This window comes from Hordeum vulgare, chromosome 7H (assembly GCF_904849725.1).
Source record: "Hordeum vulgare subsp. vulgare chromosome 7H, MorexV3_pseudomolecules_assembly, whole genome shotgun sequence".
Classification (NCBI taxonomy): Eukaryota; Viridiplantae; Streptophyta; class Magnoliopsida; order Poales; family Poaceae; genus Hordeum; species Hordeum vulgare.
Window position 1 is genome coordinate 621,746,056 of NC_058524.1, and position 61,813 is coordinate 621,807,868.

Sequence of the window (61,813 nt, forward strand, 5' to 3'; positions counted from 1 at the left end):
GCTCAAGGGCGCCGTTGTTCTTCTTGGAGACGTCGGTCTACGTCCGGTCCTCCACTTCTCACCTCCCTGCCTCTCGGGTGAAAACCCTAACTCCGGTGGGTGGTTGAGGCATCCTTGATGTTGTGACCTTCCTGAAGACGTCGCCTTGAGGGCTGAGTGGTGGTGGGCACTGTGTGGGTCCTCGACGGTTGCTGGTGGTGGGCACTACTTTGGGGGAAACTCTAGAATCTGGTCTTCCAGATCGGACGAGGGTGTTATATGCGGTGTCGTTTCTCTCTTAGGAGCATCGTTTGTGGAGCAGCGCTCGATGACAGAGGCAGGAGGTGGAGAAGCTTCGTCTTGCATGGAGCTTTGGTGGAGCTGTCAAGTCATGCCTGGCCGACAGGTGCTACGTCGAGCCATGCCTGGTTGGTAGGTGCTACGCACGACAGTTCTTCTAGAATCTTCGCGTCAGAACGGATGAGCGCAGGGAGGTGATGCCTTTGGGCGTCGTCGTGGCGTCGACGGATGTTCGGACATGCAAGGATTATGCGGATCTCTCTCCCGAAGACCGGTCAGTGGACCAATAATGATGGCTGCTTCTAAATATGTGTGTGCACTTTAGGTCTACTGCACCGGCTGTTTGTCCTGATGCGTTATGTTGATGGATTGGCGACGACACCCATTTTAGATATGGAGAGTGAGAGCACTTCACATTATCGAGTTTGTAGGTGTGAATGGTGGCTTCGGATGGGTTGATGTACGTTGTTGTGTGACCTTTGTGGAATAATTAATAAAGATTGCTGCATGCATCGATTGATGCAGAGGCCGGTGGTTTAACCTCCTTTCCAAAAAAAACCAGCAAACCACCACGATAAGTGAGGTCACAACTAATGAAAGCTGGTCTATATACTTGAGAAAGCACACGAAGTATTTTATTTTAGTACAGTATAATCGAAGTCGTTAACATATACGAGCATACAGTTATCCCTATGAACATGCATACCCTATCCGTATGAGCATCTCGGAGAGACTACGCCGCACATCATCTTGAGATTAAAATAGTAGCCGCAGACCCATTCGTAGTTGATGGAAACGTCGCCTCCCACTAAACGCACCTCGTCGAAAGTCCTCGAATAAATCCAAAAAAATATGAGCACCAATTTCTAGTCTGAGACATGAACTCTCATAGGCAGGGGATACCATTGTCTTCCTTACTATTCAACGATAGGTTGGTTCGCAAATACCAAAAGGTAAATTAGAGCCAACCGTCCAACGGCCTTCATTTGTGAAACAGTCCAGGTTAAATAAAATGTACTGGCACATGAAATACTTTGGGCAATGGAGACATCAGACATTGGGGACGCTATAGCTTGTTATTTTTTTCACTGGGGTGTATCGGGAGTTTGGAGTTAGCTAGGTGGGTTTTTTCAAGGAGTTTCTTTGTACGACTGAAAAATAGTGTTCTAGGTTGGAGAAAAGAAGAAAAAAATTATTCACAAGTGTCTCCCAACCTCCTTAAAGCAGCTACCTACCATGATATGGCTATCATAGTATCGGGTAAAGTCGATACGTTGGAGATACGCGGACTCGAACTACCATCCATCACAGGGTAAACCACCGCCTCTAAGGCCTTCTTGACCAGTTCTACAATAGAGTCCAACGGTAAATACATCTTACAATCTTAATCGTCTTGTTCCGGTATAAATAGTAATTATCTGCTCTTCCACTAAGAGAGGATTTGCCCAAAATTGTTTAATCAATTCCCTGAACCGTTGACCCCTTGCCAATTAGTCCATGCTACCTAGCCACATGCAAGTGTGCATATAATAAGCAAAGGAAGAAGGGAAAGTTGATTTTGGCTGAAAGCTAAATTGAGTCTGACAAAACTAATGTATGCCCATTTGGTCCATGTGGTTAGATGCCTTACTGATATATATGGAGGAGCCTAGGAAGATGTGGACACACACACAGTGAGTAACCAAGATATGCAGGCAGTCTTATTTCTCGGAACCAATGGGGCAAAAACGTAAACAAACTCAACAGGGTGAGAGTCCAACTCAGAATGAAAAATGAGAAAAGAAACATACGAATACATGTTTCTGAATATGTTTTCAAACACATGTTAAAGTTTTTCAAACACACATTGAAACATTTTTTGTATGATAGAAAACATTTCTAATACCATGAAAACAATATTTTACATTCTGTAAACATTTTAAAATTTATAACGAACATATTTTTAATCTTGTGAACAGTTTTGCAATATAATGTAGATTTTCTAAATGGTACTGAACATGTTTTATGAATTACATGAATTGTTTTTAATATGATGTATATTTTTTGAACCACTTGAACATTTTAAATGTCATAATTATTTTTGGCAGCTATATTTTTTAAGAAAATACGATACAATCTTTTTTACAATAGGTCAATATTTTCATAGTCATAGGAACTTTTAAATTTTTGAAGTAAATTAAGTATTTGTTTAGAACACATGTATTTAGGGCCTGTTGCGACTGCTCTGCTCCCTAAAATTCAACTCCGCTCTAAAAAATGCAAGCAAAATGAGATAGCTCTACGACATGCTATTCTACAATATAGTATAATCTGGGGTGCAACTTTCTATCTTTTGGGGAATCTCTTCAAGGGGTGCTCCAAAAACTGTAGAACCTGGAGTTGGGGAAAATGTTAATTTTGTATTTTTTGAAAATGTTAATTTTGTATTTTTTGATTGACAATTAAAAATAATGTTTGACATGTATACAAAAAATGTTCACGATGCATGAAAAAAGTAAACTTTAGACCATATGTAATAATAAATGGCCGTAAAGACATAAATTTTCAAATATATTAATGATGCATGGGGAAAATGTTAACTATGTATATAAAAATGTTCTTAATCTATAAAAATATATTTAACGTGTACTGGGAAAAAATGTGTTGAAAAAAGGCATTGATAAATTGCTTTTTCAGTTCAGGAACACTCAAGTTCAAATTGGCTAAATCAGTTGTGAACCTTCTCTTCCAAGCTACGATAGTGGGAGGAATGCCTCTATTTTTTGTTGTTGTTTCTCTCTTTCACTAGGCACCAAGCAGCCACCAAGAATTTATCCATGAGCATTGGTTGTTCTTAGCCAGCTTAATGAGGTGCAGTCTGTCACCATGCTGAGTCTAGTTAATGCCCAGGGCATCCCAACACTCTTCGCTGAATCTGAAGTGGAAGAACAAATGTTCCACCATCTCTTCGACATGGGTTTCACATAGCAGGAAGCTTAGGTTATTTCCAATGTTGTAGTGTCTTCTTTTGAACATGTTTCTAGTATTGAGTCTATCAAAAAAAAGGAACCAGCCAAAGACCTTAAGTTTGGGTGTATAGCCGGACTTCCATAGCCATCTGAATACATCATGGCCTTGTATGCTTCTGAAGTGGAAAGTGTAGAAGGCACCGGTCTTGAAGTATGCAGCCCTCCACACGTAAACCTAAGAGTCATGTACTTGCCCAGAAACACCAGTATCCATGGTAACAGTTTGCATTTATTTCACCTCATCATATGCTTGGATTGAAAAGGGTAACACGAAATGAAAGCTACGGCATAAACGGAGACTAGCTAAAGGCGAGGTGACGATACGTGTTGGAAGTGTTTCCAAGGTTGATATGATCAAACATCGCACACTCCCTCTACCATCGGGATTGGTATTAAACCTGAATAATTGTTATTTGGTGCTTGCGTTAAGCACGAACATGATTGGATCATGTTTATTGCAATACGATTGTTCATTTAAAGAGAATAATGGTTACTCTATTTGCTTGAATAATCACCTTCAATGGTTTATTGAATCTCGATCATAGTGTTACACATGTTCATGATATTGGTGCCAAAGGATACAAGGTAATGATGATAGTAGCACTTACTTGTGGCACTGCCGCTTAAGTCATGTTGGTATAAATTGCATGAAGAGGCTCCATGCTGATGGATCTTTATACTCACTTGATTTTGAATCACTAGTGACATGCAAATCATACCACATGAGCAAGGCCTTGTTTTCATTGAGATGAAACAAGATAGTAACTTGTTGGAAGTGATACATTTTGATGTATGCAGTCCAATGGGTGCTGAGGCACGCAGTGGATATCATTATGTTCTTACTTCAATGACGATTTGAGTAGATACAAGAGTATTTACTTAATGAATCACAAGTCTGAAATATTGAAAAGTTCAATTCTGTTTCAGGAGTGACGTTCGTCGTACCAAGAGGATAAACTATCTACGATATGATCATAGAAATGAATATCTGAGTTACGAGTTTTGGTACGCAGTTAAGATAATGAGGAAATTGTTTCGCAGTTCATGCCACCTGAAACATCATAGTGTGATGATGTGTCTGAACGTCATAACCGCGCACTATTTGGTATGGTGCATGCTATGATGTCGCTTATCGAATTACCACTATCGTTTATGGGTTATGCATTAGAGACAACCGCATTCACTTTAAATAGGGCATCGCGTATTTCCGTTGAGATGACACAGTATAGACTGAGGTTTAGAGAAATCTAAACTGTCGTTTCTTGAAAGTTTTGGGCTTCGACATTTATGTGAAAAAGTTTCAGTCTGATAAGCTCGAACCCAAAAGCGGATAAATGCATCTTCATAGGATATCCAAAACAGTTGGGTACATCTCCTATCTCAGATCCGAAAGCAAAGTGTTTGTTTCTAGAAACGGATCCTTTCTCGAGGAAAGGTTTCTCTCGAAAGAATTGAGTGGGAGGGTGGTAGAACTTGATGAGGTTATTGAACCATCACTTCAACCAGTGTGTAGCAGGGCGCAGGAAGTTGTTCCTGTGGCGCCTACACCAATTGAAGTGGAAGCTGATGATGGTGATCATCGAGCATCGGATCAAGTTACTACAAGCCTCGTAGGTTGACAAGGTCGCGTACTACTGCAGAGTGGTACGGTAACCCTGTCTTGGAGGTCATGTTGTTGAGCAACACTGAACCTACGAGTTATGAAGAAAGCAATGGTGGGCCCGGATTCCGACAAATGGCTGGAAGCCATGAAATCCGAGAGAGGATCCATGTATGAAAACAAAGTGTAGACTTTGGAAGAACTACTTGATGGTCATAGGACTATTGAGTAAAGATGGATCTTTAAAAGGGAGACAGACGATGATGGTGATAAGTCACTATTAAGAAAAGCTCGACTTGTCGCAAAGATGTTTCCGACAAGATCAAACAGTTGGCTATGATGAGACTTTCTCACTCGTAGCGATGCTAAAAGTCTGTTAGAACTATGTTTGTAGTTGCTGCATTATTTATGAAATATTGCACATAGGATGTCAAAACATTGTTTCCTCGACGGTTTCCTTGAGCAAACATTGTATGTGATACAACCAGGAGGTTTTGTCAATCCTAAAGATACTAGCAAGTATGCAAGCTCCAACGATCCTTCAATGGACCGGTGCAAGCATCTCGGAGTTGGAATATACACTTTGATGAGATGATCAAAGATTTTGGGTTTGTACAAGGTTTATGAGAAACTTGTATTTCCAAAGAAGTGAGTGGGAGCACTATAGAATTTCTGATAAGTATATGTGGTTGACATATTGTGGATCAGAAGTAATGTAGAATTTCTGTAAAGCATACAAGGTTGTTTGAAAGGAGTTTTTCAAAGGAATACCTGTATTGCGCTACTTGAACGTTGAGCATCAAAGATCTATGGAGATAGATCGAAAGCGCTTAATAGAAGTTTCAACAAGATGCATGCCTTGACAAGTTTTTGAAGGAGTTCAAAATAGATCAGCAAAGAAGGAGTTCTTGGTTGCGTTGTAAGGTGTGAATTTGAGTAAGACTCAAAACCCGACCACGGTAGAATAAAGAGAATAGACGAAGGTCGTCTTCTATGCCTTAGCCGTAGACTCTAAAGTATGCCATGCTGAGTACCGCACCTGATGTGTGTCTTGCAGCAAGTCTGTTAAGAGGTACACAGAGTGATCCAGGATTGAATCACTGATCAGCGGTCAAAGTTATCCTTAGTAACTAAATAGACTAAGGAATTTTTCTTGATTATGGAGGTGGTCAAAGAGTTCGTCATAAAGGGTTACGTCGATGCAAGCTTTGACGCTAATCCAAATAACTATGAGTAGTGAAACGGATTCGTATAGTAGAGTAGATATTTGGAGTATTTTCGAATAGCACATAGTAGCGGCATCTATAAGATGACATAAAGATTTGTAAAGAACACACAGATCTGAAAGTTTCAGAACCGTTGACTAAAACCTCTCTCACGAGCAAGACGTGAACAGACCCCATAACTATATGGGTGTTGGATTCGTTGGAATCACATGGTGATGTGAACTAGATTATTGACTCTAGTGCAAGTGGGAGACTGTTGGAAATATGCTCTAGAGGCAATAATATATTAGTTATTATTATATTTCTTTGTTCATGATAATCGTTTATTATCCATGCTATAATTGTATTGATTGGAAACACAGTGCATGTGTGGATACATAGACAAAACACTGTCCCTAGTAAGCCTCTAGTTGACTAGCTCGTTGATCAAAGATGGTCAAGGTTTCCTAACCATAGGCAAGTGTTGTCACTTGATAACGGGATCACATCATTAGGAGAATCATGTGATGGACTAGACCCAAACTAATAGACGTAGCATGTTGATCGTGTCATTTTGTTGCTACTGTTTTCTGCGTGTCAAGTATTTGTTCCTATGACCATGAGATCATATAACTCACTAACACCGGAGGAATTCTTTGTGTGTATCAAACGTCGCAACATAACTGGGTGACTATAAAGATGCTCTACAGGTATCTCCGAAGGTGTTCGTTGAGTTAGTATGGATCGAGACTGGGATTTGTCACTCCGTGTGACGGAGAGGTATCTCGGGGCCCACTCGGTAATACAACATCACACACAAGCCTTGCAAGCAATGTGACTTAGTGTAAGTTGCGGGATCTTGTATTATGGAACGAGTAAAGAGACTGCCGGTAAACGAGATTGAAATAGGTATGCGGATACTGACGATCGAATCTCGGGCAAGTAACATACCGAAGGACAAAGGGAATGACATACGGGATTATATGAATCCTTGGCACTGAGGTTCAAACGATAAGATCTTCGTAGAATATGTGGGATCCAATTTGGGCATCCAGGTCCCGCTATTGGATATTGACCGAGGAGTCACTCGGGTCATGTCTACATAGTTCTTGAACCCGCAGGGTCTGCACACTTAAGGTTCGACGTTGTTTTATGTGTATTTGAGTTATATGGTTGGTTACCGAATGTTGTTCGGAGTCCCGGATGAGATCACGGACGTCACGAGGGTTTCCGGAATGGTCCGGAAATGAAGATTGATATATAGATGACCTCATTTGATTACCGGAAGGTTTTCGGAGTTACCGGGAATGTACCGGGAATGACGAATGGGTTCCGGGTGTTCACCGGGGGGGGGGGGGCAACCCACCCCGAGGAAGCCCATAGGCCTTGGGATTGGCGCACCAGCCCTTAGTGGGCTGGTGGGACAGCCCAAGAAGGCCCTATGCGCCATAGGAAGAAAATCAAAGAGAAAAACAAAAGAGGAGGTGGGAAAAAGGGGAAGGACTCCTCCTTCCAAACCTAGTTGGATTCGGTTTGGAAGGGGAGGCCTCCCCCCCTTGGCTCGGCCGAACCCCTTGGGGGTCCTTGGACCCCAAGGCAAGGCTCCCCCTCTTCCCCCTATATATACGGAGGTTTTAGGGCTGATTTGAGACAACTTTGCCACGGCAGCCCGACCACATATCTCCACGGTTTTACCTCTAGATCGCGTTTCTGCGGAGCTCGGGCGGAGCCCTGCCGAGATAAGATCATCACCAACCTCCGGAGCACCGTCACGCTGCCGGAGAACTCATCTACCTCTCCGTCTCTCTTGCTGGATCAAGAAGGCCGAGATCATCGTCGAGCTGTAGGTGTGCTGAACGCGGAGGTGCCGTCCGTTCGGCACTAGATCGTGGGACTGATCGCGGGACGGTTCGCGGGGCGGATCGAGGGACGTGAGGACGTTCCACTACATCAACCGCGTTCACTAACGCTTCTGCTGTGAGATCTACAAGGGTACGTAGATCGAATATCCCCTCTCATAGATGGACATCACCATGATAGGTCTTCGTGCGCGTAGGAAAATTTTTGTTTCCCATGCGACGTTCCCCAACAAAATCATCGCAGTCCCATCTGCATCAGAGGGAAGTGATGAATATGATGATGAAACCCTGCAAGCCATCATCAGAAACAAGCAAGAAAGGGTAGCTCAAGCATCAGGCAGTGTTATTCCTCTGGCCATGGACCCCAAGGTCCTCCTTGACTACATCAATATCTGGTATGAGGACCCAAACACTCCCATTGATAATTTGAAACTTCCTCCTGGCATCAGCCACATGGTGGCCACCTTCATAAATGAAGCCAAGTGGAAAGAAGAGCAGGCCAGGCAGGCAAAGGTTGCAAAGATCAAAAAGGAGAAATTCCTCACGCAGAATCTCCTCAAACTGACTCCTGATGCACTGGTGTCAACCCAGGTAGAGCTGCAAATATTGACTGACAAGTACACCAAGCTGTGAGATCGCAAAAGCATCAAGAGAAATTTCATCAAGCTAGCCACTAGTGTTGTTGATGACTACAACAAGAGAACCGCACCCCCAGCACCAACTCCTCAGCCCTTGGTTGAGCAGCCAGCAGATGCATCTCCTCATGAGGAGGAAACTCTTCAAGCCGAGGAAGAACACCAAGAGCGCCGTGTTGATGAACCGGCCATTGAAGAAATCATCACGGAAACTGCAACTTATGAAATTGCTGCCACTGATGAGACTGCTCCTGATCCAGCTGCTTCATCAAAGCAGGCTGATGACTCTGTTCCAGCTGGTTCCTCACTACCAGCTGAAGAATCTGAAGAAAGAACACCTTCACCAAAAGCTTCAAAGGTGAAGAAGATAATTCCGTCTGCATCAGACGTGAAGAAAACAAGGGCTGCTGAAAAGGAAGCCAAGAAGAGAAAAGCCTCCTCAGCAGTAGAAGAGACACAGGCAAAGCGCCTCAAAGAAATTGAAGAAACTGCTCCTCTGGACCCAGTGCCTCTCAATGTCGCCCCTTCCTATGAGATGGTCGTCATTGATGACCCAACTACAAGGGCAGATGAGGAAATAAAGGATATCGCCTCTGAGGAACACACTGATGAGGAAATTCAGATTGACGATAGTCCTCAACCTCTTATTCCTCAGACAGAGACTGCTCAAGCATCAGCTGCACCAGCTGATGAAACTGCTTCTGCCACAAAGCCAGCTGAGGAAAAACAAGCTAAAAATCCTCATGCTGATGAAATTGTACATTCTGAGAAGACTCCTCAAGATGAGGAACAGGCTGACCCAACTCCTCCAAATTAGAAAGAAGCAAAAATTCCTCAGCCTGAAGCTCAGCCTGAGCAAGCATCATCTCCTCAGCATGAAGTACCAGCTGATGAAATTCCTCACCCTGAGGAAAATGCTGAAGAAAATGTACCCGCCCAAGACAACGACTTCATTGTGCTCAACCCAGAGACTGTTATTGTTGTCTCCTCCCCTATTCCTCAGCAAAATCTTCAGCCAGTTCAGCGTCAGCCCTTCTCCAAGCGTCCAAAGTTTCAGAAAGAAAATTTCTTTGAAGAACGCATGTACTTCATCGGAGAGAACCCTTATGACAAGCCTCAAATGAGGCATCTGAAGTTTTGGACAAGGACTCAGATGAACTACTATTCCTCTGTGCTCTGTGGACGCAACAAGATATTCCAGCACAGGCACATTCCTCATGTTGAGCTTGAAGCAATACCTTGCCTGGAGGCAGTCCTCAGTGTACTCCACGATGCAGGTTTGCTCCCAATGTGCTCGGACATATCAGACTGGAACAGCGAGCTTATTCTTCAGTTCTATGTCACTCTTCATATATTGGGCAACCCTGACGACATCAGCACTTGGGTGTTTGACTGGATGCCACAAAACACTCACTACAAGGCTCCTCCTTCTGAACTCCTCAGAGAACTGCCCGTACCAATTCCCTCAGATGGGGCAGTGAAGCTTTATGGTGAGCGTGAGTTGCCAAATGGTATGATGGAAGTCCTCATGAAGCCTTTGGCTGCTGGCAAACCCTCAAAAACAACCTTCCTCGTCCACGAGCTCAAGTACACACCCCGGTCTGTCTACAGAATCCTCTGCAGTGTACTCGCGCCAATCAAAGGCCATGACGATGAAGAAGATGTTGTAGGCCTCATGAAGAATATCCTCTTCAACATCATTCACGGTATTCCTATTAATATCCATGATTTCTTCTTGAGGACTTTGGCCGACAATGCCATGTGCTCCTATGATCACAAATTTTATGCCTCGTGGATCATGAGATTCATCAGGACAAGGACAGGCATCAACTTCCATGCTGATTTCCAAAATCACATGGGTTATATGCCTCCTATCTAGGTCAACAAGAAGACTTTCGTGACCATTGAAGGAAAAGGAAAATCTATGATTGAAGAAGGCAGCAAGCCCCTTGATGGCCAGTTCAAAGAGCCCGAAGCATATTCTTCATGGGACGATACTGAGACTCGTCCAGCAAGCCCCGTTCCTCCTCGCGTGCTGAACACCAGAGAGCTCCTCCTCAGTCTTCACCGGAAGGTGGATCGCAACCACAAATGGGTCAAACGCCAGTTTGGTGCCATTGTGAAAACCCTCACTGAAACACAGAACTCTGTGAAGATTAACCATCACTATCTGCATGAGGTTTTCGATCGCACGTGGGCTACACTTGCACATCTGAAGACTCGGACTGAGCTTGAAGAAATGGACTTTGAGCGAGACTTTGATTGGTCGTGGCCTCCCAAGAGGAAGTTCAGGCCCATTCCAGTGCCATACCTTGAAGACAGCTCCTTTTCTTCATTCCGCACTGCTGAATCTGATGAGGAACAACTCGACACAGCCACCGGCCCAAGGAAGAAGACTACTCCCAAGAAGCATCGCGGCTCTTCCTCAACCGCCAAGAAATGAAGTCTTCACGGGCGTTAGTCCTCAGTTTGTCCCTTTTTGTCACTTGATGACAAAGGGGGAGAAACTCGAGAGTTAGTCTTCAAGCGGGATATTTTTGGGGTTTATAAACTATATTAAGTTACAAACTCTTGGCTCTTCTAAAGTTTTTATGTAATGAGTTGTAACTTAAGCCCGATGGTACTCTGACGCTTTTGAACATTTTTCTTCGCATGCTTATTTCTCAATTTTTAATGCACGCATGCTGGAATTCGTCAGATACCATTTGCCATCATGCATCTTCATTTTCTTCATATGATGTTATATGTATGCATGATTTACAAGACTCAGGGGGAGATCTCCATGATATAAATCATCAATGTGCATCTGCTATAAAAGCAAAATCCTCAAGATATGCACATCTTCAGGGGGAGTCTCTCTGAATCTTGCTTTCAAATTCCTCAAATGAGTATTTACACTTCATATTTTTGATCCCTGTTGAAGACTTAACCTAATTGTCATCAACCACCAAAAAGGGGGAGATTGTAAGTGCATCTAGTGCCCCTTAGTGATTTTGGTGGTTTGAAGACTTATAGGTTAAGTATCTAATGTGTTTATAAGTGTACACAGGATCTATAAGTCATTGAGGAGTTTGAGATATTTGAAGAATATCGACCCCTAAAAATGTATGTCTTCAGTTGAAGAAATTGGTCTGAAGCTGAAGAAATGAATCGCGAGGAATCTGCGATGAAATTGATATTCCTCATGAAGATACTGATATTGAGAAGTCCGGTGGTTCCTGAAGAAATTCATTCTGAAGAATTTGAAGCGTGAAGATTTACACTTTCTGTTTTACTTTCTTCGCATTTGAGTAATAGGAACACCGTACTGTTAAAGGGGGTCGAAGTTACACTATGGAATGGATTTCCTCATGATGCTCAACCCAAGCCAAATCCTACCAAAAGCCTCAAGTGAGGAATATGAGTGACATGAGGACTCTCACAGTTGAGGGTTCCGACCGTTTCGATAACCACGCCAAGTCACTGGTCTTATTCACTCCAATGGTCATATTATTTAAGGGCATTAGTTTCAAATCATGTCGGGATGCTCCCAGGCTATAAATAGCCACCCCCCCCCCACAACCACTAGCTGGTTGGCTACTCCGTTAGAAACTGACACTTGTCATAAGAGCAACCCAAATTCCTCAGAGTCTTCGAGAGTAATTCATCAGTGAGGAAATACACCATCCACCGAAACCACAGACCAAACCTAGTGATTGAGCATCACTGAAGAAGTTGTTCCTGTGTGGGGCTGAAGCCTTTTACCTTTGAGGACTGTGCATCCTCCAGACGGTTAGGCGTCATGGTCTAGAACGTTCCAGCAGTTAATTGTGGATCGTCGAGTGACCGAGTTTGTGAGGGTTTGGAAGTCTGCCCTGAAGACTTACCACGAGTGTTGGGCGAGGACTGTGTGTCCTTAGCTCAAGGAGAATACGGTAGGGACTGTGTGTCCCGGGACTGGGTGTCCTTTGGTTTCAATACCAAGCCGCTCCAAACCATATGTACAACTGTCACAACAGTTGGAACTGGGTCATCAACGACTGTCTTCACTGAGAAACGGGTTCTAATTCCTCAACTCTTTACTTTCTTTGTATTATGTGTTGATGACTTTCACTGTGACTGTTTGAAGAATTTGCTGAAGACTTTCTCTGAATTTCCTCAACCCCAAATTCTTCACAATAGTTAATCATCATCTGTATTCTGCGTGCCTGCTTACTGTGCAATCTGTTTTCACATTCTTCACTCTGAAATACTGCTGGTGTGATCGTTTGCACGTCTGATCCTTTACTGTTTCCGCTGTAAATTAGTCATCAGTGAGGAATTTCCTCAAAAGGAATTTCCTCAGTGATGAAATTCTAAAAATCTCCTATTCACCCCCTCTAGTCGATATAACGCACTTTCACTACTGCAAATCTGGTGACTCATACTTTTGAGCTGGCCAAATGGCGACAAAGAAAAATCTCTTTCGCTTTGGGCCTTTCGCGATAAAGGATGGGTGGCTCAGGCCTATTGCAAATCTGGTGACTCACACTTTTGAGCTGGCCTAATGACAACAAAGAAAAATCTCTTTCGCTTTGGGCCTTTCGCCATAAAGGATGCGTCGGAATTTCGTTTCTGGGAAGACATATGGCCCACTGATCCATCTTCAGGAGAGAGATCCGTATCATCTTTGCCAGTCCGACCGTCGACGCCACCACGGCGCCAAACAGCGCCACCACCCTGTGCTCATCCATCCAGACGCGAAGATTCTGGAAGAACTGTCGTGCGTAGCACCTGCCAAGCAGGCATGACTCAGCGTTGCACCTGTTGGCCAGGCATGACTTGCCAGCTCCACCAAATCTCCGGGCAAGACGAAGCCACTCCATCTCCAGCCTCTGTCATCCAGCACTGCTCCACAAACGATGCTCCCAAGAGAGAAACGACACCGCAGTACCGCCATCATCCGATCTGTAAGGCCAGATCTTAGGGTTTCCCCGAAGCAGTGCCCACCTCCAGCAACCATCAAGGAACCACACAGTGCCCACCACCACTCAGCCCTCAAGGCGACGCCTTCAGGAAGGTCACGGCGTCAAGGACGCCGCCGCCGCCCACCGGAGTTAGGGTTTTCACCCGAGAGGCCGTGAGGCAGGAAGTGGAGGAGCAGACGTAGACCGACGTCTCCAAGAAGAACAACGGCGCCCTTGAGCATCGTCGGCAGCGTGGCCGGCCAGGGCCGACCAAGGGGTTTCCCCCAATCTGAATCTCCTCCACCAGCTTCATCCGCGGTCACACCGGCACTGCCAGGAACCCGCAGGCGAGAAGCACACCGATTAGGGGCCACATGACAGTGACAGGAACAGCCGCCGCCGGCCACCAGAACAGCCAACGACTCCATGAGCCGTGACCCCTGCAGCGACCCACGACGGCCGCCACCACCCCTCGCGCCGCCTGCAAATCTTGATCCTGGTAGGCAGTCGACCAGCCGCAACCCCAGCCCGAACCACCATGGCCCCAGGCTGGAGAAGACGCTGCAGGAGACCTCCAGGACGCGCATAAACGGAGCCGAGCCTCCCACCACCGTCCGCGCCGTCCACGCTAGCCGACGTCCGCGGATCCCAGATTGGATCAGGTGACTACCGCCGCCAGCCGACCGCAGGCCCGTTGCGCACCAGATCCCCGCGAAGCCGCCGCAGCCATGTCCTCCCACGACGCCTCCAACGCGCCGGATGACTCGCCGCCGTCGCGCCCCACGCAAACGCTGCGCCTCCAACTAGATGCGGCAGCCCGCGCTGCACACACCCATAGGAGGGGAAGGGAATTCCCCGCCGCCTCCTCCACCGATCGGGCTTTGCCGGCGGTGTGCGCTGGCGGCGGCAAGGGGCGGATGGAGCGGAGGGGACTGGGGGCGGCGCGGGGAGGGTTCGCCTTCCCCGCTCGCGGGAGCGGGTCGGGAGCACAACACTATATAAGATTACATAACATGGCGGAGTGTTCAAATACGGAATTCAGCATTGGTATTCAAGTGGCTCATGCAGTTCTTAATTTAGAGTGACATGGTCGCCTTGTCCTGCTTCAGTGGTTCCACAGGAGCCCACGCGAGGACTCACGTACCTGAAGCCGATCGATTTGAGATTTGGTGCTGCTGCTACAATTCTCTGCAGCTTTTCTGGTGTTTTTTCATTGCATTTATAGGAGTATGACCCGGGGACCGGGGTACTAATCCGACATAGAGTCTTAGAGACTTAGACACAAACCAAAACCAAAACGAAACATGCTAATGTGTACTGCTACTCGGACGAACCTATGATACATGACATGCATGCTTATTGTTACATTACATGATACACATCACACATATGTCTTGTTTTGGACCAAGAAGAACAAGCATAAATATACATGCATGCTGCATATACAATATCAAATGGAAAACTCTTTATGTTACGCCAATAGCTTCATCAAGCAACCGAAAGAAGCATCCGCACAACATTTTCCATGGTGGGCCTTTGTCTACCATCTTCTTCTACACATGAAACAGCCAACTTGAACATCGCCCTTGCTTGCAAGCTGTCGAACTGGCCGTTCAACCTTAAGTCAATGAAGTCGGCTATCCATAACTGTTGGCCACCCTCCAGCATTAGATTTTCTGCAAGCATCCTGATGACCCTTCCAAAGACCATTTCCACTTCCTCGTCCGCATTTGATGCCCAGTCTGAAACACGAGCCCCCTTCAGCAGTTCCAGAAGAACCACGCCGAAGCTGTAGACATCAACCTTCGCCGTTATTGGCTGGCTAGAAACCCACTCAGGAGCTATGTAACCTCTAGTTCCATGGATTCTCGATACATTTTTGTTGGATCCGCTCCTATTTACAAGTTTTGCCAGGCCAAAGTCGCTGATCTTCGGCTGTAAGTTGTCGTCCAACAGTATATTTTCAGGCTTCAAGTCACAATGGATAACCCACTCCAAGCATTCGTGATGAAGATAGGCCAATCCTTTTGCCACCCCTAAAGCAATCTTAAACCTTTCACTCCATTCAAGTAACCTTGTGCTACTAAACAAAGTTTTATCCAAAGAACCATTCTCAACATACTCCAAAACCAATATCCTGTGTGGGCCATCCGAACAAAAACCCCATACCCTCACCAGATTCATATGGTAAATCTTTCCAATCACACTGAGTTCATGTTGGAATTCTTCTCCGCCTTGGTTTATGTCTGCCAACCTTTTCACCGCTACTGCCCTCTTGTCTTTTAAGACCCCCTTGTATACATGACCAGATGCGCCACACCCAATTTGATCCTTGAACTTTTGAGTCGCTCTTTGCAACTCCTTGTAAGTGTATCTGCGGAAATGGTTGGTTATCATTTCATAGCCAACCTCAGCTGGCCATACTCCTGTTAACTGCTTGCTCTCCCTTCTCAACATAAACCAGCACCCTAGTGCCACAAATATTACCTCCACACAAAATATCGCTAACAAGAATCCATACAATAAGTACAAGTACTGTGATTTTAATCCACTCTGAGTATTCTTCGGTTGATCCAGAAAATCTACAGTGAAATATTCGCTCTTTGCACTACAGTTAGGAACATACCTAGAACCAAAAGGTTGCGAGTGAGGAATTGAGGAATCCGAGACCTGGAATGTCTTAGGAAACTTGAGATACATAGAACGCCGAATATACGGACTGGTTACACCGCCGACAAGGGACCACTTTGGATAGCAATCTCCAGTTGCTTGCAGGTATGAGAAACCTTTGCAGTTGCAGTCGTTCAAGCATATCTTCTTGCAAGTATCAAGTGAAACTAAGTTATGGCTACTTTGATCATTACCTCGGAAATCAGTGCTAGGAAGCTTCACAAACATCTCCTGGCCGTCACAGCTGAGATTGAATTTTGGCCTGCAACCTTTGCTCCGGTCAGTTGGGTCGACGATCTCGTGTCCAGGGGAACATGCACAAGCTGGACCAGGTGTATACACACATATTCCATTCATGCCACACAGACCACGTACAGAGCAGGTCTGAGGATATGCCATCCATGTGACCGACCAACTTCCATCTGTCTTGTTTAGACTGTATAATCTAAGATTGCCATCATAATTCAATGTTAGCCTTCTCATAACCTTGGAACCCCAATCAGCAGCCTTAATAGTTAAATTGTCACTTCCAAGAAAATACCCCCAGCTATCAAGGACCCCAATTGTGGTGCTATTGAATGAGTTTCTTCGCTTTTCCCACACACTCATTCTTGGATCCGGCCAATAGATAAAAGATATATCCTTCTCATCATAAAATAGTGTGAGTAAATGTTGATCATCAAAATGGAAGCTGTAACGCCCAACAAGAAGTAACCTATGAGTAGATACCAACTTTGTAGCACTAGTAATATTCTGATATGGAAGCAGTGTATCAGTAGGAGAACCAAAGCTTTGCCATAGAATGATATCACCTTGGCCCTTCACAATGAGATTCCCAGTGTCCAGCAGCTGAGCTTGTTCGGCTTTTGAGGAAGAGTTGACATTGTTTTCCCACACGAGTTGGCCATTATAATCTTTTACAATCATTCTTCCATCTGTGCCTAGCATGACTTGGGAGCCCCAGGAGTACACGGGGTGGAAATGATTTGCACTCCAGACGACAGTCTTCTCGGCTGTGTTGGAGAACCAAATAGAGAAGACGGAAGCATTTTTGGAAATGTTGTTGAAGCCACAGATGAAAGTACCATCTGGTGAATGGAGAACGTCAGAGCTGTCCTCCACAGAGAGATAAGAGCCTGGCGAGAGAAATTCACGAGCGGAGATGCGCAAAAATAAATGAATGAAATTTAGTAGTAGCAGAGGAATAGAGTGTGCATCCATGTTTGATGAGACACTCGAGATGACCATTAGAATGATCACAAATGGACGTATTATATAGGAGACAACTGTCGGTATACACTGGAGAGGAAGCAATATGCTTCTACTAATATAATGCCAAACTGATAGGCGCATGTCCTTTTCTTGAGAGTGATAACATGTTCTTGTTCGTCAAAGATTTAATCAGTAGTTAGTTGTGAAGTCTTTGTCATCAAGTTTGAGCCTTGCAGAATTGTCTTCTATTTCAGCTGGTTGATGTATAATCCGGAAATAAGGCCCTTTCCTTGAATGGTAACTTGTTCTATTCAGTCAACAACTCAACTACTCCCTCTGTCCCAAAATAAGTGTCTCAACTCTAAAGCTTAGTATAATTTTATACTAGAGCTAGTACAAAGTTAAGACACTTATTTTGGGACTGAGGGAATATTATTGAAGGCTGTCTTGCAAGGTCCACCCTTATTGAAGGCTTTTAGCTGGCTGTTTTCAGGCAGCTGCTGAGGGAAATAAAATCTGTACTATTTCAACAGATTGGTGGCACTGATATACGTGAGTAATTGGTTTGCTACTTCTGACACAGCTTGTCGGCAAAATCCCAGTTACTATCAGAAAGAAATGGTAGACTTGGCAATATGTGTTCACCGTGTTTCACGAGAAACAGACATGACAATGACAGTATATGAAAATTCAAACCTGTCCATTCAGACAGGAAAATAATAGGTTATGGCTTTATGCGTTGCACTTGATTTCCAAAGTGAAGACATATCCGTTTCGCTTTCGGAGCAATAATTATCATCAGACTGAAGGGTGGAGCCTTCTCAAATTTATCTCCAGTCGTCGTGCAGCATGACCACTAGCTAGTGGTCAGAATTCAGAAAATACGACCAGAAGCTTTTCACACACAATCCTACTCCTCTGGCCCGTGATAGAGGATGAGTTTCAGTGTAAATCCTCTAAAGCAAGCATGTTGGTCAGTGCTTGATTTCCTGGCGTTCTTGGATAACTAATTTCTTTGGAAAAAAGAAATCTCCTCTATGATTACTAATTGTCTCACGGATCCATCCAGTAGTTGTCTGAGACATATCAGGTCACACATCAACATCTATCATTCGGCAAGATACACAAATGGAGACTTGAGACCGCTTCATGAACCACGCCGGTTATCACTTCGATGATAACTTTGATGCACGGTGGTCACTTATGTTTAACATGGTTATTGAGAGTCTCGATTTGAGGAAGATTGACCTCACTGATAGACAATTCACATGGGCGAACTCACTACCGGTGCCAACATATGAGAAGTTGGACCGGGTACTGACCAGTGTTGAGTGGGAACAGAAGTACCCGCTGGTTACAGTGCAGGCTTTACAAAGAGCCATCTCAAATCACACACCTCTCATAGTTGACTCAGGGGATGCCAACCATGCGGGTAATAGAAATGTCTTCTCCTTTGAATTAAGCTGGTTCGAACAAGAAGGTTTCATGGATCTCATAGCTAACTAGAGGCGTTGGTTTCGGCCCATGGAGCAGCAGCCCACAGGACAGATGGGCTAGATTCAACATACTACGGATCAGATCGGCCTAAACAGTAAATCTGACGGCTAGAAATTCCCAGATCGCCAAAACGGACGACCGGAAATGCTAAGCGCTGAGAGGGCAGGGATTAGGTGTAGTTTTACTGTCCTTAATGAATGGGCTAGGGATTCCGGTGGATCAACGAGTATAGAAAGATGGAAAAACAAAATCTGACATTTACGCCAATTCTTGAGAGGATGGGCGAAAAATCAGAGCGGTATATATAAACTAAAAAAAGAAAGACTCATTCGTCTTATTGATGAATCATACGTCAAAGCTGAGTCTGCCCATCTCAATTTAACTGATAGGAATAACAAGATTGAAGCTGAGAAGAAGTTGCAAAAACTTTTGAGAGAAGAGGAGATGAAATGGGAACTTCGAGCCAAGGTGACAAAGGTGGCTCATGGAGACGATAACACTCAATTCTTTCACATGATTGCAAATGGCAAACATTGAAAGAAAAAAATAACCCAACTTGAACAAGATGAAGGAACAATACTAGGTCACGAGAAGTTAAAACTATATATCTCTGAATATTACAAGAAATTATTTGGTACACCAGAAGAGATGGTGGTCTCTCTGGATGAAAGCATAACTCATGATATACCTCAACTCAATACAGATGAGAATGAGGTGTTATCAGCTCCATTTACAGAGAATGAGGTGTATGACTCAATAATACAAATGAAACTAAATAAAGCACCGGGGCCGGACGGGTTTCCGGCAGAATTTTATAAGAAATGCTGGCATATAATTAAGGGAGACCTGATGCCTATGTTCCATGATTTATTTAATGGCCAGTTGCAACTATTCCACCTTAACTTTGGAACAATTACGTTGTTGCCAAAAAAGGCGGAGGCTATACGCATTGAGCGGTTTAGACCGATATGTCTGCTCAATGTCAGCTTCAAAATATTTACAAAGGTTGGCACTAATAGATTGACAAAGATAGCTCATTCAGTAGTTCAACTGACGCATACTGCGTTTATGCCTGAGAGATATATGTTAGAGGGTGTTGTTGTCCTGCATGAAACGCTGCACGAAATTCATACAAAGAAACTAGATGGGGTTATCTTTAAAGTGGATCTCGAGAAAGCATATGATAAAGTCAAATGACCATTTCTTCAACAGGCCTTACGTATGAAAGGATTCAATGAAAGATGGAGAGATCAGGTTGATACTTTCATTCAGAAAGGCAGTGTAGGTGTTAAAGTTAATGATGACACAGGACATTTTTTCAAACACACAAGGGACTAAGGCAAGGTGATTCAATGTCCCCGGTGTTGTTCAACATAGTAGCAAACATGTTGACAATACTCATTGCGAGAGCCAAAGAAAAGGGCCAAGTAGGAGGTCTCATTCCACATCCGGTAGAGGGGGGTGTCCATACTACAATATGTGGATGATACAATTATTTTTCATGGAACATGATATGGCCAAAGCGAGAAATATGAAACTATTATTGTGCTTATTTGAATAGCTCTCAGGGCTGAAAATTAATTTCAACAAAAGCGAACTTCTCTGCTTTGGGAAGGCAAAAGAGGAGCAAGACGCTTACAGGCAGCTATTTGGATGTGAAATGGGATCACTACCATTTAGCTATCTCAGGATTCCTATTCATCATAGGCGACTAACGAATAAGAAATGGAAATGTATTGAAGATAGATTTGAAAAAAAAAACTAAGTTGCTCGAAGGGCAAGCTTATGAAATACGGAGGGAGGCTAGTGTTAATAAATTCTGTGTTAACAAGCCTACCCATGTTTCTCTTGTCTTTTTTTGAAATACCAGTAGGGGTACGAAAAAGACTAGATTTCTATAGATATCGTTTCTTCTGACAAAGTGATGAGGCTAAAAAGAAATACAGATTGGCACGTTGGGATATTATATGTAGGCCGAAAGACCAGGGGGTATGGGCATTGAAAACTTAGAAGTGAAGAACAAATGCCTGCTTAGCAAATGGCTTTATAGGTTATCTACAGAGACCAAGGGAATGTGGTTTCAATTACTGAAGAATAAATACCTACATTCAAAAAATTTAGCCCAGGTTACAACTAGACCAAATGAATCACCTTTCTGGAAAGGGTTAATGAAGATAAAGGTGACCTTTTTTCATAGGGTGAAGTTTGTAGTTGGTGATGGTGGCTCGATAAGATTTTGGGAGGATACTTGGCTTGGAGACACCCCTTTAGCACTTCAATACCCCATGCTTTATAATATTGCTCAATGTAAAGAGGACTATGTATCCACGGTACTACAATCGGTACCTCTTAACATGCAGTTCAGGCGAGCTTTAGTGGGAGCACGTTGGAATGCATGGTTGCATCTGGTCAGAAGACTTATGCATGTACAGTTAACTGACCAGACAGATAGTGTTCATTGGATATTGGCTACCAATGGGGTATTCTTAGTAAAGTCCATGTATGCGGATCTGATAAACACCGGACCTCTATCCAGATCATTATATATTTGAAATATCAAAGTGCCGCTCAGGATTAAAAATGTTATGTGGTTTATACACAAATGTGTGGTATTAACCAAAGATAACTTAATAAAACAAAGATGGAGAGGTAGGTCGAATTGTTGCTATTGTGAGCAAAATGAAACAATAAGACACCTTTTTATAGATTGCCCTCTTGCAAAACTACTATGACGCACCGTTCATATTGCTTTGTTATCCCACCTACATGTATTAGCTCGCTATTTACAACGTGGCTCAGTGGAGTGGACGTTAAAATATCAAAACTTATCAGAATTGGGATCTGCGCTTTATTTTGGGCTATATGGAATACCAAGAATGACATGATTTTTAATGGCAAGAACTTCAACAACTTTTTGCAGGTTATCTTCTGAGCGACGTCTTGGATCCGTACGTGGTCGTGACTCAGCCATGCGGACTCTAGGGAGCTTATGGATATTGGGTGCAACCGATGGGAGATGGTCACACGAGTTATCTTCAACCGATTTGGATGGCGTGCTAATATTAGGCTAGGTGTATAAGCATCGTAGTTTGCTTTTAGCTACGCCGGATGTGGCAATTTTTTCATATCATCTTTGTTTTAATTTTCATTTCAAGCTTCAGAGCTTTGTGGACCTGAGACATTATTTTAAACTCTGTTAAATAATATGGCTGCATGCATCGATTGATGCAGAGGTCGAGGACCCGTTTCCTCCTTCTCAAAAAAAAAATGAACCACGCCGGTCGTTAAATCCTAAAAAAAACGAGTCGACGAACAAAAAAACTCGACAGACTATGAGGTTCACCGAGTTCCCGACGGAAACAACTCGGTGAATACTGACATGTGGGCCAGGCCTTGCAGCAAGCAACGGAGCCATGATGGCGGCCTTCATTTGCCGAGTTTCGACTAATGGTAACTCGATAAACATTTTCTATTTAAAAAAAAATTGTAATTCCAGGGGTCTTATCTTTGCCGACTTCCCAATAGAAAAACCTATGTGAAGTTATGGCCCTGGACTTGTGTTTAGTCCAATCTCGGTGCTTGAGGAGCGGCGGGACCAGGTTAAATTGCCGCCTCGTCTAGAAACGGTAAGCTACGGTCATCATTGCACCCTTTGTGGAAGATATTCTTGTCACTATGAATCTTTTCTGCTTAACATAAGTAAATATTCTTTGCTTATGATGGGCAGATAAGTTTCATAATGACAGATTGTTTCCCTTACAAAAGTGAGCATTGCTGACTGCTCGGCTTTTTTTAGTCATTTCATTAAGCTTTGAGGGTTCATATCTTTGCTGAGTTCCTGATAGAAAGAACTCGGCAAACATAGTTGGTGGTTTAGTCCCACCTTCCTACTTGAGGAGCGACCGGACCAGGTTAAATTGCTGTTTTATTCAGATGCAGTAAGCTAAGGTCATCATTACATTTTGTAGTGGGTATGTCCGTCACTATGAATTTTCTCTGGTTATCTCTCTGCATATAATAATCAGATAAGTTCCTTAGTTACAGATTGTATCCATCATGATCAATTCCAACAATCTGTCCAGAACAGGGAAGAGCGACCACAACGTATCTGAACCGAGATGATGCCTCCGAATATTGAGCTAAACTGCATCCCGTCACGCCACCAGAACGAGCCGCATGGATATGAGGCATGCGGGATGGAGTCTCTATAATATACTCCCTCCGTTCCTAAATATAAGTCTTTTAAGCGGTTTTAAAAGGTGTCTACATACGGAGCAAAATGATTGAATCTACACTCTAAAGTATGTCTATATAGATCCGTATGTAGTCTATTAGTGAAATCTCTACAAAGACTTATATTTACGAACGGAGGGAGTATATCCCAGACTAAATGCACCCAAGGAACATCATGACGGTTTTAGAATTTATGTAGAAATTTTAGCAGCATCGCATCATTCAGGATATGTAAATTTATCACCAAGTCCACCATGTGTTTTGGGGCGGCAAATCATATCCTAGGCAGCGAGAGAGTTACATTTTTCTTCACTTTCAATTTCTTTCGCCATAGACAACGCATCCTGATCTTGTCAATGTGAGCAACAATATTGGGGTGAAGTTGTATCATGCCCATGGTGAACATGGATAATAAATATTCTTGATGTATGCAAGAAAATGTAGACACCAAAATATATAATTTCTTAAAATGTTAATTTTGTATTTTTCAATTAATAATTGAAAATAATGTTTGACATGTGTACGAAAAATGTACACGATGCATGAAAAAAGTAGACATTACACCATATATAATAATAAATGGCCATAAAGATATAAAATTTAAGATATATTAATCATGTATGGAGAAAATGTTAATTATGTATAGAAAAATGTTCTTAATGTATAAAAAAATGTTGAACGATGTACTGGAAAAATGTCTTAAAAAAAGAAGCTGATGAAAATCGACAAAAATCACAGGAAAATGAAGAAAACCATTTAGAACCAATAAAGAAAAGAAAAAATAAAATAAAATCAAAGAAAACCAGTAAAAAGGAATGAACCTGAGAAGAAAACAAAGGAAAAACAGTAAAAACCAAACAACAAGAAAACATGAAATCTGTAAAAATTATGAAGGAAACAAAGAAATCTGGTAAAATCAAAGAAAAATAGACAATTAAAAAAGAGCTGTGAAAAAACAAAAGAAAACTGAAAGAAGTAAAAAAACCAGAAAAAGATCTTATTCAGCAGCTAAGGGTGGCGTCTGATTGCAAATCAGTGGTGATGGGCATACGTAATGGCACTACGGGTTTTCTTACTTGTAATTTTTTTTGAAAGTAGGCTGTTCAATATGGAAGCACATAGGCTAGCTAGACATGTTTTACATCTAAAGGAGGGGCGCCATGTGTTGCTGATGAACCCCCATGATCCCTCTGTAATTCCTGTTCTTCGAACTCTTGAGCAAGAAACCGAAGTATGTTAACCCTAAAAAAGATGATAGATCATGGATGCGATCATTCGTTCTGCTCCCGCCTCACGATCAGATTGATCGATCTATCTCACAGCCATAGCGCTAGGAATCTACCATCGCTCACAAGTCATTGTCCTTCGACTTGATTGTCGGCTTGTGAAGCAGTGGAGCGGCGAATACAGCGGCTGCCGCTAATCGTCCTTAGCCGCTTGCATACGTCCAGCCACTGTCAGATCATTAGGCAAGGTGCATACAATGTGTTATTATACATAAAAGTACTGCAAGTATGATATAACCCCTTTTTGCCTTAGTTTGGCTATACTTTGTTAGTTGAAAACGACGACATTTTTTTCACGCCCATTGCCTCAATCTCAAATCTGTACTAGTGCCGAAAATTTGGATCAAGACATTGGTGAAGGGTGCCGGTAGAGCTATATACATTTTTTTATCAAAAAAAGGGCAAACATACATTTTCCTTATCAATTTGAAGTTGTTTCTTTGAAATATGAATTTTAGTATTTGAGATGATTTTTTATTGACATATTTCCAAGCATATGTTGATACACTATTTCGGTTGATATGTCGTACTATAGTTATGATCGACATCACTCGACCACCCTATGCCCTAATCATGGCTCCGCCCCTGCGTTCCATTAAAAGGATTTATATGAAATTTCATGCTAATATCATTGGGTATACAAAAAAAAGTTTGTGACATTAAAAAATGGTATATGAACTGTTGAAAGTGTTTACTTCTATTAAACAATGTATGTGGCATTTGAAAGTAATATTTACGAGTTTTAAAAAAAGTGTGTAAAATTTTCAAAAATGTTATACAATGTAAAAATGTATTTTTTGTTTAAAAAATGTACACAATGTATTTCTAATATGCTACTGTGTATTCAAAAAAGTGTACTTTCAGAAAACGTACATTATCTATTTGAAAATTTTCCAACGTTGTAGAAAAAAAAATTCACGTCTTCTCTGAAAATGTACATTCTGTGCCAAGAAAAAGAATACATGCGTTGAAAAAAAAAACAAAACCAAGAAAGAAACAAAATTAAAATAAAAACACCAAATAAAACCGAAAAAGAAACAAAGAAAATCAAAGTATACCAAAGAGAAACCAAAAACGGCCAATGAGAAAACAAGAAAACCAAAATAAATGAAGCCGAAAATAAAAACCATTTAAAACCAGTGAAAAGCAAACTCAGTGGAAAATACTTGAAAAATAACAACAAAAAGAATGAAGAAAACCAGAGCAAGTGAAAGTAGAATGCGGCAGCGCGCAACCAAAATAAACTAAGTGGGCTAACCAACTAGTCATCGTCATAGGTGATTCCTATTAGGAATCAATAGGGCGACAGGGAGTTCCTATATGGCGCCTTTTGCGCCCGTTAGCCCAACCCGTGCCTGCAGTGCTGCTCCTTGTGGGCCGGCTCATATAGAATGTGTTGGTCCTTTAAAAATCGATAAAAGTTCATGAAATTTCAAAAAAATCAGATTTGCTAAAAAATTCAACGATTATAAAAATAGTTCACTGATTTTTGAAATATGTTTATGTATTTTCAAAAGGTTCACAGAATTCGCAAAAAAATCATTGTTTTTCAAACAAAATTCATTATTTTTCAAAAAGAAATTATCAATTTTTAAAAACAGTTCAGCTATTTTGAAAAAGTTCATGAATTTAAAATTATGTTCACCGATTTTTAAAAAGTTCAACGATTTTGAAAAAAGGTCATCGATTTTACAAAAAGTTCATCGATGTGAAAAAAGTTTACGGGTTAAAACACAGATCATATCTCTAAATGGGTCGGCCCATGATGGAGCGCTGCAGGCGCTGGTTAGCATGTAACCGGTGCCTGTGACGTTAAATAGTGTTTGCCTGGGCGACACATAGATGTTGTGCACTCGAGTTCCTCACTGCGATCCGGTAAATGGGCCAGGCCCATCGCGCAGAAACGTCTACATATCATGGAGTGACTTGCCAAAGCGCTTACATGGACGTTTTTCCTTTATTTCATTTTTTTCATATTTGTTCTATGACGTTTATATATGAACAGCCCTAGCCGTCGGTCGACTGACCCAGCCCGCAAATTACGATTAAGGGATTTGGCGCCGCACGATGTCCTTCCTTCCCCTCATGTGCCTTCTTCTCTGATAAACAACCCCATCGCGCCGTCATGGGCTAGCGACACGCCCGACCTCGAAGCACCGCCCTGGCATGCCTCATCTATTGCCGCCCTCGCATCCATCATCTCCTGTGTTCCTCGTCAGCTCCACGGATGCAGCAACAATCCCCCTTGGTTGCATCTCCCCATGGAGAAGGTTACGCTTGCTGGACCAAGCACCTTCGACCATGCATTCGCAAAAAATGTACTCTCCCTTGATTTGCTGGTAGCAGCAAAATGGAAGGCAGGTTGTAGCAAAAAGGCATGCTGGCTCAAGAAAAAAGTAGGTCGCTGGTGCCTTTACTCCGTCGCCATGATAGCATCAATTGTAGGAGTGCGGCATTTCGGTGCCCAGGATAATCTGCACCTGTTTAGTAAAAAAAAATATACTAAAAATTTCAAACAACTCCAAAAAAATTTGGGTAATAGATGATATGGCGCGTGAGGTCCGCTCTAATTTTTTTTTATCATTTGAACATCTGATAAGTTGTCAGTAAAAAGGACAAATCGGGTCAAAATGGTGCATCTACGATACACTTTTTAGAGACCCCAAATTTGTCTTCTTTGTCGAGAGCTGCTATGATGTTCAAATTGTACAAAATTTAAAGCGAACCTCACGCATCAAATTATCTATCACCCAAAAAAATTAGGATTTTTTGAATTTTTTAGTATTTGTTTTGATTTTTTTACTCAGCTGGGATGCAGATCAGCCTGGGCTCAGAAATGGATTTTCGCAATTGTAGCTTTTGTGGTTGTCGGTTGCAGTAAAAAAATGATCCGGTTGTAGCAAAAATAATTTACACCGGGAACTACTGCGTATGGTGGTAACAAAACATGTCGCCAATGGTATCAAAAGTTGTGTGGTTTGCAGCAAAAAGAATGGTGTCCCCCTCCATCGGGGTCGCACCATCTGCATGAGTGTTGTGGCAAGCAAAATTCGTCGCTGATAGTAGCAAATGAAGTCGGTGGTAGTATCAAAGTGAAACGCACATTTCGAAAATCAAATTTCAACAACAAACTCCAGTAACAAACAATTTGTTGGTTGTAGCATCCCTCGCCAGCGGATGTAGCATCTCTAGCATCCAGATGTAACAAGTCGCTCCCCGGGTTGCATCCATGGCGACGGTTGCATAGTCGTGTTTGTCGACCTCGCAGCGGTGTGTGAGCGGTAGTAGCGGGGGAAAGCGGAACCTCGGCCATGAGGTGACTGACGTGCAACATCGGCGTCCCTTGTAGCATACCTCCCCGCCCCCATGCCGCACCGGCAGCTCGCAATGGTTTTGCTGTGGGAAAAAAGGACATGAAGAAGTAGTGAAGTAGAGTGCATGCAAACTGAGGAACATAACTGGAACATATGGTATGCGTCGTGGGGAGTGAGCAATCGTGACCCAATCCAATAGTGGCCCAGAAAACAGAAACGATCCGTTGGATCTGCCTAGGTCCAACGAAGGCTGGGCGAAGCTTCGGTCGGCCGGTCAACCAGCAGGAATAGTTTCCTTTATACTTCCTTCGTTTAAAATTTTTGTTTTAAATTTATCTAGATATGAATGTATCTAGTCATGTTTTACTATTTTGATACATTCATTTTTAGACAAACCTAAGACAAGAATTTTAGGATGAAGAGAGTATATTCTGGCTGGTTTTTTTATTTGATCTTTCTGTTGAAAAACTTCATGCATCCAAAAATATTCACGAATATGAAAATGTCCGTGACTAAAAAAATGTTCACTAATATAAATAAAGTTTGTGAAATCGTTCATCTAAAACTTCACTAACACAAAAAAGTTGTCAATTTAAATAAAATTTCAGTAATAAAAAAGAAGTTCTTCAACTCGAGAAAAACATTCATGAATTTTTAAAAAATAATGATACACCCCAATTTTGCAAATTTAAAAAATATTTGCAGGTTTGTGAATTGTCAAACAAATAAGAACAATACGAACCTTTGCGGTCATGTAGCTAGGCACTCTTCCTGTCTTTGTGTCGACTTTATCGCATGCCCGGCCTTAGCTATGGCCAGAGGGGGGTCATGATCTGGTATCTATACTCAGTATAGCTCAGCAAAAAAAATGAAGTAGAATTTTTTTAAGGGAGGAACAAACAAGATGGGCCAGCCGCACGCGTGAATCAATCAGATTCAGAAATCTGAATATGATGATCGCTTCATTCAGGCAAACTGTCGCTCGGCATGTCCGGCTCGGGATTCTTATTCTTGTCAATGATGTGCCGTGCGGCAGCCTGCCCTGGTGTTGCGCCATGTGCCCATGCCAGACACCCCGCGTGACGCCGTTGCATGCCTGCCTCACATCCAGCCATCCCTGAGACCGCGATCACAAGTCCGTCAAGTCATCCCTGAGACGGCGACCACAATTTCATCAAGTCTTTCACAAGTATATGTATTCACCCAATCCCCAATTCCAATGTACATGATAAAGGTTCTAATTTATAAATTTATAATTCTTTGTATTCTTATTTCTTCGTAATTTTAGGACATTAATCTTTTTGTCATGAAATGGCATTGTTCAACAATTACTATAGACAACTCACAAGATGTATGGTTGAAAGCTTATTAAGCAGATGAAGTTATATATATTCATTTATGTATCATGCACATATATACACATCTCTACTACTCCCTCTGTAAACTAATATAAGAGCGTTTAGATCACTATTTTAGTTATCTAAACACTCTTATATTAGTCTACAGAGGGAATACTATAGTACATAATTTTTTGAATATTTGAATCTACCTTCGTCTCACCTCTTTTACCCGCTCCTGTCAAAATGAATTCAACTATAGCCGTCAAATCTATTGAATCAAAGGGCCAAGGTCGTGTGGATTCGCCACTCACATTGCTCCCGCCAATATGAAAATCAGTCGCATCTTCTCGAAGACTTCATAAACCACGGTCGCCTCCTGGTTGTACATTGATTATTGAGCCCATTCGTTGTGGGGCCGTGGAGACGTGCATTGTGGCACATGCATTATGGGGCCGTGGAGACTTGGAATGTAGCACATGGGTCAGTGGCTGCTAAGAGCATCTTCAGCCGCGCCCCAAACAGGCGCCTTCCAGGCCATTTTTTGTCGCCGGCGGGGAAAAACGTCCCAATCGCGCCTCTAAGAGCCCATTTTCATCGGTTAGGGTCGAAATTGGTACCGGCGGTCTCAGACTGAACCCAGCAAGCCGTGGTCGTCTGAGAGCGCTGGCGCTATTTTTTTACATACAATAGGTCAACTGTCAATCTCCCACTCCCTCTCTCATCTCTCTCTCTCTCTTTTGCATGCAAGAGGCCCACCCATGTGCATGCCTCTCATCTGTTTCATCTCTTTTTTCTCTTATCTCTCTTATCTTCTAGTATTGGATGGGGGCATAGCTGAAAAACTTTTCGCTCATGCCAAAATATTTGCCGGCATGATCCCAACCGACTGAAAAAGTGGGCCCACGAGTGAAGCTGCTCTAAGGGTGGCAGGAGGGACGGCGTGAGCGGGGCTGGCAGGAACACAGGCTGTGGCCTGGAGTGGCTATAGCTGGCCCAGTGGTAGGCGCACTTTTTTTTAGGCAACAGTTGCAGGCTGCATGGCCTGTATGGCCGAGTGTCAACCAAAAATCGTATTCCAGCGCCGTCGGAAAGGCTATCCAAAAATAAACATGCGGAAAGGCCAGGAGCATAAGAGGGAGCGGGACGACTATTTGCCACGCTTTTTCACAAGTTTTAGATTTTACAAATGCTACCATGATGGACATATATGTCGGTGAAGATATTTGGGACAAGGTTCTAGGCGCACCCTGCATAACTTTTTTTTCTTTTTTCAAAAAATGAACAAAAATAAAACAGTTCATAATTTTTTCTTGGCAAATATGATCAAGTCTTCCACTCAAGTCTGAAGTTTCATGAAGAAATGACTACAGTGTTCTTCTAGATGAAATAAGAAATATTGCAACTTAAAATATTGAATCGTATCCTTTTAAAGCAAAAAAAAAAAAGGAATAGAAACTTTCATATAGAAATGATTTTCACTTTTGGCACACAAGACCATGAAAGTCATTTCTTCGCAAAACTATACACACAAGTATAACACTGAACCATATTCGAAAAACATTTATAATTATTTTGTTAGGTTGATCTCTTTCGCGTGGGCCCAACGGCCCACCGGGCCCTTGATCCATGCGCCCTGATCGGGGGCGCCCAACCCGTTATGGTTGGTGGGCCCCTGTGACCTGCGCTATAAATAAAGAGGTGGGGGCCGGGGCGCACGGTACGAGGTTCACCGCGCCGCCAGACTCCCCACCGAAATCCCCTTCCGATCTAGGGTTTAGCGCAGTGTTCACGGGAAGCACCACCTTCGTCTACATCCTTCTCTCGCGTCACCGACGACTCCACCGCACCGATGGTCAGTGCTGGGAGTTCATCAGGCTCGGGATTAGGTGAGTACAAGGGTTACACCGGATCTATCTATGCCTAGTCGATCTACGGTTTCAACATATTTAACTCTTTGAATATATTTGTAATTAGGGTGTGCGTATATCCTAACTAGTTCCATTGTTTTTTTCCGCATATATACCATTTTGGGCAACTCATTTTGGGAATCTGACCCCTTAAACATTCTAGCCTACCCCTGGCTGCGTTCCATCTACATAAGTGATGTAGAATACATGGAGATTATCATTTTCTCAGCAAAATATGATCATGTGATGTGAATTGCCATTTTGTAAATTAGTATTACTATATCTTAATGCTCTTATATTTCTTTTACGGAGGAAGTACTAACCAACATTTCTTGACATATTGTGGCAATTCGAGAAACTAAAAAATTATCAAGACATGGTAACTTGGCACAAGGTTTCAAACCGAAAACAATCAATGTAAAAGTTGCTCAGTTTGTATTGAATCTTTGCTTGTTTATGTGAATCTTTTAATTAATAATGTACACGTGCTTGTGCCTTCCACTAGTATACATAGCCTTAGTATTCAAAGGCCCATGTCGTCGAGTTCGTCTAGGGCCTTCCCAAACATAGGGTCGGCCCTGCTTGATGGTGATGCTGCTCCTGCCTGCCTGCTCGTCCGCTGTCCGAAGGAAACTGCTAGTACATGCACTATCAGTGTAGTGTAGACTCGTCGCCCGTTCAATGGTTCCAGTCAGCATCCAGCTACTACGCCATGGAATCACTGGCTTTGGGTCTGGGGCGACGCAGGCTTGACCCAGCTAGGTACGTCCCCTCTGGGAAGATCATCATGACACTAAGTACTCTAGTTCTAGTACGACAATGCAAGGTGCATCTTTGTACAGTGTCCAAAGCCACGAAATGTCGAGGAAAGTAGCACTAGTTGCAGGTGCAGCACAAGTTGGACAGGACGAACAAGTTGCAGCACAAAGAGGCGAAAGTGAAGCCAGAACAAATGGTTCCTATAATACTAGCCTCCATTTGTGACCATTCCAGAGATCAACTCTTCATCAGTGCCTCACCAAACATGGATGCACGATCCACCCCTTTGCTCCTACTACTAAATTTGGTCCTTCTGTTTCTGCGCGTCTCCGCTCGGGAGTTCCTCTCGCCGGGCTCCTCCATGCCCGTAGAGGATAGTTCCGACGTGCTCCGGTCACCGGATGGCACTTTCACCTGCGGCTTCAACAAAATTTCCCAAACTGCCTCCATCTTCTCCATTTGGTACTCCAACACGGCTGAAAAGACGGTGGTCTGGAGCGCGAATCATCTCCACCCCGTTTGCTTCAAGGGTTCCCGGGTCACGCTAGATCCGGATGGCCGGATGGCCGCAGAAGACTACGACGGCCGCCCCGTCTGGGAAAACAATGTGTCTTCTTCTTCTTCTTCGAATGCCCTGCGAGCTCAGCTGCTCGACACCGGGAACCTCGTCGTCAATGGCCAAGGTGACATCATTCTGTGGCAAAGTTTCCATTCTCCTACCGACACATTGCTGCCCTATCAGAACATTACCAGTGCTACAAAGTTGGTATCTGCTAGCAGGCTACTTGTCCCTGGGCGCTACAGCTTCCATTTTGATGATGAACATATACTCACACTGTTTAATGATGAGAAGGATATCTCTTTTAAATATTGGCCAAATCCTAGTAATGATATATGGACAAAGAACAGAAATGCGTTTAGTACCACCACAGTTGGGTTCCTCGATAGCTCGGGCTATTTTCTTGGTAGTGACAACTTAACTTTGAAGGCTGTTGATTGGGGTCAAGGGGTTACGAGGAGACTAACATTGGATTATGATGGCAACCTTAGATTATACAGTCTAAATAAGATAGATGGAACATGGTCAGTCACATGGATGGCATATCCACAGACTTGCTCGGTTCATGGGCTGTGTGGCATTAATGGGATATGTGTGTACACGCCCAAGCCTGCTTGTGCGTGTGCTCCTGGGCATGAGATAATCGACCCAAGTGACCGGAGCCAAGGTTGCAAACCAAAATTCAATCTCAGTTGTAATGGACAGGAGATGTTTGTGAAGCTACCCGCCACCGACTTCCATGGTAATGATCTTCGATTGAATACCATAGTTTCACTTGATGAATGCAAGAATATATGCTTGAAGGACTGCAGTTGCAAAGGTTTTGCATATTGGCAAGGAACCAGGCTTTGCTATCCAAAGGTTGATGGTTCTATACATATCAAGATTCCTAAAACACTACAGGTCCCAAAGTCATCAGTTCCTCACTCGCAACCTTTTGGTCCTAGATATGTTCCTAATTGCAGTGCAAAGAGTAACTATTTCACTCCATATTTTTCGGATCAACCTAAAAGTAGTCAAAGTGGATCACACTCACAATACTTGTACTTGGCATATGGGTTCTTGTTAGCGATATTTTGTGTGGAGGTAATATTTGTGGCACTAGGATGCTGGTTTTTGTTCGTAAGGGAGGGCAAAAAGTTAATAGGAGTATGGCCAGCTGAGGTTGGTTATGAAATGGTAACCAACCATTTCCGCAGATACACTTACAAAGAGTTGCAGACAGCAACTCAAAAGTTCAAGGATCGGATTGGATGTGGAGCATTTGGTCTTGTATACAAGGGGGTCCTAAAAGACAAGAGGGCTGTAGCGGTGAAAAAGTTGGCAGACATAAACCAAGGGGAACAAGAATTCCAACATGAACTGAGTGTGATTGGAAGGATTTACCCTATGAATCTGGTGAGGGTTTGGGGATTTTGTTCTGATGGCTCACACAGAATATTGGTTTTAGAGTACATCGAGAATGGTTCTTTGGATAAAACCTTGTTTTGTAGCGAAAAGTTACTTGGATGGAACAGAAGGTTTAAGATTGCTCTAGGGGTGGCAAAAGCATTGGCCTATCTTCATCACGAGTGCTTGGAGTGGGTTATCCACTATGACATCAAGCCTGAGAATATATTGTTGGATGAGAACTTGGAGCCAAAGGTCAGCGACTTTGGCCTTGCAAAACTTGTGAACAGAAGTGGATCCAATAAAAATGTATCAAGGATTCATGGAACTAGAGGTTATATAGCTCCTGAGTGGGTGTCTAGCCAGCCAATAACAGCAAAGGTTGATGTCTACAGCTTCGGAGTGGTTCTCCTAGAACTACTCATGGGGGCTCGTGTGTCAGATTGGGCGTCAAATGCCGGCGAGGAAGTGGAAATGGTCCTTCGAAGCATCGTTAGGATGCTTACAGAAAATATGATGCTGGAGGGCAGCCAACAGTTATGGCTTGTTGACTTCATTGACTCGATGTTGAACGGGCAGTTCGATGATCTGCAAGCAAGAACAATGGTCAAGTTTGCTGTGTCATGCCTAGAAGACGACAGTAGGAAAAGGCCCACTATGGAAAATCTCGTGCAGATGCTTTTGTCGGTTGATGAAGATAGTGGTATAATGCAGTAGTATGCTACCAACTATACAAAGGAGTTTGACGCTTTACACAACATGTCATGTATGGTTATTTTTTGATCGAAAACAAGATATTGGGATGTGTGTCATGTATTCGTACTGTTGTCATTACATGGACATCATAGTTGTATACTTAGCAAGTTTCACTTTTCTTTTGGTTTGTGTCTAAACTGGGTTAGCACACTAGGTGGAGTCATATTGGGTGTGCCTTGGAATTCTTCAAGGAATTGAACACTGAGTTGGTTTGTAAGAAAGTTATATAATGCAATGAAAATTCACTAGAAAAATCGGTGGAGTTGGAGCAGCCCAAAATCCACCAATCTATTCTTCCATTTGTTGCAGAGAGAGATGTATCGATCAGCTGCAAAAAAATTCGACCAGTTTGACGTACCTGAGTCCTAGGATGTGATCCTCTGTAACAAGCTATATGCCCGTAGTGAATTTCAATTTCACATTTTGACCACACCGCCAGATATGTATCGTTCAAGTACTAATATTTGTGTGAAAGTTATGCTAGTAACTAATCGATAGTAACTTTCTCTATCACTATTAGGACTTGTTCGGTTACTTCAAATTGGAAGGGATTTGAAGGGGATTGAGAGGGATTAAATCCCCTACAAGTCAAATTCCACTTCAATCCCCTCCAATCCTCTCCAATCTCCTCGTGGAAGGGATTAACCGAACAAGCCCTTAGCGAGTTAGAGTTTTCAATTAGCGCTATTGATAGCTACCGACCCGCTACCAAACTCAGCTATATATAATTACTTTTCTTTGTATTTGCTATTACCGAATTTTGCTAAGTCTTTGGTTCCTAACAGAATTTCGAAATCATACACGGTCTCTATTGAGAGGAACGACCCATCAAGGCACCTCCGGAGTACTATCACTGCTGCTCCTTTCCGTTAGGTATTTATACTGAGATTTGGGTGAAAGGGAGATGGAGAAAGGATAACAAACACAATAGTTAGCCGGAATATACAACCGTGTATCAGATTTAAAAAGAGTTGTAAAATGAAGTTTTCTAAATCGTGTCCCTTAGGTATCTGGTTCACAAATAAAGGAGTTGTTTGGTTAGTTTGCACAAACCCAGAAAACAACGATTACACCACATCCACTTGAAAGGATACCCCATCGATCAAGAGCATCGAGGACCAGACAGCTCCGACTTTAATCAAGAGCCTCACTAATGAAAGAAGTATGCCTTGCACCAACCCTAGCCGCCTCCCCCTCCCCCTCCCTTCCTCGTCGTCGTCTGAGGCAGCCGCCGGGCAAGCCCGGGGCGCCAAGGATGGTGGCGGCGGGGCCTAGGCTGCCCTGCATCTACATGCGGAGACCCGGATCTGGAGCGGCGGCTCCATTGACGAGGCACGGCAGGCTAGCAGCCGTGCAGGAGGTGGATCCGGCGTCTCGGCCGCGTGGGCGGCGAGATCCGGTGGTCGTTGGCGTCCTGCGGCGGCTTTTGCGGTGGCCGGTGCGCGCGATCTGGCGCCTCTCCCCTCCTCCCCTGTTAGGCGTGCGGGGCAGCCTGGTCGGGCCGCGCTTTCTTGGATTGCCGGTTTTGTACAGGAGGTGCTGCTGGTGGTGGGGATCTAGTTCGGGCGAAATCCCTGGTCGGCCATGGCCGACCGCATCGATGGCGACACCTGAGGGCGTCGTTCCCCATCTTGGAGGCGTCGGTATGGACTGATCCCCTCACTTCCCCTTCCCCTAGGTCTCCCGGGCGAAAGCCTTAACTTTGTTGGGCGGCGGCGGCGCTCACGGCGCCATTCCCTTCTTGAAGGCGCCGCTTTGGGAACCTTGGGGCTGGGTGGCGCTTGTGGGTGGTGGGCGATGGCGGTGGTGCGACCCTATCCTAGCATGGATCTCCGTCTGTTGCTTGGAGATGGACTCGCGTAGGTGGAGGTCGTCGTTTGGCGTCATGATGGCGTCGATGGCGAAGGCACCTGCCAAGGCCGTTACCTCAATCTGATCTGAAGATGGACTAGTGGAAGATGGCGGCGACGACACATGTGAGTGCGTTGGATCGGTTTGTGCCCCGGACCCGGTATGTGGCTCGGTCAGGGTCTCCGGCTTTAGATGTTAGGCTTAGGTGAGAGGTCTGGGTATTTGGTTCAGCTTGCACCCCTTCATCATATGAATAGGAGTAGCGATAGATGTTGCCAAGATGGCGGATTCAGACATATTGTTGTACTGCTTTGTAAGGTCCTCGAAAATAATCAATAAAATGACCGCATGCATCTCCCAGATGCAGAGGCCGGGGTTCATCCTCCTTTTCTAAAAAAATGCCTTGCACCAACATAGCCCGAACTACCAATCACACGACAACATTGCCGCATTGACGCCCCGCGACGGTACAACACCGACTTCATGCTTGGGACATGACTGACAGTCGATGACAAAGAAAATATGAGACTTTGCTCCTCAAGTTATTACCATGCTTGCCGCACAGGTCGCAACACGCACAGAAACACTGCTTGCGTCGAGTGTCCAATAATTGAGCCCTATCGGCTTCTGATGAAGAGTTGACATTGTTTACCACACAGGCTCGCTATTGTTATCCTCTACAACCATTTCGTCATCCACATATAGCATGACTTGGAACTACATGAGCACGTGGGGGTGGAGATGCTTTTCGCTCCAGATGAGAATATCGTCTCTTTTTCTTTTTGGGACATCATATGACAGTCTTCTCAAACTACTTATTTTTAAAGTGTAAGTGAAAGTACCATCTGGTGAATGGAAAACGACCGAGCTATCGATGAGCAAGAGGAATTCATGAGCTGAAATGCGCAAAAATAGATGATCAAATTCAACAGGAGAGAGTTAGAGCATGCATCGATATTTGTTGAGGCAAGTTAGATCTTAACTTCTTAAGATTGATAAAAAATGGATGCTATTATAGGAAACGACTAATGGTACACACTCCAAGGGAAGCCATGTGCTTCTATTATAATTAAATAAAAAATCATGAACAGAAATAAATTTGAAATTATTAGTTGCTTGTCCATTCCTGGAGAGCAATAGCTCATCAACGATGCAACCAATAGTTTTTTTTTGTCTTTTTTTTTTTTGGCAAATAGATGCAACCAATACTCCAATAGTTAGTTGGAAAGTCTTTGCCATTAAGTTTGAGGATTGTTGAATTGTACTCCTGCCGATCCACATTACTAAGGCCGTGTCAATTAATATGGATTGGAGGTAGTATGTTTTTTTCAGCTGGCTGATGTATGTACCACGACCATGCCGATGCTGCTGTTGGCCTAGCACTTGGGCCGATGGTGATGGATTTGGCCCAGCTCGCAAGATGAAAGCAGCCCTACAAGTAGCAAGAGGCAAGAGGCATGATGAATGATAAGTAATTAGTTTGCTACTTGTTTGTGACAATTATAAGTATATATGATTCGTCAGTATTATTCAACAGTTTGTGACAATGGTAAGTAATTAGTTTGCTAGTTGTTGGCAAGCTCCCAATCACTATCTGAAAGAAATGGTAAACTTGGCAACATATGGATTTTATCGCTGCAGATAGACTGATGATGCTCACCATTTTTCAAAAAGAAATAAAAAACTGACATCACAGTAACAGTACATGAAAATTCAAACATGAGCATTCGGACAGGAAAATAACAGGTTATGCTTTGCAGCACATGATTCAGTGCAATAATTATGTCCAGTCGTCGGATAGCAATCATAGCATGGCGACTAGTGGTCTTAATTCAGAAAGTTCAACCAGAAGCTTTCCAATCACAACGCTGCTAGTACTCTGGGGGATGAGTTTCAAATTGTAAATCCTCTCAAGCAAGCGTCTTACTAAGTTCCTGATTTCCTGGCGTCCTTGGCTAAAAAATTCCGTGGAAAAACAGTTCACCTCTTTGATTATTAATTGGCTTATGGATCCATCCAGCATTGGTTTGAGACATGTCAGTTCACACATTATCATCTATCGCTCCGCGAGATACACAAATGAAGACTTGAGACTGACGCAAGAACCTTTATGGTGGCCATGGTGCGTAGTGACATATTTGCATACCCTACCTGCCTCAAAGTTTCGTTCATGAAGAGATTCCTATACTACTAAAAACAGATTCATTGTGAGAGAGGATATTTCAAGGTAGTTATCTTTAGTATTTTAGTTCCTACAACGACTACTTCTCATGTTACTAATTTATCTTTAGTATTTTAATTCTTACAACTTTTCTCTTGTTACTAATTATTATCTTTAGTATTTTAATTCTTAAGGGATAATACAAGTTCAAGATAGAAAATTGAAACAAATTAAAGGTGGCTACAAATTTAATTTCACACTTTCTCTCATTTATCTTTGCCCAAGATTCCTTACTACTTTAGTAAGGAAGTACTTTGTATTCAAATATTTTCAAACCTCCTCGCCAGATATCAATGTGGTGCCGAGCGACAAACCCTAAAATTGGGAAAACAAATATTACGAAAAATAGAAATAATGGTCATGTTCCACGTTTTTGTACATATTTAAACAATTCATCGCTTATTGAAAAATGTACGTCAGATATTTATAAAATATTCATCTCATTTAATAATATATTCATTGGGTAGTTTTTGAAGAAAATACACGTGTGCACAAAAACATAGAACGGAAGAAAATGACAGAAAATGAAAATAAAAGTGAAAAAAAGCTGGAATAGGCTAGCAGAAAGTCAGAATGAAAAAAGAAATGTTGCTTGTGGTGGAACCAGCCCATCACGGTTCAGTCCTAAACTTGGCATGGATGCTCGCATAATTCTGTGTTTACTTCTGACTTTTCGGCAATGTTTTTTCAGTGGAGGAGATGTTTTCATCGACTACGAGGCGAATGAGACGACTTCATCAATCTTAAGATATTTTGTCAGCTCGGTCTTCTGTAAGTGCTTATAGGGATAGAGTATATGTGCATGCGTGCGTTCATAAGATGATTGTACTACATTAAAAGCGTCAGAAATAAATAAATAAGTAAACAAGAGAAGCAGAGTAACTGAAGAAAAGAATGAGCCACTAGTGCTGGACAACAAAAACCCATGAGAACTTCTCCCGCTTATTCATCTTTTGCTCCTATATGACGCAAGCGTGACACACTGGAACGAAGTAATTATGTTCGGTAACGCCGAAGTTTGAGCACTTGTCAGAACATGGTTAATAGTATAGCCAACTGCTGGCTATAAGCAGTCTTATAGCTCACTTTATAGCTAGCTTGTATAATAGTTAGCTATAAAAGAGTACTACTTTTATCATATATGGCCCATGTTTCATTCTCATAAAGCGCCTAGGAGCACGTGCTAGAGCTGGCTCTTCGCGAAGAGCCCGCTTCCCTTCTCTCTCCTCTTCTCTCTCATCCAACTCAGCAGAAATATAGTATTTTAATCCTTACAGCCTGCTGACTGTACCTTATTGTACCTGCTCTCACAAGCCACATGAGCTGATGTGTTTCGGTGTCTGCACAGGAAGTCCGACGTATAAGAAATATCAGCAGAGAAAGTTCTAAAATTTATGAAGAACACTTGAAAAGCGCAAACATTCTTTTGACATTTTACACAATACTTAAATAAATATTATGTTTTAAGATTCCCGAATATTTTGAAAATTATGAAGAACACTTGAAAACACGAATTTGTTAATTTGAACAGTTCTTAAAACATGGATATTTTAAAAATACACAATTGTTTTCGAACGCAACAATGTTTCTACAAACAAAAATAAACTTGATAGTTGGACAAAAATTAAAGTAAAAAGGAAAGTAAGAGTAAAACAAAACAGAAAAAGATTGAATACAAAAATAGAAAACGATAAAAGAATTAATAAACTCGGTTCAAAGAGCCTTCTGGAAAGTTCCAAAAAACCAGTGAAATTCCTGAACCAAATAAAGTAAAGAGCCCATTTCTCGTACTGCGAGGTTTCCCCTATGTGTGCGCCCGACACTTTGATGCAGAGATTCCATGCCAAACTAGAAATCCAGGAAAATGCAATTCTTTGTTGGGGGCCTCCTCTTTGGGCAAATCGCACATAATGAGCGACGATGGACCCGCCCATGTAGTTTAACGTACGAGCATCCTTCCAATGTTTGTATAATTTTTTTTCTTTGGTGTTTTTAGTCTCAGTTTTTATTTGTATTAGCTTTCCTTTTTCCTTGTTACCTTTTCCTCTTCATTTTCCCTTTTTATTTTATGAAACCGTTTGAGATCATTTTTATTATTAGTAATATTTCATAAGTTCAACAAAATGGAAATGCCAGTGGCAAAAAAAATGACAAGGTTCAAAATTAAAAAGCAGGATTTTACAATATGTTAAAAAAAATATGTTCATTATTTCTATAAATTCTTCAAGAATTCTTTTAAAATATGCGAAACTTTAAAAAGGTTTAAAAAATTAAAAGCTATTCACCTTACAAAAATCGCATTTTCACTCTGTCAAATAGATAAATATTTGTGTATTGTTTGAGAAAACCGAGTGAACACAAGTAAACCATGAAAGGTAAAAGAACAACTAGAAAACCAGGATGTAGAAATGCCTCAGTCACTAGAGCATCTAAGCGGTAATAGGTCGGCAGATTCGCTTGTCGCTTGTTTTGTGCGATCTGCGGACATTTTACAACACTAGGGGCTCTCTACCTATTCTTTACTTTAGATGGCAAATTTTGCTAAATATCATAGTGGGTTGTGCCCAATACTGTAGCACATCTTGACACTGAGCTCGCATGCTCCCACCGATTTTTAGACAAATCGTTCGCTCACTCTCATGTACGTCCTGCTATTTTTCTTGATTGATTTTAAACATGAATTTGAAATTGTTCATGGATTTATAAGTAGATCATCACAAGTGATTTTTAAAATAGCTTGGGAAAAAATGTTCTTGTATTTACAGAAAGTTCGTGTATTTTGAAAAATGCTCCCGGATTTTAATAAAATGTTCATCAATTGGTTTTTAGCTAATCATGGAGACAAAAACATCTTCATGAATTTTAAAAGTCAAAAATATTAATCTAAAAATGCTGACTAAATAGAGAAGGAAAAAACAAATGAAGAGAAATAGAAAAAAAGGAAAAACAACAAAATAAAGAAGTAAGGGCGTGTTCAGATCCCCTCCAGCTTCTATCTCTACCAGCTTCACAAATGATTTTAACTCAAACACTTGGGTTGCAAGAAGCAAAATTGTCGAAGCTGACCCAATCATAGTGCAAAAACCTGAAAGGTCGGTCGGTCTAGCTAAACCGATCGAAAAATCCGAAGTTTGCCCAATGTACAACAACTTGCCACAACCAAACATAACGATCCGTAGTCCACCACAAAGCCTTCTTGTGCATGTGCCCGTGGAAATGAGATAATCGACCCTAGTGACCAGAGCCAATGTTGCAGACCAAAATCCAATCTCAGTTGTGATGGACAACAGTTGTTTGTGAAGCTAGCCGCCACCTGCTTCCAAGGTATGCTCTTAGACTGAATACCATATATAGTTCCACTCGATGAATGCAATAGTATATGCTTGACGGACAGCAATTGCAAAGGTTCTGCATACTTGCAAGGAAACGGGCTTTGCTATCCACGTGACCCTTGTTGAAAGTGTAATTGGGCCGACTACATTGGTGGTTCTATCCATATCAAGATTCCTAAGACACTACATGTACCAAGGTATTCCAGTCCTGACTCGCAAACTTTTCTTCCTGGATATGTTCGTAATTGGAGTGCAAAGAGAAAATATTTCACTCGATACATTTTGGATCAACCTAAAAGCAGTCAAAGTGGATCACGCTCACAATAATTGTACTTGGCATATGGGTTCTTGTTAACAATATTTTGTCTGGAGCTAATATTTGTGAAACTAGAATGCTGGTTTTTGCTTGTAAGGGAGGGTAAAAAATTAATAGGAGTATGGCCAACTAAGGTTGGCTATGAAATGGTAATCAACAATTTCCGTAGATACACTTGCAAGAAGTTGCAGACAGCAACTCAAAAGTTCAAGGATCGGATTGGACATCCGGTCTTGTTATACAAGGGCGTCTTAAAACAAAAACGGGTTGTAGCGGTGAAAAGGTTGACAGATATAAATAACGAGGAGAAGAATTCCAACATGATCTTAGTTTGATTGGAAGCATTTACCATATGAATTTGGTGAGGGTTCTTGGGTTTGTTCTTAAGGTCCACATGGAATATTGGTTTTAGAGTACATCGAGAATGCTTCTTTTGATAAAACCTTGTTTCGTAGGGAAAAGTTACTTGGATGGAACATAAGGTTTAAGATTGCTCTAGGGGTTCCAAGATCGTTGGCCTATCTTCATCACGAGTGCTTTGAGTGGGTTATCCAATGTGACATCAAGCCTGAGAATATATTGTTGGATGAGAATTTGGAGCCAACGGTTAGCGACTTTGGCCTTGCAAAACTTGTGAAGAGAAGTGGATCCAATAAAAATGTATCAAGGATTCATGGAACTAGAGGTTATATAGCTCCTGAGTGGGTTTCTAGCCAGCCAATAACAGCAAGGGTTGATGTCTACAGCTTCGGAGTGGTTCTCCTAGAACTACTCATGGGGGTAGCATATCCCACACTACTGTTGCGATTCTATATATAAGGTTTTTCCTAGTAGTGTTGACAGAGTAGGGCATGTGTGCAATTATAGTCAGCTCATGTGCGATGTGAGCATATTCTGTACAACCACGTCTACTGTAATGTGTGTGATGTGTACTCATTGCATACAGACTACAAGGGTGAGTCGTGTAGGATTAAACACCTCTACAAAATAGGTATTTTTGCAGAGAAAAATGGTTAGATTAGTTGTAAAATCAACATTGCAAACATTAAATTAATAATAATTTCACCATTACTCACCAAATAAAAGAAGTGAGACAAGTTCATCGACATAAATTCCCATCCATATCTAAGAAGTTTATAGCCAAGTCCACAACCATCTGTTAATATTTGTCCATAATTTCACAAATCACAACACATCCATTGATATAAGTTCACAACCATGCACCCAAATCACGTAAAGTTCTAGAAATCCAAATACTATTAGAAACCGACAACTAGAAAGCATTACCAATTTACAATAGAATAGAAAAATAAAACAAATACTCAGAAAAACAATATAGTATAGTTAGTTGATTAAGAATTGAAAAGAAAATGGATTTCTTGGTTAGGTCAGTGATTATGAGTATCATGTGAAGTAGAGTAAATATAAGGGAGTGCAACAGGAGGAAGAAGGTCGACATTCTTTCAAAGAACCTAGACCCACAGTTCTACTAGAGAATCTAATCAATATCCAACGTCTCAGAGTGTGTTGGAACCATGTGTGGTTAAAATATACAATAGATAGAGTTAGTTAGACATAACTATACATAAATTTTAGGCTGGGGGCTAAGTTCCTCCTTTAAAAAAAAACTATACATAAATTTATAAATCTAACTGGAAAGGAATATAATTTACAGCAACATGTCAAGATTAATGTGGATGCTAGCTACGTCAATGATTTTGGGTAGGTGAGTGAGCGTTGTGGTCGGGGTCTGGTGGGCTAGGCCCTATTGTTGTAGTTTTATTGCCCCAATGTTCCAATAGCATGGACTATAAGCTCCGTTCATGTCTTGCGGGTATTTACATCGATGTGTCCTTGAATCAGCCTATTTTCGAGGCAGGTTGCCTCTTTATTCATACGTTCTTGTCAATAACTCCATGGATCGGTCTTCTCTTGTTGATTCAAGGAAAGTGGCACATGAGATAGCAAGCTTTTCTTTTGTGTTAAGTCTGACGTTGTATTAGTGGGAGGTATGCATCCTGCATGCATGGCACCTAGTGTGGACTCTGATTGCATGAACATTTTTTGGCAATATATTGAGTTTTGAAAAGGAACACGACAACATACAAAATCACTCAAACTCAAGAAAATCTACCATGTCTTGCAATTTTCAAGGAATCAATCAATCAATCATCAGAATTAAAGGCGTTTATTTCTGAACAGACGTTTCAACCATGGTATTATATGAGCATACCACATCACCTTGGCAGGAACCCTCTTCCTGGGTGGCTCGCCATCAATATCACCAGGGTCATCTTTTCTGATCTTATACCGCAATGCAGTGCATACCGGACATTTATCCATATTCTCGTACTTCTCACCGCGGTAGAGGATGCAGTCATTAGGGCATGCATGTATCTTCTGCACGTCTAATCCTAGAGGGCAGACAAGGTTCTTTGCTTCGTACGTGCTGGCGGGCAATTCGTTCTTTCTTGGAAGCATTTTCTTCATCAGTACCAGCAACTTTTCGAATGACGAGTCAGTCACACCGGTCTCTGCCTTCCACTTCAGCAATTCCAGTGTGCTACCCAGCTTCTTCTGGCCATCTTCACAAGTTGGGTACAACAATTTGTTGTGGTCCTGTAACATCTGCTCGAACTGCAACCTCTTCTTTTCTGTGTCGCAACCTCGCAGTGCATCAGAAATGACCCGACCAAGATCATCAGCGGACTCATCTGGTTGCCGTTCTTCATCCTGATCTTCTTCTTCATTGTCTTTCATTGCGGTATCAGCATACTCAGGGAACATAGATCGGTAGTTGTCATCATCGTTCTCTTCTTCTTCATCGTCGTCTTCCATCATAACCCCTCTTTCTCCGTGCTTGGTCCAAACATTATAGCCCGACATAAAACCGGACCGAAGCAGGTGGCTCTGAATGACTCTTGAGGAAGTGTAATCCTTCTCATTCCGACATTCAACACATGGACAAAACATATAGCCACCACCATGCTTGTTCGCATCGGCTGCACCTCAAAAAGAATGCACGCCTTCTCTGTAAGCGGTTGTGCGTCGATCATCGTACATCCATGGATGGCTCATCTGCGTTATACGACAGTATATCAAATACAATCACGATCCTAAAAATTAGTACCGCACGGTCTAAACGAGGAAATATAGTTGCTAACCTTTTAGAATAAGTAGAAATAAAGAGGAAGAGGTTTAAGCGTGGCTCGGGCATCTCATATCGTAGTTGTGTTCGGTGAACTGAAGCGGCATCGCTCTAACACACATTTCAACAAACACCTCTAGTGCATAAAAAAAAATGGAGAGCTAGCACAAACCCACACTCTTCCATCCAAGAAAATGCAAGGAAGAGAGGAGAGGGGGGTTGTGCTATATATAGGCAGAGGACTTTAGTCCCGGTTTGAGACACAAACCGGGACTAAAGGTGGCGCACATGCGGGCTGCACACCGCGTAACCCTTTAACCCCGATTTGAAACACAAACCGGGACTAAAGGCTCCTTACGGGTCGGGACCAAAGCCTCGTGGACGGCATTGCGATTTGGGGCGACGTGGCCGGGACTAGAGGGGGCTGGGACTAAAGGGTCCAGGCCAAAGGCCCGTTTTCCACTAGTAATCAGCCTATTTTCGAGGCAGGTTGCCTCTTTATTCATACATTCTTGTCAATAACTCCATGGATCGGTCTTCTCTTGTTGATTCAAGGAAAGCGGCACATGAGATAGCAAGCTTTTCTTTTGTGTTAAGTCTGACGTTGTATTAGTGGGAGGTATGCATCCTGCATGCATGGCACCTAGTGTGGACTCTGATTGCGTGAACATTATTTGGCAATATATTGAGTTTTCAAAAGGAATACACAACATACAAAATCACTCAAACTCAAGAAAATCTACCATGTCTTGCAATTTTCAAGGATTCAATCAATCAATCATCTCTTCTCGCCCAGCTCCTTGAAGCTGATGGGTGCGGTGATCTTTGTCGGACCGTCGACGAAGAGCGCCTGCGCACTCACCTCGGCAGCCCGCTGGCTGGGGTGCACATTGTCAAAGAAAGCATACGCATCGCGGTCACTGCACAGCGTCGCGTTCCTCATGCACTTACCCTCCGCGCCCAACCTCCCGCTCCCGCAGCACGCGCTATCGGCGTTCTTGAACACGCTCGCTTGGGGGTTGTCGAAGTTGGCCTGCGAGGCGGCGAAGGAGTCGGCGAGGGAGTACATGAGGTCTGGGAGCCTCGTCGGGGCGAGGGCGGTGGCGAGGCCAGACTTAAAAGCCGCGGCGAGGCCGGCCGCGAGACGGTTCATGCCATCGTTGCAGGCGCCCGTCGCGTTCAACAAACGCACCCTTGGCACACACCCCACTGGGCCCGTGTTGATGATCCCGAACTTTCTTGCGCCCATTCGATAAAGGTCAGTGATGGCGGCGGAGTAGTTCGAAACGAGGGTGGCATACAGTGCGGCAACATCGGCTTGGGACTTTGGTTTGGTCTGGAAGAGATCGTTGCTACCGGTTCCAAGAAGGAAGAAGGAGTTGGTGATGTGCTTGGAGACTTTACGTCTGCCCCATACAACCTCCATCTCGGCCTTGGTGGACGCAAAGTATTGCACCTGTTTTGATAATGGTATGTTCTTTCCCGCGTTCTGCATGCAAAACATATATATGTCTAACTATTAGAGTTACAACAGATGCGTGGTTATTTCGCTAAGAAAAACAACCAAGTGGTCGATTAGGTTTGTCAAAACAAATATTTGACTAAGCCATTTATACTATAACACTTAATTTATGTGACATGGAGTTATTGTCGTCGAATTGGTAGGTAAAAACATTAGCAATTAAGGCCTTGTTTGAAACTACTCGGATTATATAATTCAATTTTTATAATTTATTATGTCTTCAGATTATGATGTAAATTATAAAAATCAGATGGACAGATTATTAAAAACTCACAATCTACTCTAACCGAGCTAAAATCAGATTATGAATTGCTAATGACTCATTACCCTTGTAAAGTTGGAAATAGTTACATTCCTGCAACCGCCACCCTCCTCTTTTAAATAAAAAACAAAGGACAGACATGTCATTATGCAATGTAAAACCTGGATTACAGTTTATATAATTTGACCTCCAAACATGCCCACCTAAATTATTTTTATAAATCAGATTATATAATCTATCTTCATAATACAGATTATCATAATTTATTGTGGTTCCAAACAGGGCCTAAATTTGTATTATAAACCACATGGAACACTCCACACCAATACTTGCAGTTAATTGACAACTGTGGTTTGTACACGTGCCTCCATACAATCATATAAGCATACAAGAATATAATCCACGTCAGTCAAACTAGGTCTCGGTCTAATATGGAGTGCTTGTTTTGCGTGTGCAATGATTAGTTGGTTATTACCTAACTGCTCCATCCGTTTCAGAATAAGTATCTCAACTTTAATACATATTTATAGTTTTAAAATAAGTTACTATTAATACAACTTTTAAAAATATTTGATGGGCAACTTGGGATAGGCTTTCCCCTGCTATACAGATACAACACAACACTATATGCCTCTAAAGTACTTGTCAACCGTTTATATTGTTCATAACCAATAAAACCACAGTACTAATAGTACTATACATAACATGATGCTATATCTACATACCAACTCCGTTAGAACAAAGAAATGAAAAGAAGCTGGTATTATCTAGCTAGCACATAACCAAGCATCTGTACATAAATTAAAGTTACTTACGGTGGAGTCGAGGATCCCGGATCCCGCCGAGGCGTAGCTCACCCCTCTGGTGAGAGCGCTGGGGATGAGATAGTTGCGTGATTTCAGCACCAGGTAAGCCAGAGGGCTCCTCTCGAACCCCAGATGCATCGCTGAATCCATCCATGATGTTAACACACGATCTTCACATACATGCATACATAGGGTTGTGAGCTTGCGTGATACGTACCGACGAAGTCGGCGATGTTGTAGCCGTTGCTGAACCTCCCGGTGGCCCTGGCGCCGCCGGGGAAGTCGATGCCGTAGAAGGGCTCGTTGGCCCTGGGCACGTCCTTTCCCGGCAGGTGGTTGTTGTTGCCTACATCCAGCGTCGAGTCCCCCAGCACGAACATCGCCGGCACCACCGGCCGCCGCGCCGGGCTAGCACCAATGGCACTAACTAATGCAAGGCCCAGAAGCACCACCACGAGACCCTTCATGGCTGGCTGTCTAGGAATCCAGATAGCCAGAAGGTAACCTTGTGTATAGCACAGTACAGTGGAGGTGTGTGCGTAGTAACTGGCCGCCCACTAATGGTGATTAAGGTGATGCCAAGAGGCTGGTACTTATAGGCCCAATTAGCACGGTTTCATCGATCGAAATGATCAGATCACCTAGCTTGCTAGTCAATGAAAGTACCTAGTCGATCGGGGAACACTATATAATTGTGGAGTACTACTTTACAGGTGCGCATGTATGCTTCTAAAATATACACACATGTGAAAGTGATCGGATGCCTTCCGGGAAAAGTTGTGGATGTTCAATCTTCTATCTAAACGAGATGAAGGCTACCCCTCCATCACTTTAATTAGTTATACTCCCCCGTTCTGAATTATTTCTTGTAGAAATGGATATATCTAGAACTAAAAATACATTCAGATATACCCATTTTTATGATAAGTTATTCAGAACAGAGCGAGTAGTAAATTAGCATGCTATGCTTAATTATTGTATCTTCGGTCGAGATCTTCTCCTCAACTCTCTGTCTAGTCGATCTCTACGCTCCAGAGATGATCACAGGTTCTTGTATATTTTGTTTTATTTCCGATGATGACAGGTTGATTCTATACATTCTTAGGGGCAACCAACTCAAAGCCACCATGTGCATATAGTACAGCATGATTGTAGAGCGCTGGCATCCAAGAGCTCACCTTATAAGGCGTAGATATGTACAAAAAAGAGTATAATGTAGAGCTGGATCGATCGGCATGGAGTAGAGCTACAAGTTTAAACAACTTCCTTTAAATCTATATGTCCACATCTCCATCTCTTGCTCTCCTTGCTTTATGCATGGGCTAAAAGAACAATGCAGTGGGTGTGGCTCATGAGTACTAATTATCGGAGGAGTGCATCATAGAGTACGACTACTCGTAAGCGCTGCTTTGGCATGGATAATTAGTTGGTACCAGATAGTAAATTGTGATACTACCAATTCCATGATTAACTTTGATGATAATTTAATCCCATGATTCATGTGTGTAGGTACTCCATTAGCGACTTACTAGCTAGTACAGTACGCTATTTCATACTCCACATGTGCGTGTTGCTTGTCACCATGATGTTTAATTTTGTCGACTGATCATGTGCATCTGCACTTATCACGAGGAATGCAAGTGAAAGCCATGCAAGCCGACAGCTCGAAGCTTAACAGACAACTAATTGCATGTTTTGACCACTAATATTTCATAACGATATTCATCGATCTGCTTGCTGCTTGCATGCTTTTGGACTGATTCATGTATCCTGTAGTGCACCGACTATTGACGAGCGAACTTAATTTTTCAGTCGTTAGGCGTCCAAAAAAAGGGAAAGCGGCGATGTTAGACAAATCCCGTCTGTTCTTGGTTTGACTTCTACAAACATGCAACGGCCAAAAGCTACTAAATGCTGTTCTTGGTTGGAGTAATAAACTAAATGCTGGAGACTCTAAAAGGTCTCAAATGCTATGCCAAGACCTGATTTTTTGCAATGTCAGTTGCCAAAGAAAATATTTATCACAGAGCGACGACGCGTATGGATGTGACCGCTATTCTGAAAAAACGTTCTTGTTTGTGGGTTATACAAAAAAAAGGAAAATAAATTAGGACTGGCAGCAACGTTTGGATTTATTCTGCATGTCTAGAGTACATTACATGCGTGTATGACAACTTATTGGCCATCTACTGACGTAATTAAGGTGATGTCATGGTGCAGGTATGCGTATATATTTGTATAGCACATATGCTTAATTAGGCATATCTTCTATAGAAACAAGCACTTGTGCTTAAACAAAATCAATTTATTTTTACAAGCATCTCTCTAAGCAACCTTCCATTGTAGGAGTACAAGGTATTATAAGCCCATCAAGTGTGTGTTTGATCGATTGATATATGATCAGATCAACCGGGTAGCTAATCAACAAAGTTACCAAGTCTAGGGTCTCTTTTTTTAGAAAAGGAGGCATAGCCCCGACCTCTGCATGGAATGATGCATGCAACCTTTTATTAAAATAAATCGTAACCAAGTCTCAACAAAGTACACTTTGGTCTTAGAAAAGAAATAAAAAGATACAAGGCATCTGTCGCGCCACAACCGGAAATGATAATAGGCCTAGATGACTATCCACCTATCCTATTAATATGTCGCCATTCAAATCGGTTAAAGATATCCTGAGCTACCATCTCCCAGCGGACACACCCAGTAACCAAAGGCTTCTGGGTCTCTTGTTGTATAGATACAACAAATATGCATGGATCCAGAGGACTTTGCACGTTATAAAGCCATTGCATGGAGTAATATACACACATGTGAAAGATTGGTGACTCCCAAGGAAAATTAGTTCATGCTCGACCAATCCATCAAAACGAGAGGATGACTCCCTCGATCACTTCACCTTAATTATTTAATTAGCATGTTAACCACTAAACATGTCTGCATCGAGATGACAGTATCTCCGCTTGGCGTATCGGCTATCGACCTCCTTGTCAACTCTGCGATCTTAGATCGATCAACACATCCTTCTATTTATCTGAACTTATTTCATTTTTGAGGAGATCGATTATATACATTCTTGGTACGTTACAACTGAACTAACCAAACGCAGTCATGTCTATATAGTACATACTGACTGAGCTCAAAATATATGAAATTGATACAGCCGGTTCCAGTAGCAGCCTCCACCTTTTGAGGCGTGTGTACAAAAAGACATAGTGTATGTGAGCTGGATTGATCAGCTTGGTGTATAATGTACAAATTTTAGAAAATGATAATCTCCTGACAGTGAATATGTATATATGTCCGCATCTCTATATTATTTTGTTATCCTTGTTTTATGTGTGCTAGATAATAATGCAGTAGGTGGCTCATGACTCATGAGTAGTATCATTGCTAAATAATGGGATGGTGAATTGTTGAACTTTTCTTACGGGGAAGCGCATTGTTGAGCTTGTGAAACAATATTGAATAAATAACTCGTGAGCACATTATTTTCCTTTTCTTTTGCTTCACTAAAAGAGCCCTAAAAATGAAACACTGACTATTACTACTTTTTGTAAACCAACCTGTAGTTGGATGGTTAGAGGGACCGTGGTGTGGTATGATGATAGGACACACGAGATAAGAAACAAATGAGGGGACTACCAGCACTAGCAGCCATGATCAAACTGTACAAAATGCATGATACAAGTTTAATGGTCATTGAGAAAAATCAAAACTGTTCATTGAAAGTAATTAAGTTGCAGAAAAATAGGAGATACCATTTTTTTTACAAGAAGTACCAAATATGTGAGGCCTATAAAAAACAAGGTTTCAGTGGCAGCCTCTTCCTTATGAGGCACATGCACGCATGCATATAGACGTAGGTCTGATCTGGGAGGATGAGCTTGGAGGAGATATATTCATCTATATATGTCTTTGTGGATCTGTATATTCTATCTTGTTGTCGATCGCATGCATGACTCGTCAAGAACTGCAATGATGGTCAGAATCGATTGTCATCATCTCCTACTACATACATGCTTATGTGCACGCAGATTAAAAATGTGGTACTCATGCTTACATCTACATGGTTTTGATAATGGTTAAAGCAACTCTAGCAGATCCCCAAACCGGGCCATCCAACAAAATAACCGCTGAGTTTACAGGACGACGGCCATTTTCCCGACCTAAACAGTTCTCGAAAATTCATCGGTCTCAGAATATTTTTTGGAGGATCCTCCAAACAGAGGTCCATTTCCTTCATATGTGCGGTAGGAGCGCCTGTTTCTGTGACCTCCCCTTTCGTCAGCCGAAGCACTTTCTGCTCGCTTCCATTCCCACCTCCACCCCCTGCCGTCGCCGGTACACCTTCCCAACGGTTCTTGTTGTCCCCTGCCGTCCACTAGCATCCATTCCATCAAGTTTGAGCACACGCGAGGGGGGGGGGGGGGTTGCCCATTTGTGTTCGTGGGCTTGTGTCATGGATCCGCGGCCTTGTGACCGGCGGATCCGGTTGGTTCTAGGACCGGTAAGCCTCGGAATCGGTCGAGGCCGCCCGCGTGGGCTGGAGGACGGGTTTGGCTTGCTTTCCTCCGGCGTTTGCGGGAGAAGAGAGGACTGCCCTATTTGCTTCGGTCGACGGGGAAGATGAAAGGGGCTGTCGGCTTTGCTTCGAGAAATGTATGTTGAACGCCCGCCTATTTTGTAGGCTATATCGAATGCATAGGTCTCTTTTCGTGCATATAGTAAAAGCTTGCAAGTAGAATTGCCGTTTTTTCACTCGACCTGGGACTGTCAGGGAAGAACATGAGATTTATGCATTTCTTGAGACCTACCGGAAGATCCAACACCGTGATTCACACGAGCAACTCCAGCATGATCTTATTGAGCATCGTTGGCAACTCTATGGGGGATAGATCCCCCATCTTATTCATTTGTATTTGTGTTGATTTGAACCATTTGGTGTTGTAATAATAATTCAAATTCAAACATTTGTTGGAACGAGAATGATTGTTGTATTATGATTTGCGTTTCGGACCATTCATATGTTAATTTTATATTATTATTCTGTTCGGTTCACAATGTTGAAGATCTAGAATTTGGAAAGATATAAACTTTTTTACGGTACCGCGAGCCCTGCGGCCGAACAGATACCGTAAACGCGTCCCGCAAAAGATCTACAGGAAGGGTTTATGGACTTTGTTATGTCGGAGGGCTGGGATCTGTTCTGCTGGAGGGCTCGTGGAGGAACCCGCAAGCCATATTTAGGGGAGGTCTGTTAGAATTGCTCTTAGTGGGTTAGTAGTGGGTAATTGTACATGTAAAACGACACTAGTATAGTCAAACTGTAGAAAAAAAAATAGGGTTAAAATCAACCGATGCTTTCTTCAGTTCGATTCATGACTAAGCAAGTTAGCATGCAGCTACCTGGATGCATCAATATGCGTGCATGTGCTGTTGACCTGCCTCGTACAACTTCAGACACTTGCTGCATAGGCAAAAGGGAAAGTGTCATTCACAAGTTGTCCTTTCGAGGACCCATGCGACGACCGGGACTGGTTCCATGTTTCAAGCTAGTGAGTTCCATTCATAAGTAGTAAAAGGCTAGACGGATAATTTGAATTCTAGAAATATTTTTGTTGTATGTCTTTGCTCTTGAATTTGTCAATAAATATATGAGTAGCACAGAGAGGAAACATGATCAGCTAGAACTACTAATGTTCACCTTTAGGCCCTATTTGTTTAAAAAGTCCTAGGATTTTTTTTAGTCCCAACTAAAAAGTCCATAGTCCCTACCTGTTTGGTTTCAGGGACTAAACATGCACTAGATGTTATTAAATGATATCCTAAAAGATCATGTTACCCCTACTAATGGACTAGAGGTTATTAAATAAAATGCTAAAAGCAGGGTCGCTGTTGGAAAAAGTCCCAAAAAAACTCTCCCTTAAGGACTTCTTTCTTTAGTCTTAAATGCCCACTTTTAGTCCTTAAAAGTCCCTCATGTTTGGTTTAGATGGGACTAAAAGGGACTTTTTTAGTCCATACATCAAAAACTCCCTGTAAACAAACACCCCCTTAGTAGTCCACGGTAGTGCTGTAAATGCTAATAAAATTTACAAACATGTGTAAGTCATCGCTTCCCCTTCGATCACTTCAATTAGTTAGTCAATTTGCATGTTTTGCTTGCCGTATCCTGCGTCGAGATCTTCTTGTAACTCTCTGTCTGGTCAATCTCTACTCTCTAGGGATGACTACTTGTTCTTAGGACGTTCCAGAGAAACTAACTCCTCCCTATCTATGAAATATAAGATGTTTCTTGACACCATACGCAGGGAGTAGACTATATCATGTGTATCATGATATATATAGCTGTCAGCCTAGCTCGAACTATACAAAAATGATCGTACGGTTTCAGCGGCAGCCTCTACCTTTTGAGGCGTACATATGTACAAAAGAGTGTAACCAAGACCTGGATCCATCGGCGTGAAGTATATATCTACAAGTTGAAACAATATGTTAATCTATATGTCCACATCTCCTTCTTATCTTGCTCTCCTTGCCTTATGCATGGGCTAAAAGAACAATGTAGTAGGTGGCTCATGAGTACCAAATAGTGGGTTGGTGCATCATTGAGTACTACTACTACTACTCGTAAGCACATACTGATGCTCGGTATGGATAATTAAGTTGGTAAATATGATACCATCATGATTATCTTCAGTGGAAATTTAATCCCGTGATTATGTGTACTCCAATAGAGATTGAGAAGCTACTAAGTACCCTGGTTGATTACAAGTGGCCACATGGTCTAGTTTTGTCGACTAGCCGCGTGCGTTTGCAATTTCACGTGAAAAGCAAGTGACGCTATGTACACCGACAGCTCAAAAGGTTAACCGACGACTAAATGAAAATTTTGACCACTAATGATTTTATAATGATATTCATCGATCTGCATGTATGCGTCCTTTTGGAGTGGCTTATTTATCCTGTATTGCACCGAGCATTGCGAACTTAATTTTGCAAACAAAGGAAAGTGGTGATGCCGCGTTGGCCCTTTTTATGAAGTAGTTTCATGTTTCACACAAATCCGTCCCCGGTCTGTTATTGATGTTTCAACTTGGACTTTGTTGTTGCTACGATTTCAACAAGCATGCAGTTGAATGGGCTATACTAGATGCTATGCCAAGACATGTTTTTTAGACGGTCAGTTGTGAGACGAAATATATTCCGCAAAAATGAAGTTGCGAAAGGAAATATATACGTCAGAGCGAGCACGCGTATGGATGTGGCCGCTATTCTGAAGAAAAATGAAAGAGAAATTAGAATTAGCTACAAAGTTTGGATTTCTCGTGTACTTTCATTTTTAATTAAATTTCTACCTTACAATAGAGTACAGGCGAGTATGGCTACTAATTGGTCATCCTGTCTCTAATGCGATTAACATCAGGTCAAGGTGCAGGTATACTTATTTGTATAGCAAAGATACTTAATTAGACATTTGTGCTATAGAAATAACAACCGGTGCTTAAGCAAAAAAAAAATATTTTGCATCTTTTTAAGCACCGCATTGTTGGAGCACATGGTCTTATAAGGCCAAGAAGTGTGAGTGTTTGGTCGACCGATATATGACCAGATCAACGGGGTGGCTAATTAATCAACAAAGGTACCAAGTCTGGGGTCTCCTGTTGTACAGATACAATATGTGTATGCGTGGAGTACTTTACACCTTCTAAAGTGATTGCATGGAGTAATATACACGCATGTGAAAGCAATTGGTGCCTCCCAATGGAAAGTCGTTCATGCTCGATAAATTCATCAAAATAAGATGATGACTAAGCCTCGATCACTTCACTCCAATTAGTTAATTAGCACGTTAACCACTACGTACATACCTCTGCATCAATCGGTGATGACCTCTACGATTGGTGTGTCTGCCGTCGACCTCCTTGTCAACTCGGGGATCGTGGAGATCGACGACCACATCCTTCTATTTATCTTACTTTATTTCATTTTTGAGATGACCGACTGATTATCTACATTCTTAGGATGTTACAGCTCAACTAACCAAACGAAGTCGTGTGTATATAGTACATGTTGATCGAGCTCTAAATATGCAAAAGTTGATATGGCCGGTTCCAGTGGCAGCCTCCATCTTTTGAGGTGTATGTACAAAAGAATAATGTATGTATAAGCTGGATCGACCAGCTCGGAATATATATTACATGTTTTAATTTTTTGGTAATCTCATGTTAATATATGTATGTCCACGTCCAGACAGCCGTTAGACCGCGTGAGACGGCGCCGTCTGCCCGCCGCGGGGACAAAAGAACAGAGGGGAGATGGAGGCAGATGGCGCCGTCTAACGGCTGTCGGGACGGCCGTTAGTGACACGTATGCAAAAAAAGGGTCCCACCTGTCATAAACTGGCTTAACTGACCCTGATCCGTCGATCGATGTTTTTTGCAAAAAGATTACTGAAGACATGGTGTCTTTTGCAAAAAAAATGTATTGTAATGTTTTCGTAAACTAATCTTTAAAGTGGTGGTTTTCTGCAATTTACTCCACCTGTAGTCCTATACTCTACTGTATTATAGAAATTTAAGCAGCTATTGCACTGCATGAAAAATCTAGACTTTATCGCTAGTCTAATTTATCTTACCTTGATTTGTAAAACCCACAAAAAAGAACCTTTTCTTCGGAATAGCGGGCATATCTATAGTCGTGGTCGCACTGATTTTGACAACTGACCGTGCAAAAAGTCAAGTTTTGGCCTAGTTTATCGGCCGTTGCATGTTTGTAGAACTCACAACTAAAACGAAGTCCAATTTGAAACATCAAGAACATAAGGGATTTGTGTGAAACATGAGATTACTCTTGAAAAGTGTCCAACATTTCAGGATCACCACTTTCCCTTTCTTTGGAGACCTGACAAGTGTAAAATTGAGTTTGGCCGTAAATGGTCGGTGCACTACAGGATAAATAAATCACTACAAAGCACACAGACAAGAAAATCGATAAATATCATTATTAGTGGTGAAAATTTTCATTTAGTCATCGGTCAAGCTTCAAGCTGTCGTCGTGCATGGTTTCACATGCTCTTCGCGTGAAACTGTACATCCATGCGGCTAGTCGCAAAATTAAACCGCGTGGCCACATACAACACACTGATGTGGAGTATCAAACATGGTACTTGCTAACTGTTAAATCTCAATTGGGTTAAACATAATCACGGGATTAAATGGCTACCAAACATAATCATGGTAGAACCCCATTTACCAACTTAATTATCCATACCTATTCGCATAAAAAAACTTAATTATCCATACCGGAGCATCAGTACGTATGTGCTTACGACTTGTACTCAGCGATGCACTAACCCAGCTGTAATTAGTACTCATGAGACACCTACTGCATTGGTAAGCATAACATGCTAATTAACTAACAACTTGAAGTGATCGAAGGATAGTCGTCGTCCCGTTTTGACGGATCGAAGTGATCACTTACACATGTGTGTATATTTTATTAGCATAGTATATGGCATTTCCGTTGACTACTAAAGGTGAAATTAAGTAGTTCTAGCAGATCATGTTTGTTCTATGAGTTTCTCATACATTTATCCACAAACTCAAGAGCAAAAGATTCAAACCAAATATATTTCTGGAGTCCAAATTATCTGTTTAGCCTTTTCCTTCTTAAGTTCTAACACATTTGACACAAAGCACGGGAGTCGCTAGCTTGGAACATGGGTCCAAAAAAGGACAACGCGTCGATGCCACTTTCCCTGTTTCCTACGTACGCGACAAGTGTGAAACGTCCTAGGCTGCAGGTCAATAGCACACACACGCATATTGATGCATACCAATATGAAAGTAATGGTCAAGAGTCAACTTGCAATGGGTCGGCCATATAGTACAGTAGCAACTGTTAGGTTGATCTCTTCCGAGTGGGCCCAACGGTCCACCAGGCCCTTGATCTATGCGCCCTGATCGGGGGCGCCCAACCCGTTATGGTTGGTGGGTCCCTGTGACCTGCGTTATATATAAAGTGGTGGGGGCCGGGGCGCACGGTACGAGGTTCACCGCGCCGCCAGACTCTCCACCTAAATCCCCTTCCGATCTAGGGTTTGCGCAGTGCTCACGGGAAGCACCACCCACGACCACACCTCCTCCCTCACGCCACCAACGACTACACCGGCACCGATGGCCGGAGCAGGGAGTTCATCGGGCTCGGGATTAGGTGAGTACATGGTAGCTCCGGATCTATCTATGCCTATTCGATCTATGGCTTCAATATTGGTATCAGAGCCACTAGGCAGAGATTTATTCGGTACAAAGAAAAGAAAGCATGTTCCCCACACCTACGAACCCTAGATGGGCATGGCACCGAGGATGGCTACGGCCTCATCGGAAAAGAAGCGCCGCCGCAAGGCCGCGCCTGTTCCTCTCGATCCCCACACGCATCGGCAAGCCGAGGTGCAGGGAAGAAGAACCTACCCCTCGGGGGCTAAGTACGGATCAAGATCCGAAAGGAAAAACAAAAGAAGATCGGATTGAAACCGACAAAAGACAACAAAAAGAGAAGGGGGAACGATGCAAAACAAAGGCAAAGGGCGCCACTACCGAACCGTTTGACGGCGGCGCGTTCACCCTAGAGATGCTCGCGCAGCCGGCAAAGGGGACGGAGGCGGCGCCATAGAATCACGCAACCAGGGCCATGGTTCTCGGTTGTGGTGGTCTAAGTTAAAAGAAAACGAACCGCAGCCGACCGCTCGACGGCGGAGCACCCACCGCAAGGCGTGTGCGCAGCCGGCGAGGGGAAGGCCACGGCTCCGGTATGCAAAGGCCGCCCGAGAAGTATGATGCGGGACTCAGGGACCTCCTCGGCGGGGCATGCATGCCACCGACGCGAGGGAAGGCCACGGCCGCCGCGGAGAGCAAAGGGAAGAGGAGCGGCGCCAGCTGCTCCCCTCCAAAGCACCTCGCTGGAGGTAGATAGAGGGCGCGCTCGGCAGGAGAGTTGAATCTCACCGCCGGCGGCCGGCTCCACTCCTGGCCACGGGATGCTTGGGAGAGAAGGGGCCGGCGCCGAGAGGTACTGCCGCTTGAAAAGAAGAAAAGAGGCCGATGGCCGGCGCCGAGAGGTAGTGCGCCGAGAGGAGCCGTCGGGCAAGAAAGGTTAGCGCGGCGCGGGCAAAATGAGGGGTAGGGTTCCCCTCCCCACCGGCTCGCTGGTTTTGATCCTCCGAGCGGCGCGCTGCGCCGTTGGATCTACCCGGACGGCTGAGATGGCCTCCAGGGGAAACCCTAGCGCCAGGAGGGGCGGCTAGGCCTAACAGGCCGCGAGTTGCGCCAGGCCAAGGCCCACCCGGGGCCGAGGCAATGCCTCTGGCCAGCGGGAGCAAGCCGACCCAGGCCGAAGCCGGCCCAAGGAAGAAAAGGCCTCGGCCATTTTCCTTTTTTAAGGAATTTTAGTTTTCTGTCTATTTAGACAGATATAAAAATGTGTTCTAGACATTTTTTCTATGGAAATATGTTTAGAAAAATAGAAATTAAAAAATGTTCAAAGTTTCTGTAATTTTATACAGAATTGTTATATTGTTTTTCTGCAAAGAAAAGTAAAAGGGTTTTTGAGAATAAAATAGCTTTCTCAGAAAAGGAATAGTTCATGAATTTTATAAAAGCATTAATAAAGTTCATGAATTTTATTTTAAATGTCAGAATTATTTTCTGTTAAGTTAAGAGGCACATGAAATTTTATTTCACGTTTTCCGCTGCTAAAAGCAATATGAAATATGATCATGTTGTTATTCTGACCGACGTTGTTTAATCACACGGTCATATTGCATATTGCAAAATGATGCATTTATTTCTATCATTTGCCCAACGGTAATGTAGATTAATATGCATAGGCAATTATATGATTATGTTAACCAACGTTATTTAATGCATATGATTGTCGTACTGACTTCGCTTATTTGGTGATTTCAGGAGGTTTCCATCTGATGAGCTGCCTCAAGGAAATTCCGACACTCAGGGGAGACAACTACTCTGAATGGAGGAAGAAGGTGGACATGGCCCTCTGCATTGCAGAGGTAGACTGGGTGCTGGAGGAACCACAGCCAGCTGCACCTGCAGACCCAGTGAGAGAGGCTGATGAGGATGATGAGAGCTGGGACAAAAAGAAAGGAAATTATGAAAAGGAGGTGATGTCCCACTCCATCAGCAAGAGGCTATGGTTGAATGCCAACAAGAAATGTTTGGCGTTCATAAAGAACACCATTGAGACCACTATCATGGGATCAATTGCTGATTGCCGTACGGCAAAAGAAATGCTGAATAAGATTAAGAGTCAGTTTACTGGCTCTTCTAAGACGTATGCCACCCAGTTGATCAAACAACTGGTGACAGAGAGCTACCATGGTGGTGGCCATGGCATAAGGGAGCACATCCTTAGGATGAGCCACACGGCGGCTAAGCTCAAACCTATGGATGCGGAATTGGAGATAAAACCAGCTCTCCTTGTCCACCTGGTGATGGCATCTTTGCCCAAGGAGTTCGAGACTTTTCTTGTCAACTACAACATGCAGCCCGAGACTTGGGACATAGAGAAAGTCATCGCAATGTGCACTCAGGAGGAGGAGAGGATTAAGGCCTCACATGGTGGATCTATCAACTATGTGAAGGAAAAGAAGAAGGGCTTTCCGCCCAACAAAGCTTCTCCCTCCAAGCCACAGGGCAATGGCAATGGCAATGGCAAAGCCCCTGTCTATTTTCAGCATAGGCACATTCCAGTGGACAGGGAAACTTGCGTTCACTGTAAGGAGAAAGGGCACTACAAGAAGGATTGCCCTGTTTTTCTAAAGACCTTCATGGCGAAGAGAGGTAAAGATATAGTTTCTTTTGTTAATGAATCCTTGTATACAAAGTTTATGAAATCTACTTGGTGGATTGACTCAGGAGCAACTGTTCATGTTGCAAATTCTTTACAGGGATTCAGTTCGACGATAACTTTGCCAAGAAATTCAAGAGGAATTGAAGTTGCGAACGGTGTCCAAGCCGAAGTTGAAGCTGTGGGTGACGTCTCCTTGGAGCTAGCCGGTGGTTTCAAACTTCTGCTTAGGGATGTGCTTTTCGTACCTTCATGTAATAGGAACTTAATAAGTGTTTCCTGTTTAGACAAAGATGATTATCAATGTTTCTTTGGACATGGCAAATGCGCCATTTGGTCTCATAATGATTATGTTGGGGATGCATTTCTTCATGATGAGCTTTATTTATTATCGCTATGTGAAAAAGCGCCCTATGTGTTGAATGTGAATGAACAAAGTACTTCGTCGAACAACGATCAAAAGAAAAGAAAAAGAACTCACGACTCCTCGAAACTATGGCACTTTCGATTGGGCCATATTTCCAGGGGGAGAATAGAAAGATTAATCAAAAATGAAATTCTTCCAAAGTTGGAGTTCTCTGACTTAGAACAATGCGTGGATTGCATTAAAGGGAAATATGTAAAACAGATAAAGAAAGGAGCAAACCGAAGCACAGGAACACTGGAAATTGTCCACACTGATATTTGTGGACCGTTTCCGGTGAAAAGTGTGGACGATTATGATTCGTTCATAACGTTCACAGACGATTACTCCCGCTTCGGTTACATTTATCCAATCAAAGACCGACATGAAGCATTGGATAAATTTAGGATATTCAAAGCTGAAGTTGAAAATCAGCTTGCTAAAAAGATTAAGATAGTGAGGTCTGACCGTGGGGGGGAGTACAACGGTCGACACACTCCATATGGCCAAGTCCCTGGACCTTTTGCGAAATTCTTGCAAGAGACTGGCATTGTTGCCCAGTATTCCATGCCAGGCGAGCCTCAGCAAAATGGAGTAGCTGAAAGGCGTAACCGTACTCTCATGGATATGGTACGCAACATGATGAGCT

General features: G+C 42.8%; 3 protein-coding genes and 1 pseudogene across 3 annotated transcripts; 2 read left to right on the top strand and 2 right to left on the bottom strand.

Annotated features, from left to right (window-relative positions):
• Positions 1-14,711: 14,711 nt before the first annotated feature.
• On the bottom strand, positions 14,712-17,456 carry LOC123412854 (putative receptor protein kinase ZmPK1). Its single transcript, XM_045105799.1, has one exon. It carries the CDS (start codon positions 17,427-17,429, stop codon positions 15,000-15,002), a length of 2,430 nt encoding a protein of 809 aa, XP_044961734.1. The 5' UTR covers positions 17,430-17,456; the 3' UTR covers positions 14,712-14,999.
• Positions 17,457-31,905: 14,449 nt separating this feature from the next.
• Positions 31,906-34,701, top strand: LOC123412853 (putative receptor protein kinase ZmPK1). The gene has a single exon (XM_045105798.1). The coding sequence runs from the start codon at positions 31,923-31,925 to the stop codon at positions 34,392-34,394; it is 2,472 nt and encodes an 823-aa protein (XP_044961733.1). The 5' UTR covers positions 31,906-31,922; the 3' UTR covers positions 34,395-34,701.
• Positions 34,702-36,230: 1,529 nt separating this feature from the next.
• LOC123409581 lies at positions 36,231-42,972 on the top strand (annotated as a pseudogene).
• Positions 42,973-45,895: 2,923 nt separating this feature from the next.
• LOC123410089 (GDSL esterase/lipase At4g28780-like) lies at positions 45,896-48,544 on the bottom strand. The gene is made up of 3 exons (XM_045102978.1): positions 48,109-48,544; positions 47,901-48,031; positions 45,896-46,790 (listed from the first exon to the last, which is right to left on the bottom strand). The coding sequence occupies exons 1-3, from the start codon at positions 48,356-48,358 to the stop codon at positions 46,080-46,082; spliced, it is 1,092 nt and encodes a 363-aa protein (XP_044958913.1). The 5' UTR covers positions 48,359-48,544; the 3' UTR covers positions 45,896-46,079.
• Between the last annotated feature and the right edge of the window lie 13,269 nt (positions 48,545-61,813).

Coding starts and splice junctions, on each gene's coding strand:
- LOC123412854 (XM_045105799.1), bottom strand. CDS start 17,429: ATGGTCATCTCGAGTGTCTCATCAAACATGGATGCACACTCTATTCCT.
- LOC123412853 (XM_045105798.1), top strand. CDS start 31,923: ATGGTTCCTATAATACTAGCCTCCATTTGTGACCATTCCAGAGATCAA.
- LOC123410089 (XM_045102978.1), bottom strand. CDS start 48,358: ATGAAGGGTCTCGTGGTGGTGCTTCTGGGCCTTGCATTAGTTAGTGCC. Junction 48,032..48,108: donor CAACATCGCCGACTTCGTCG/GTACGTATCACG, acceptor GGATGGATTCAG/CGATGCATCTGGGGTTCGAG. Junction 46,791..47,900: donor CCGGGATCCTCGACTCCACC/GTAAGTAACTTT, acceptor TTTTGCATGCAG/AACGCGGGAAAGAACATACC.